The sequence below is a fragment of the Primulina eburnea genome, chromosome 14 (genome assembly GCF_022965805.1).
Source record: "Primulina eburnea isolate SZY01 chromosome 14, ASM2296580v1, whole genome shotgun sequence".
In the NCBI taxonomy this organism is placed as follows: Eukaryota; Viridiplantae; Streptophyta; class Magnoliopsida; order Lamiales; family Gesneriaceae; genus Primulina; species Primulina eburnea.
In genome coordinates, this window is record NC_133114.1 from 27,042,220 (window position 1) to 27,114,308 (window position 72,089).

A 72,089-nucleotide genomic window follows, 5' to 3' on the forward strand; every position below is an offset into this window, starting at 1 on the left:
TGGAGGTAGTGGACTTAGTAACAAAATTTCATCTCAACAAAGTGGTGAGACAATGAATGAGATAAATGATTATATAAGCGGCTACAAATAGACAGATTATAGAATATCACAAGGTAGGTAGTGTGTGCACGGATTCCTCTTCACATTTACCACACATTGCACTATGACTCTGTGGAAGGCACGAACATGAATGTGAAGATCGATCGTTTTTTACTTCCTCGCATCACTTAATCGGAAGACGAAAAATCTGAACAAAACAGCTGCGAATATTTTCTTTCATCTGTATGTAAGCAAATTCCTTCTTAGGTTTACGAGTATGTTTTTTTTTTAATATTCTCTAAATTCTATAGCTATTACCCATTGCATTATGTATATTTTCCTTCTTAGGTTACGAGTATGTTTTTTTTTAATACATTAATCATGATTGGCTAAGAATTATTCTCTTTAATTACAGACAAAGTTCACTTTCACGTCACTAATATAGGGCCAACATTGAGCCTTACTTCAAATTTCATAGACTGAAAACTTAAATACTTGACAATCTTGTGTTCTGAATCTCTGATCGGATTATTTCGACAAATTGTTAAATATACATCGACCAGACGGCTTAGTGTGTGTTTCCTATTTTGTCCTTGGAACAGCCAAAACATCAAGGCTTCCCCTTATATGAAGCGTAATCATGGTCCTGTAAGTTGTGCTTTTGGCATCATCCCTTAATTTGAAACGGAAGAATCGAACCAGACTAGCCGATACTATCTTCATTTGGCGATAAGCAAAGTCCTTGCCTAGACATATCCGAGGCCCCGCCTGAAATATGCAGACAACAAAAGATACTTGTCGTTTTTGTGCATGCTCTCCATAATTTAATTAATAGCTTAATTAATTAATTGGTATATATTAAATAGAAAATTTACGTGAAATGCAATGAATTTGAAAGGCGATTGGGGTTGAAAGATGCCATTTTGCAGCCATCTCTCTGGCAGAAATTCCTCGGCGTCATCTCCCCAAATATGGGGCATTCGTCCCATTGCATAAGCCATGTAATACACACCATCTCCCTTTTTAAGCCTATGCCCATCCGGAAGAGTATCATCTGTTTCAGCACACCTTCCATCCTAAATATTCAACACACACACACATGTATATATACGGTCTTAATTTGTTAGTAAAATTAAAATTGTATAAAGATTAACTTGTTGAAAAGGTTGCTGATCAAAAGCTTACCACTGGTACTGCGGGGTACAGCCTCAAGGTCTCAGTCAATGTTGCATGAAGGTAATGCATTTCTTCCAGTGCTTCATCACTTAAACTTTGCGTAAAACCGTAGATGCTAGTGTCGTCGTTTGGTGCAACGACGACTCTGTTCAATTCTTTTACGATTTTTTCTTGGACAGTCGGATTCTTGCAGAGCATGTAAATGAACCAAGAGAGCGTGTTTGCTGTGCTGTCTTTACCAGCAATCATGAAATTCAGAATTATGTCCCTCAAGTATTCATCTGTCATCGTGTCTGGGTCCTTCTGGCTTTCAACCAGAAACCTTGACAGTATGTCTTCCTTATCAGTATCCTAGAGTCACAAAATTCGATTTTGTTTTGAAATTTTCCATTGAATCATTCATGAGTTCGATTCGATTCTCATGAGAATATATATAAAAATATTTGACAAAAACTTTAATTAATACTACTCACACAAGGTTGTTGTGTCTCCATTTGTTCCTTCTTGATTTTGATAACCCTGTCGACAAAATCATGAATAAATTTGATATTTTTCTTGAGGGTTGCTTCTCCGCCGATATTAAAGTATCTCTTGATCTTCCAGAGTGGATCTGGATAACGCCAATATATTAACTCATTTGAATCATCGAAGGCTTTGATAAATTCATTCCCCTCTTTGTTTGATCCTTGGAGGCAATTTAAGTCGACTCCAAAGCCAACTTTGAATATGGAGTCAAGTGAACACCTCATCAACAGAGCCTTCAAACGTAAATAATTAAATGATTAGCTTGCCTCGACGTATTATATTCGTTCTAAGCTTCATTAGATAACAAGTCACCTGCATATCAAAAGCTCGATTGTTCTCCGAAAACTCATAAACGATTCCGACCAATTTCGCCGCATTTTTCCTGAACACCGCGCAGCTGAAATCTCTCAACACTCTGGCCGAGAACTCAAAGCTCGCCAGTTTCCTCTGCTGCCTCCACTTGTCTCCATCCACCGCAAAAATCCCTTGCCCGAACAAATCAGTCACAACTTCTTGATTGGACTCGCCCTTGGTATACTTACCGAAATTTGTTTTCAGGATATGCTCGATGTTTCTTGGTTCAGTCGTGTATATTTCACTGTGCTCTGGGGAGAGCAGCCTCCAGGTTTTGTGTTTCTTGGACGTTTTGATTTGGTAGTCGTAGAGTGTGCTGAAGTAGAAAAGTTGATGGAATACGGTTCCCTTGACCGGTGGGTAGTCCGGGTTGTTTAAGGATTTTCCGGTGTAGGTTTTGATTACGAGGGACGAAATGAGGATCGATAGAAGTAGGATTGTGGTGGCAGTGATGTAGAAGATGACTTCAAGGATATGATCCATGTTCGATGTTGGCCAAGGAAACCTTGAATCAATATATATATATATATATATATATATATATATATATATATATATATATATATATATATAAAGGAATAACAAATTCAAAACTTATAAATTCTTTTGTTAACGAACATTGTTTTGTCATATGTGTTATTGATCTATCGGTAAAGTTATCAAGCTACGGTTCAAGGGTTTATGTCATGTTCAATTATAGGTCATTGTAAACAATAATGCTTATACATATAATAATCTCTTGTAGTTAATTTAAGACAAAAACTTGTGTGAGACGGTCTCACGAGTCGTATTTTGTGACACAAATATCTTATTTGGGTTATCTATGAAAAAATATTAGTTTTTATGCTAAGAGTATTATTTTTTATTATGAATATCGGTAGGATTGACTCATCTCACAGATAAAGATTCGTGAGACAGTCTCACAAGAGAGCTACTCAAGCAAAAACTTGTGTGAGACAGTCTCGCGAGTCATATTTTGTGAGACGGATATCTTATTTGGGTTATCCATGAAAAATATTACTTTTTATTGTGAATATCGGTAGGTTTGACTCATCTCACAGATAAAAATTAGGAGACAATCTCAGAAGAGATCTACTCTTAATTTAAAATGCAGTTTGAGAAATCTCATGTTGTAGTGACCCGTTCTAGAATCACCTACTAGTTGAGAACTAAGCATGCAATTAACTTAATTAATAAAAATCAGAGATAACAGCGGAAATATGGTTAACAACAATAGTTTATACAACCCAATCGAAATCCAAAATACTCAACTAACTGAAAGTATCTGCTACAATCATATCAAATCAAATGGAAAACACTGAAAACTAAACCAACCAGCTACTCAATGTCCTCCTCCTGCTCCTCCTGAGCCATCCAACCTGAGGCCTGCCCCGTGGAAATGGGGTGTCCAAGATAAACAAAACCGAGGACGTGAGCGATAAGAACGCCCAGTACAAAAGCATGAGTATACAAACCTATATGAAATGCACATGCTATGATATGATACCAGGGTAGTCAAGAAACAGGAGTAACAAAGGATCTCAAAATGCTCAGTCTAGAGGCGCCAAGTGGATAGTGCCGCGCGGTACTACCTCTGGGTCACTGCATCCACTGCAAGAACAGACGTGGACCTAAAATGTCCCGGATCACCGAAGCCCTCCCGACCCGTCGGCCACTGTGTACTCTCGGTGTCCATGCGTCCACAAGATAGGGCTGAGCGGTCCCACAAGATATAGCTTATCTCGAAAGAGATACAGCTCAACAGTAAAGGCTATCTCGAAGGAGATACGGCTCAACATGAAATGCAACATGCAGTAATAAACGTGACATAATAGCATGCATCATATGACATATATCAATGCACCACATAATCATGCAACACATATAAGGATGTATACTCAACCAGGATATCTCGGATAGTACTTTCGTACCTCTATCACAGCAAGCCTAGCCTTACGCAACACCGCTAATCAGGTCTAGAACAAGCCTACGCATCAAAAGCATACCCAATGAACAATACTACCATGCTCGACTAGCAAAACCAGTACTACCAAAGGTTTAGGGTTTACCTTCGTCCGTCGACAGCCCTTTGATGTCGATTGCCTCGTAACTCAGGCGTCGCTACACTACCAATCCTGGCAGCCCTTGGCTATCGCTCGACCGACAACTAACCCTAGAAACCTTCCAAACCTCTCAAAATGAGACACAACTTCAAGAACTTGCCATCCAAAATGAGGAATTCCGAGCACTATTTATAGGCTATGTTCGGATCCACCGAACCCACTTCGGAACGTCCGAACTCCTACGTGTCCATCAGCTCTTGACACCTCACGATCGGATCCACCGAACCTACACTTCGGAACGTCCGAACTCCCACGTGTCCATCAGCTCTTGACACCTCATGATCGGATCCACCGAACCTACACTTCGGAACGTCCGAACTCCCACGTGTCCATCGGCTCTTGACACCTCATGATCGGATCCACCGAACGCACTTCGGATCGTCCGAACTCTTCGGTGCTACCGAACCATCTTCGGTCCGTCCGATCATGACCACGGTCAAAATTACACATTAAACCTTCTTAATCATCATTAATCCGTTAATTACCCAATTTGGAATTCGGGCTACTACACATGTATAACTTCATAAATGATCATAAACTCTTCCCATAATTGAGGGAACATGAGAATTATAATGATTATTTGTTTCATGTCAAAAATCTTCTGTAACAATATGTGAATAATCAATAAATATCACGAAAATCATTATATAGAAAATATTGCCGAATATTTGAATAACCTTAACTTATGATTAGGTAAGTTATCAATTATTGGCTGCTTTTTAAATTATTCGAATGAATCTTCCCAAGTTTATTCATAGCATAAGGTTTCTCTCCGTAAACTCCAAGACATTATATATTTTCTATATGTTAGTGTAAGATAAAAATATTATTTTTGTATTTGAAAATTTCGTCTAGGCTCATCACACGAGTCCATGACTTTGAATGATTTTGTTGGAAAACAAACAAAAATGGAGCTTTAGAAATTTATTTATGTCTTGTTTGATCCAAATTGTTTTTGGGCTCGTACCAACAACGACGACCGCCCGATTAAAGTTATTACTGCAAAAAATAGGGAAAAGTTAAAAGTAAAAGAAATGAGAGGCTAATACAACAGTGGGTTACAGCACAGCGCCAGCAGAATCCAGAGCATATTTTGTTCTCTCTAATTTTAATCAAATTGGAATTGATATGAATCCATTAAATTCCATTTTGGTAAGACAAAAACTTGTGTGAGACGGTCTCACGGGTTGTATTTGTGAGACGGATATCTTATTTGGGTCACCCATGAAAAAGTATTATTTTTTATGCTAAGATTATTACTTTTTATTGTGAATATGGGTAGGGTTGACCCGTTTCATAAATTATGATCCGTGAGACGGTCTCACATGAGACTCACTCTTTTGGTAAATACAACCAAAGAATATGCGATTGAATAAATAAGCTAAATAGGCCCCATCAAAGGAGATGCCTGTTTATTTGGAAAAACAAGAAATAGTGAAATAAATTATGTTTGTAATATGGTTCCTAAAAATGAACGTCTTGGGACTTTTAATGCTTATGGTACGATATTATCATACACTTAATTGGGGTTTCATGCATGATTTTTTTTAAAAACATTTAAACTCTTTGAAAATATAATGCCCGAAATTTAATCATTATAATCAGACGTTGATTAACTGACATGATCGAAATTATACAAACTGGAATGAAGAAGCCGGGCCATTCAGAGACAAGATTGGGTGAAGCATGTGAGTTATGCATATTTGGTACAGAACTAGTGGCGCCCGAGCGGCAGAAAGTTACCGCCCGAGCGCCAATGCACCATAAGCTTACCCATGGACAGAATAGTTGGCGCCCGAGCGGTAGTTTTTGACCGTCCGAGCGCCAGGGAATGAGAACTTGAGGGCTTGGGGAGAAAGTCTGGCGCCCGAGCGGTAGCTTTTGACCGCTTGAGCGCCAGTGTGTTGAAAGATGAGTAACCGAACAGCATGTTCGGCGCCCGAGCGGTAGATTATGACCGCTCGAGCGCCGCCTGAGATGAGTGAAAAATCAGCCACGTATACTTTACATGCATGAGATATATATATATATAAGTTTCCTTCTGCAGAATTTATCAGAAAAAGTCGAGGATTTTCTATAAGAAATCCTTACGCCTTTTAGCGTATAAATTTGTGATTTGTGAACGATCCGTCTGTTAGATTTTCAATCCGACTTCAATATTGTACTTCTCTTGTCGAGAGCTCCAACTGGACGTAAGTTTTGTTACGTTTAAATAAGATTTGAATTTATGATATTGTCAGAATTGAATATGATTCAGATATGGTGTTTCTACTATCGTAGACATTATAGAATTGAAGTCAGATTAAAGAACAGACCGTTTCTGTAATTGTTATGATTTTTGAAAGATATTGACTGAGATTCTATATAAGAATTGTGTTAGTATTCAGAGTATGAATTATATTGACACAGATTATGAGTTCCAGTATTAGATATGCGATGTTCAGATTGACGGGGTTATTCAGACTGTATTGTTATGCCGTCAAAACATCAGTTGATTAGATTGATCAGATTCAGTAATGATTTAGATTTCATCGTGATATCGTTGATATGAATCAGATTATATATTGTTCAAATATTGATCAGATTGTATACCGAGTTGAATATTGATCAGAACAGATTCTGAACTGAGATATATACTGATATTGTATTTATGTGATGTGTCATTATCAGATTGATATGGACAGATTTGACTTCGAGACTTCGTCTTCGTCAGACCGGGACGACAAAGGTATAATTCATGTGATATTCGGGAAGACACAACTCAAATAAGATACTATTTGAGTTTCCCAGCAAAAATCACATACTAGCTTTATTGTTGATATTATGCTTTGTTTACAGATTGTTATACATTGCATTTTAAGATATTTGTGCTTTGTTTACATATTATTATACATTGCATTTAAGATAGGAAAGTCTTGACAGCTCAGTCAGACTTCTAGACGTTCGATGTATCGTACATAGGAGCAGACACCCTCCGATTGTAGTACCACGATACAGCCATGGCCGAAGTCTAGGAATAAGACGTACATTTACCACGATCGGTTGAGTAGGTAACAGCCATTGACGTCTTATTCATCACGGGATCCCTAGAGTTATAGTTGAGTCGAGTCTAGACATGATTTGACTAGAACTGCATGTGTTTATAGATATGGTTTCATAGACTATGAAACCCATGTTTATTGCTTTCAGTTATGACAGCATGTTTATATGATTTGATTTAAATTGCATGTTTATCTGAATTGAGTTGCATGCTTATTTTGGTTTGATTTCATAGATTATGAAATCTATTACTTTTGAATATGATCATGATAGCATGTTTTATGATTTAGATTGTTTCTATACATGCTTACCATGTTTTATACTGGGATTTATTCTCACCGGAGTTATCCGGTTGTTGTCTTGTTTTGTATGTGTGCATGACAACAGGTGGGGCTGGATCGGGGTCAAGAAGATGATGAGAGAAGAGGAGTTAGCGTGGTGATTCCGGACTTATTGTATACTGGGTTTTATTACTTGAATTTAGTAACTGAACCTTAGACCTAGTTTGTATAAAATTGTACTTGTATACTGAAATGTAGTGTTTATACAGAGATGTATATTATTTAGATTCCATTACCTTCCGCAGATATATTTTAAAAAATAAAAATTTTTAGACCCTGTTTATCAGAACTGATAATTAAATTCCAACGATGATTAAGTAAATGATTAGCGTCCGGGTCCCCACAGAAAATGAGTCGAAAAAATTCATATCGTACATGAAAAATACGATATTCATCGCATTCAATGATTAATCCGACCTACAAGTGTTCATATGGTAAAATTTCACATAATTTTCAATAAACTCAACAATTTGTTGTTTACGTTAATCACACTAAGTGTGAAGTTGGAGCATTTTGTTATTTAACCATGGTCAACTTAAATACACACGAGGAAATCATTTTCTTTATTAAATAGTCGATTGAAGTTATTTTACATTTTTTCCTAAATTTTAATTGTTAATTTAAAATATTTATCCAATTAGAAATCGGATGAATAAAAACTCGAGCAAACCCACCAAAGCAAATGCTCACACATGAAATGCCCCAGTAGATGGTTTACTTTATTGCAAGAGTTGGTTTGACACAAAATTTAGAAGTAAATATTCTTGGTTAAGTTAAGATTGCCTTTATCGAATTATAATGACCACCACCGACGAAATCCAACAATCTCACAACAAATAAGACGTGGTAGGGTACCCCTTCCCAATAAATGTCTCCCAAAGCAAAAGGGCAGGGACAACCCTGTCATTTCACACAACAAATTTAATTTAACAGGACCAAACTTTTGAATAAATAAAATAATTCCAGGCTGGTACTTGGAACCATTACCACCACTCACATGCCTCAAATCCACACAAATTACAATATCCAAGAACATGGTCCAGTTTTTAAATCTTGATCTGTACTTCCCAAGCATTCGATAATATTATTAATATGTGGGAAAGAGAGACGCATATATATATATATATATATATATATATATATATATATATGTATACCATGGTTAGATGATATACTTAATAGAAGCAACAAATAAAGTTCCGTTAGAATATGCTTGTCAAGAAACAAGAACATTATGTGCGTTTTGGAACATCAGGTGTCTCCTATTGCCAGTGGTAAATAAATTATATATATATATATATATATATATATATATATATAAATATATATGAGATTTTTTAAAAAAGTTTTGTAAAATAAAAAATAATGATCTTTATTTATGAGAATATTCTTAATATAAAAAATAATAAATTTTTCATATATGATTCAAATAAAAAATTTGTTTTATAAAATCTGATTATCTATGTTTTAAGAAAATGATTACTGGTATGTTTTTAACTTAGTTTATTTTACAAATTTATCTGACAAGGCCAGCTGGTGTGGGAAACCCATGATTTGGGAAAATTGACTGATATATAAACCTTCTCCTTCCACCGACTCCACTCAATACAATAAATCACTGCACTCCACCGCCGCTGCCTCACGATTCCGAATATGGCCGCATTCCGCCATCTTCTCCTTGCCCTCTCCCTCGTCTCTATCACGATTCTGTCCGCTGCCACCAACATTACCGAAATCCTCGCCGCTTACCCTGAATACAGTGAGTTCAACGATCTGTTGAGCCAAACAAAACTCGCAGACGAAATCAACAGCCGCGAACCGGTCACCGTCTGTGTCCTGCCTAATGGCGGACTCTCTACCTATACTGGGAAATACCCTATCAGTGTCATTAAGAGCATACTGTCACTGCACGTCTTACTCGACTACTTTGACGGGCCAAAGCTACACAAAATCTCAGAAGGTTCGATACTCTCCACCACGCTGTACCAGACCACCGGGAACGCCGATGGGAAGCTCGGATTTGTCAACATTACTGTTTTGAGAGGTGGAAAAGTCGGATTTGGATCCGGCATTCCTGGGTCGCCGCTGGACTCTACTTTCACCAAGTCCGTCAAACAAGTACCGTATAATGTGTCGGTGATAGAGGTCAGCCAGGCGATTGCTCCGGCCGAGATTCTGACGGCTGCGCCACCCGCGGCCGACGTTAACATCACGGCTTTACTTGTGAAAGCCGGTTGCAAAAACTTTGCCTCGTTGATTGTTTCTACTGGGGTTTTGAAAGTCTACGAGTCCGCCTTGGACAACGGTCTGACTATTTTCGCGCCGAACGATGAGGCGTTCAAGGCGGAGGATGCGCCAGATCTGAGCACACTCACCAATGCTGAGTTGGTCTCGATCTTGCAGTATCACGCCCTTGCGACCTACTCTCCCATCGGAACTTTGAAAGAAACCAAGGATAAGATAACTACTCTCGCAACTAATGGCGCCGGGAAATATGCCCTTGGAGTCACAACAAAGGGCGACTCGGTAAGTCTAGACACCGGCGTCGACATATCGAGAATCGCTTCCACTGTGCTCGACTCGACTCCGCTCTGCATTTTCACCATCGACAGTCTTCTTCTTCCCATGGAGCTCTTCGGTAAGCCTCCGTCTCCGGCGCCGGCTCCTGCGCCCGAGACTTCTCCATCGCAGTCTCCTGCGGCTGACGCTCCAGCTCCTGAATCCTCTGCGGCTCCCGCCCCAGTACTTTCCCCTCCAGCCCCTCCGACTAATTCACCTAGCGACGCTCCATCGGATGGTCCTACAGACGACTCTCAGAACAGCTCCTCCGACAATTCCGCCGGAGTTTTGGAATCTCCGGTGTCGATGAAAACGGTGCTGACAGTTGCAGGTTCGGTATTTGCTTATGTTTTGTGGTCCTAAATCGTCATTCCAGGTTTGCTTAAATTCAATTAATTTTTCTCTTGTGATTTCCCTTATTTTGTGTGCCACGCTGTTTTTAGAGGACCTCTGCTATTATTTTGTACTTTTATCTATGAGAGGAAGGAGAGACTCAGAATTGGAATTCTATATTTCTTTTATTTATTTCTCTTAGGCCTTGAATCATTTTACAAGTGATTATTTACGTTAAATTTGAGTGGTAAAATGTAATGGTATCTCACGACTCAAAAAAAAAAAAAAAATGTAATTGTATCTCGCTCCATTGGGTTGGGCTAGATCAGTGAATTTGAACCAATTTATTTTTTTTGTATTATATTATACTAAAAAAAACTAAGTCATTTCAAATTCATTTTATAACAAATTTAAACTAATTGTTCACTCTGAAAATTTCATTCCATCGTCCAGCAGGAGTTTCATCTCCCCACCATCCGGTGGACTCGTATCCAACTCGACATGTGCATGTTAATTAGACATCAGGGATTTCAATCGACTTTTAATGATTCCATGCTATTAAATTGAGCTAATATCTACTTCTTTTCTTCTTTTTTTTGAATAAAGTGAAAGATTAATTTTAAATTCGAAATTGAATGTTTGTGTCGTTTGGTGGTGTGTGAGGAAATAGAGCGGGTTAGGGACTTCAATTTTTTTGAAATTTAATTAGCAAAAAAACTCTCGTGACAATGTATCACAGATCAGTTTTATGGGTTGAATCTTTTATTTGGGTCATCCATGAAAAAATATTATTTTTTATGCTAGGAGTATTACTTTTTATTGTGAATATCGACATGGTTGATTCGTTTCAAAAAAAAAAATTTGTGAGACTATCTCACAATAGACTACTCTTTAATTAGATAGTTCCAAAACAATGTTTTAGATTATTTGGAATCATTGTTCTATTTGGAATTAATAATCCAATGCTAGCCATCAATGATATTTAAAGCCTTTAAATATGTGCGACGGAGCACCTCGAATTGGGGATTGGAGATTCAATGGGCTCTCATAATAGGGAGAATTGAGCGAGTGCTATTCAATTACAATAAATAAAATTCATTGCTCCAATCAATACATGGCATGTATGTTATATTCATAGCATTTGTTAGTAATACTGATCCTCTGGATATTTATATTTCACGATCTTTGGAAAGAGACGTTCAATTTATAAAGATAATATTGTTTTTTAGATCAAAATTAAATTTTTTTAATATTAAATATGAGTTAGATCGACTTTCACAATAAACTTTATTTTTTTTTATTAAAATTATATGTAGAAAATTTTATTTAACGTACACAAGCAATTAATAGGTATAATGGTTATTCATAATTCGGTTATATTTATGATGAAAATTTACTATATACATATTCTGTACGGGTCAAACTCTATAGTTTTGAAAAATCAATCCTCAAGTTTGTATAATCGAAGCGAAAATTTATTCAAGTTTAAAATATATATATATATATATATATATATATTAAAGTTTAAAATCTAAATAACATGCAAATATTCAAAATATCAAGAGTGGGTCTCATGTGAGACCGTCTCACGGATATTAATCTGTGAGATGGGTCAATCCTACCCATATTCACAATAAAAAGTAATACTCTTAGCATAAAAAATTATACTTTTTCATGGATAACCCAAATAAGAGATTCGTCTCACAAATTCGACCCATGAGACCGTCTCACACAAGTTTTTGTCAAATATCAATAATAGTTCTATATATTTATGGCAAAAACTTGTGTGAGACGGTCTCACGGGTCGTATTTGTGAGACGGATCTCTTATTTGGGTCACCCATGAAAAAGTATTACTTTTTATGCTAAGAGTATTACTTTTTATGCTAAGAGTATTATTTTTTGTTGTGAATATGGATAGGATTGACCCGTCTCACGGATTATGACCCGTGAGACGGTCTCACATGAGACTCACTCTATATTTATATATATATATATATATAAATATATTTGGTAATATGTTGTTTATATCTAAGAATTTCGGGATTAAATATAGCTCTTTATTGATTTTTATGAAATTAGAATTTCTGTAGTACTAAGCTTGTTGTTTTCAAAATTTATTTGAAGAAAACGTCGATGTCATCGGCTCTCAGCACGGGACGTGACAATACCCCGCTTGAATTTGTAACAAACATTTAACTTTGGAGTTGGGCACATGAATTTAGAAGAAGCGCTTTGAATTTGTGATTAAACCTGCCATTATTATCTATGTCAAGGTCTCAAATTCTAAAATTACCGAATCTCTTAATTAAAATAAAATGCTGTTCAAATTCTAAAATTACCGAATCTTTTAATTAAAATAAAATGCTGTACATATGTGGGTAAGCCCAAATCAGATACACATAATCAAAAAAGATAAAGTACAGCTGGGCCCGGCCCACCACAAAGGCAAGCCTAGATTCTCTCGCACTTCTTTTAAGGCAGTTCAAAGTAAAACACGAACACGAGGTGATAGTGGAAGCCCATTTTCGTCAATTTACGTATCCACTACTCCTGACAGAAAAAGTTGAGGCCTTTTCCTCTAAGGGCCTGTTTGGGATATTATTATATGCATATTTTCCCCTGAAAAACTTATTGGCGAACAGTTTTGTTCTTTTATTCATTGAATACTAAAAATGTAACTCTGCAGTCACCAAACAATCCCTTATGATGTAAACGTGTTCTAAACGACGACGTTGTGACCCCACTCTCCAAACTCCACAGCAATTTTTCCTGCTTCTTCCAGTTTGAATTTTATTTGAAAAGGACTGAAACCAAAGTACTAAAATCTCCCCGTATTGTTTACTAAATTCCCATTGTCACCCTTCCTGCCTATAACCTCGAGTCTCTTTCTTCTTTAAACATAGCGAAGAGTAAAAATAGACACACATGGCCACAGTCGGAGGTTACAGAAATGGTGCACACAAATCACCAAATTTTCGTAATCCGTCTTCTTTCAAATCGAAGCTTCCGCCGTCGAATGTACGCCGCAGCAGCCCTGCCACTCTCGGTGGCCGCGCTCCTTCTGGTAAATTTCGCGGACTTAGTTCATTTAAGCATGTTCTAAGATTGCTCGATCTGATGGTTTTTGTTAGAAGATGTAATAATTACGGTGTTTGATTTGTTGTACAAGCAATGTAGGTCAAAATGTAGTTTGACTTCATTTTTATTTATTTTTTAGCCCTGTCAGCGAACCTAGAGCTCGTGTTGACGTGTGATTTTGGATATTAAAGTCGTTTTACTGAATTTTATTTTTAAATGCGGCTCTTAAAATAAGATTCTCGGGGTTTATGTATTGCTTGTTAGTGGATATGTTGGTACCATGTGCTACAATTTGAGATATAAATATAAAAATAAAAGAATAAATTAGACAGAGATTTACATAAAAACTTACAAAAATTATTAAATTGAAACAACGAACAAGATGAAAAAAATTCAGCTATAATATTTTATGTTTTATAACAAATCACAGTGTTTCTAAAGAAGTTCTAAAGATAACGAACACTTTCACTTAAATGCAGATGATAGAAAACTCGAGAGAGAGACAATCTGAAATGAGGGCAGAGTGTTCTAAATAGAGCTTCCCGTCAGTGTCAAAACGCGTTTTTCAATGTGAATGCTTCCGTCAAATTTGATACACAATGAAATGCATGCGTCAGTAAATGCATTTCCTGTTTCTTTGCCGACTTTTGTTGACTAAATCACTTACCGACAGGATAAATAATGTTTTGTACAAGTAGACACTCATGCCTCTAAGTGCGCTCGTTTACGTACGAGTTTGGGGTGTCTAATTTGTTTTCGAAGTGGATTCAGGAGAAGCTGTATTTCATTTTTGGAATGCATAATAAGTGATCAATAATTGAAGATTTTTGTTTAAATGCTATCCCTTGTCCAACGAGATTGATAATTTGAATTGCGGTGTGATGAGGAATCTAATATTCCTTTTGTGAGCATGTATCCATGTCACATTTCGTTGTTTTGACTGTGGTACATGTCAATTGTTGATATGTTTAACAAAACATGATGGACAGGGTTGGTCTGGAGCAAGAACAATAAACCATGACTGTATTTCTTGTTTAGTTACATATGTTGTGAGGTTTTCCTTGAAAAATCACCCGGGATTTCAGCTTAGTTGGTTAAATGTTTCATAGATGTCAAATGAAACATATTGGTGAAGCTTTTATTAACTGCAGATCTGGCTGCATTGAGCCATTGAAATTCAAATCTTTCTTACCCCAATTAGAGAAGAGGATCTATTTGATGCATGTTATTGGAAAATTTCAGGAAGAGTGCGTGTTGCCGTAAGATTGAGACCTCAAAATACTGACGAATTGGAAGCTGATGCAGATTTTGCTGATTGCATAGAGTTGCAACCTGAGGTTCTCTATTTTTTTAAATCTGTTTGTTTAGATCTTTTACCTTAAGGGATAATATAAACTCGTCTCAAAATATTTCCATATGATGCTATTTGTTTGCTTTTTGCCACAGCTTAAAAGATTGAAACTTAGGAAAAACAATTGGGATTCAGATACCTATGAGTTTGATGAGGTTTTTACTGAATTTGCATCACAGAAGCGAGTCTACGAAGTTGTCGCTAAACCTGTGGCTGAGGTGAGTGGTATAAAGTCATTTTACTTTCTAAACTCGGGCATTTATTCTCTGAAGATGTGTAGTATACGCCGATTTTCCTAGCTGAATGTCTCTTTCTAATTGCTCAACTTTGGGCTGCAAAATTATGTTGAATTAATGCATTTGATGATTTGTTTGATTAATCGTTACAGCTAAAAGTTTCTGATAATAAATTTTTAATCCATAAGTCATCTTAAGTGGATTATAAACAGTTTTTTAAATTCTGTCAGTTAAATAAATTGTATTTTCACCTCAAATGGAAAGACACAAATTTAAGTTCGTTATGTTTTGCCTCAATAACAATTAATGTGCGGCTGAGCCACAATGCCACATACAGAAGCAACAAGTGGTATAGTATTATAAAGCTATACTCGATTATCTACTTTGCTTATTTATTCCCCTGTTTTCCAGAGCGTTTTGGATGGTTACAATGGAACTGTGATGGCTTATGGCCAGACTGGCACCGGTAAAACCTATACACTTGGACGACTGGGTGATGAAGACACCTCAGCTCGGGGTATAATGGTTCGCTCGATGGAGGATTTATTGGCAAACATCTCTCCGGATACTGATTCTATCTCAGTCTCATACTTGCAGGTTGCATGCCATGCAGGATTAACTGATTATATTGAGCAAAACATTTTAACTTTTGTAGTATTTCACTAGAAGATATCTGGAATTTTAATGAATGACCTTGAATAATGTTTTTTATTTGTAGATTTATATGGAAACCATTCAGGATCTACTAAACCCAGCAAATGATAATATTTCTATTGTCGAGGATAAAAAAACTGGCGATGTTTCTTTGCCAGGGGCAACTGTTTTGGAGATCAGAGACCAGCAAAGTTTTATTGAACTCTTACGCTTGGGTGAAGACCATAGGTTTGCTGCCAATACTAAACTGAACACTGAATCTTCTCGTAGTCATGCCCTTCTCATGGTAAAAATGGAGATGATAATATAAAGTGCATGTTGTTTTGTATTTGCTTACCTCGTCTCTGTTTCCTCACATGCACGAACAAATTCTTTTTTATTATATTCTTGTGAAACTGTTTGTTATTATCTCCTTCTACAACTAATGTTGCTCAGAACAGGTCCATGTGAAGAGGTCTGTGTCGGACGGGAACAATTATTTTTCTCCTGAAAATCGCTCCCATTTGATTGATAATTTGAGGCCACCAATGCTACGAAAAAGCAAACTAATTGTTGTGGATCTTGCTGGTTCTGAACGTGTTCACAAATCAGGTCCTTTTGAAACTCTGGACCTACGTTTTGAAGAAGAAATTTTCATTTTTATAAAATGATGGCTTTATGCCAAAATTTATAAGTTGTTCATTTTATTGCTTTTTTATTGTGCAGGAGTAAAATTAAATAAAGAACTTAGTAGTTCCTTGTAAATGTCTTGCCAAAAATAAAAATAAAAGTAAATAGAAGTAAGCTTTTCTGATTGATATGATCCTTAGTTTCTATCCCTCAACTCTAGATGTTCTTAGAGACTCCTAACTTTTATTTGAACAAAAATAATTTGTGCTTTTGAGATGCTTTATATGAATCATCTGTAAGTTTTGCCGAACCAATTTAACTATGTGTCTGTGTTCACATTTATTATTTTCTGTTCAGACTTTAGTCGCCATTTTTTTTAATTAATTTCAATTTTCATTCTGAGAGAAGCAGAGACTGGTGGTGGATGAACTGGAAACAGAAAAGGACTTGGGCATATTTGAAGATCTATAACTGATGCTTATTTTTTAGAGTCGTATCCTATCTTTCTGTATCCAAGACCTAGATATTCTCAAGTGCTTAATAGTGGGAAATTAGTTGCAGAATGAATATTTAATTTATTTAATTCTAAGAAGTATAAATGATGTTGTTGAATTATCTAACAGATTCTTCTTATTTACTCAAGTTCCTCGATATGTTATGTTCAGTTTGTAACAAAATAGGTTCACTGTTCTTTGGAATAGGAAATATGATCTTTTTAGTTCTGAACCTACTCGATTGATCCATGTCTAGATTGTAGCCATTATAGGAAAGAAAGGACTCCAAAGTTGCTTCTCTAATTATGATCAGAGTCACTGATAAGCTTATTTGATGCATGATTCCATGTGGACTTAGAGCCTCGCTACCCCCTTGATTAGAGCCTTGCTGGACCATTCTTGCTTTGAAGTTTAGATTAATCAATTTTGTTTGCTTTAAGTGGCTTACAATTTGAATTATCTCAGAGAATTTTAATTTTTCCTGAAGGAAGTGAGGGACACATGTTAGAAGAAGCGAAGTCTATAAATCTTTCACTTAGTGCTTTAGGGAAATGTATAAATGCCTTGGCAGAAAATAGTTCTCATGTCCCGGTTCGGGATTCAAAGCTTACGAGGTTGCTTAAAGATTCATTTGGAGGTGAGATTTTCTCTGTGTTAATTTTCTGGCTTCTGTCTTAGGATTTATTTTCAACAAAATTCTGTCTGATCTACAAGTTAAATAGTTTGTTAATTCTAAACTTTTACCCAGGTGTCCTTAGTCGGCACTGTTTTCAAGAATTATTGCTTGATACTTTTATGTTACAATTAAGGTTTTAGTTGGTTTTTTATATAATAAAAAGATCGTATTTGTTGGTTTATTATGTCGAAGTCATGCACAAGTTAATCACGTTCCTGTTATGCTGCAGGCACATCAAGAACTTCATTAATTGTCACAATTGGGCCATCTCCACGTCATAGAGGAGAAACTGCAAGCACCATATTATTTGGACAAAGGGTGAGTAGTAAATATCAGAATTTTACGTTTGGAGTAACTTAGAACTGGGTAAAGAGTCACGTTCTTGCATCTAATTTGTTATTTAGAACAAAAATGCTTTCTTTGTTGTATAAGGTTGATTCTATTATTTGTTAATTTTGGTTTTTTTGCAGGCAATGAAGGTGGAGAATATGCTGAAGATCAAGGAAGAATTCGACTACAAGAGTTTGTCCAAAAGACTTGAGATGGAAATTGATAAACTCATTGCTGAAAATGAAAGACAGCAAAAAGTTTATGAAAATGAAACCGAGAGAATCAGGTTAGAAGCACAGAAACGTGTTGCTGAGGCGGAAAGGAATTATGTGGAAGTTTTAGAGGTATTTGTCATTTGTGTATGTGTATCCCTCTGTGTCTGTAGAAGAGTATATTGTCTTCATAATTGCAAAACCATGGGCCAACTTTTCCGTAGGAGTTGTGAGAAAAATATTAAAAAAAATTGAAATTGTTGCTTTCATATCACTGTTGTAACCTTGCAAGTTTATAGCAATCTTAGAAAATCAAAGACACGTTTATCTAATTTGTTACTGCGAAGCCTTTTTAAATGGTTAAATAAGAGATTGTTAATTTTTTCCTTCGATTTACAATCTGGCAATTGCTAAATTGTTTCACCCTCGGTCTAATATCTCATGATACTAGTGTCTGGCCAACACTACGTGGCAACAACAATATTTAAATAAAAATGTTATATGCTTGTAAATGTTTGATTCAAATTATATTTACTTTTGTTTCTTGAGTTCCTGATTGATCCTTTTTTGCTGGTACATTAGGAGGAGAAAATGAAATGTCAGATGCATTATATGGAGTCAATTAAGATGCTTGAGGAAAAGTGGGCTGTCAATCATCAAAAGCAAATAATCAATGGAGAGGTAGTAACTTTCTCGTTTTCTTCAAATATGAATTGGTAGATAAATTTGTACTGAGGTGTTTTCTTATTCAAAAGAATGGACAAAGGAAATGGGAAGTCACAGGGAGTTGTTCACTTGTTTCTGCAATGAAAAATGTCTATCTTGAGCATCTTTTTATGTGCAATGGGAACACAATGAAACGAAAAAATGGGATTCAAGTTTGAAGTTACTGCCACAGTGCTCCGGGGTTGAGATCTTTTACGAAGTTGAAAGTATTTTTTCATTAAGCTTTTCGGTTAGATGGAATAGCACTTGTGGAATATAATGAAAAGTTCTTTAATAATAGGTCAATTTTGCAGCCAGGAGCAAAGCGCGTAAGCAAAGTACCAACCCACTTTTTGGTAGATGAAATAAGACTATAAGAGGCTAAAATATCATTTGCTTTTGAGAGGAGAGGTCTGGGATGCGTGGACTGGACGGACACGAAGGGTTATCACAAGTAGGCAGTGGTTAATGGAATAGTATTTTATCTTGTATCAATTCTACATGTAGGTGCACCTGAAATTCACTGTAGATCCTTCACAATTCATTGTTTTGACACTTGAAACCGTCAAATTATTAGAAGCAAAATGTGAAAATGAGTTACTCTTTTGGGACTTTTCGCCATTATTGTTAAGGAAATTAAAAATTTCTTGTTGCAGATTCACACGGGTATTAGTTATGAAGAAGTTGCTGAGCTAAAATCCTTGCTGCAAAATGAAAGTCGGGTCCGTAAGACAGCTGAAGAGGAAATTCAGAAATTAAAAAATCAACTACTAAAATTTTCTAAGGTGGAGGTAATGGTCTGAGCTAAAAAACTTTTAGGGACTCTGCGTTATTAATACATTGGATCATGGATTAAACCTTCAAATTCAAATTGTGTTTTGAGTAATGAGAGATTAGAAAGTTTTCCAAAAATGCTTCGAAAATGTCCCTGAAACGTTGGTTAAAATCTTACAAATTTTAATAAAGAAGTAAAAAGTGTGAAAGCAAAGAAACAGGTTCGATAGTACTTTTCTCTTGGTAAAAACCATGGAAACGGAGTTGATTTTTTAGTGGAACCTAATGACATGAAATTCGTTTCAAAATAATTAATATTTAAATTACGCTTAAATATTTTTTGCATTTGCCCAAAATACAAGAGCTACAAATATTTAGGTGGATATTACTGAAATTTTAGTTCTTGAGTTGGATCTATTTTTGAATTGTACATATTACAAATTTATTTTTTCAGTTGATGGGAGACACAGACGTTTCGAGTTTTCATCAGGTACTTGGAAGAGGAGAGGCGTCAGAAAAAGAATTTGGAAGAAGAAGTGAGACTTTTACGAAGTCAATTGGCACAGCTCTCCATTGAGGGTAATAAGGTATTTTTTTGTCAATATTATTTTCATTTGTAGCTATGACATTGAATGGTAGTTATATAAAATTTTTGAAATCACATTCGCCCCTGTTTTTCGAGTTCTTTTAGCTTCTGAGATTTAACATTGCTATGGTTGAGTATCCTGTGTTTTCTCTAATAAAATGAATGACTGGCCCTTGACCAGATCAAAGTACAGATATATCTCATTGGCTGAACATGTTATTTTTCACCAACTGCAATCAATCACTTGTAGAGATACAGTACAACACTTTCTGTTTTCTCAGATCTTCCTGTGTTCAACACAGAAGTTTCTATTATTTGAGTTTTATTTGTTTGTATATTTGTAGCCTAGAGGCTGTCTGAATGGAGCAAACTTTGCAAATCCTCTTCTTGGTCTAAATTCCCTTTCTCCACTTAATCATCTACGATCTAGAGATGGCAGCGATGGAGAAAGAGCGTCAATTACAAACCTTCATGAACAAGGTACTGCTTTTTTTTTTTCATTTCGTTTCATTTAAACTTCTTTGAGAATTTACTTACCTAAATCTTATTCTGACAGTTGGATTGCAAAAGATATTGTCATTGCTTGAATCGGACGATGCAAGTATCAGGATTCACTGCTGTCAAAGTAGTGGCCAATTTAGCTGCCGAAGGTGCTTCACTTTCTTCACATTTCTTGGCATGATATAACACGATATTTGAACCACATATATTGTATTTCCCTATTACATCAAATGGTAGATCTCTAGACATGATCGACTTTTCAGCTTTTTAGAATTTTTTCTATCTCTATATAAAACATTAGTTGGTGTCTGTGAACCTGATGTTTCACATTACAACGACTCAACGAGACACTTAAGCTTTTCTTCCTTGTACTTTATAGAAGCAAACCAAGAAAAGATAGTTGAAGCTGGTGGTCTCACTTCATTGTTGATGCTCCTTAGAAGCTACGAGGATGAAACTGTTCGTAGAATTGCTGCTGGTGCTATTGCTAATCTGGCTATGAATGGTAACGTCCTTTTCTATTTGCCGTCTTCATATATCTATTTATTTTGTGAACATATATTTTTGAAATGGTAGATTGTCCTCAATGGTATGCTCTCAACTAATCAGTCGCCATGTTCCATTCTTCTCCGATCAATTGACATTCCCATGAATTATACTGGTTTGCTGGCCCAGAGGCTAATCAGGAACTCATAATGGCCCAAGCCGGGATCACTTTGTTAGCGATGACAGCCACCGATGCCGAAGATTCACAGACCCTGAGAATGGTTGCTGGAGCCATAGCTAATTTATGCGGAAATGGTATATATGATTATTTTCTTTTGCACTTAGCTCTCCTCCCTGGTGTCCCATTGATATGGATACCTGACGACTGTTTTAACATTAAAAAACAATGGTGTCCAGTTGTAGATAGCGCAAGAAAGTCCTTTAATTATCATAAAAGCATTACAGACTTTCTGCGAGGTGCCATTTAGTTGGAATTTTATTCAACCACTCTGGAAAATGCTCTCGTTTTAAGTTGATATGGGATAGTCCCCATGAAACTATCCGTTCTAAATTTTTTTATTTAAAACCCTATCGGTAAGAAGTTTTCGTATCCTTGACTTTTCAGATAAACTACAAATGAGACTGATGTCCGAAGGTGGGATAAAAGCTCTGTTAGGAATGGTCAGATCTAGGCATCCGGATGTACTCTCTCAAGTTGCCCGCGGTATTGCTAATTTTGCAAAATGTGAATCGCGGGCTTCTACACAAGGTAAGTACTCTAGTGGGTGTATTTTAATAGACAAAATTGATCAGGCATGCCACAATTGTCTGTCCGCCTATAAAAAAGTCTGTAGAGACTAGGGTAAGTGTTTGAGATGCACAACACTGATGTCAGGAACAAGAACCGGTCGTTCTTTACTAATAGATGATGGAGCATTGCCTTGGATTGTAGAGAATGCATACAATGAGGTGTCACTGATAAGACGCCATGTTGAACTGGCGCTGTGCCACTTGGCACAACACGGTACTTGTCGAACCACTGAGAAACCAAAATTTTTGATTGCTCATTTTAATGGGAATATTTATTTATTTTTATTACCCACCAGAGATCAATGCCAAAGACATGATCAGTGGAGGAGCCCTTTGGGAGCTTGTTCGTATTTCACGTGACTGTTCTCGGGAGGACATTCGGGCTCTGGCTCGTCGAACTTTGACATCAAGTTCCACGTTCCAATCTGAAATGCGTCGCTTACGGATTGAGGTGTAAATTCTAACTTCATATATGCTTATTCACAGGCTTTTGCTTCTAGTTATCTTCACTTGTGTATTGACTCATCATATTGGGTCACTCGAGTGACCATATTTTCGTTGCTTCAGTATCAATTTTGTATTTAGTTTCATTGTAAATAACAAGATTTTGAGTAATGAAAGAGAGCTATTATTTTTTATTATCATATGGTAACAGAATTTAATTGTAGTCACCTTGAAGCTGTAGCTAGGCTCGTAAGTTTGGTTGAGGCGGCAACTCATTTCTAGTGGGAAGTTGTCTTTAGAAATCTGAGATATTTTCATTTCAGTAGAGATACTCGTAACTATTGGCCAAATTTGATTGTTTATTCACTGCTTCTCAATTAAAATATCGACTTTAAATTCAAAGCTACATATGCAACCGAACTCGAACAATAAATTTGATAAGACGACAAGTATGTATCGTTGCTCTATGAGAATCGATCAACAAATAACACGGGAACACTTACAATTAAAGTACTGACTGGTTTGTGCCGCTTTGTTCAAATATTTTCAAAATTAGGGGACACCATTCGACATAGTTCAGCTGGTTGGAAATGAAACAACATATCAGAAGATTTATGAGAATTTATCGAAGAATTTTCTCACGATCAGTCTATATGAACAGTACTCTTTCTTATCAAATTAAATGTTAAACTATTTGTATATTATGGAGATTTTAAATAAAGTCAAAAAGACTTAATTAGCGATACGTACATGATTGAATGGAGGCGAGGTCCCAAAAACTGGAATATTAATTAATAAACGAGTTAGACTGATATGACAGGAGGCTATTTAATGGGAATGAAAACTATAATTTGAAATAACTTCACATTAAAATTTTAATTTTTTCAGTAATATATAGTTATCCCTACTTATATTAACTTGTTGAATCACTTCTCTAGAGCTAGTTGATGCATCATAATGCATGTGAAAGGGAAAATAAAGGCAAGACATGCAGTGGTAGATTAGATTAAATATAGTCTTAATGCACTGAACCGTGCACGTTCCTGAATCTAGACACCCTACGCATCAATATCGCTCACATTACCTTGTAGGCCCTTCTCATTAATCTGTATGTATATATGTGTGCGCGCGCGTATTTATAGGTAGATAGAGACAGTGGGAAGGACTTTAACGTTGCTCGAGATGTTTATGCATTGATGCATGCATATATAATATAACTCTTGTTAAGTTATAATGGAGCAACAAAGTCAAATTATCGACAATAATCCAATAGAGTAGGTCTCTTGTGAGACGGTCTCACGAATCTTTATCTGTGAGACGAATCAATCCTACCGATATTCACAATAAAAAGTAATATTTTTTCATGGATGACTCAAATAAGAGATTCGTCTCACATAATACGACCTGTGAGACCGTCTCACACAAATTTTTGTCAATCCAATAATAATCATGTTCCATATCTTTCCCAGTAAGTACTATAAGATTAAGTGCAAAATACAAACATTAATTAATGCGATAAAATTTCTGAATTGGAGGCGGGAAACATAGACAACATTGTTCTTGCCTAGCTAGTAAAAAGTAGAAATAATTAGGTTAATTCAGAGCCAATGCACGTGTGACACAGTACCCGATGTTCATGTCTCCGGAACTGAGTCAAACATGCAAGAAATCAAGGCACGATGTTGTGTTTCTGCCCCATACCTCTAGGCTTTCATTTTTTCAGTCCCATTATTATCAACCAAACCCCCATTTGCATGCAGTCAAAATCTCTCGCCAACTGCCTACCAAATATATGCCTTGAAACTTGGAATTATATCTTACTGTCTGCTGTGGAAGAACACACACAATGGAGGAGAGACATATTCATATTAGTTTGATTTTTAATACTAATTTAATATTAAAAAAAGTATTTTGAATCGAGTTATTTCTACTTTTAAAAAGATTTTACAAGAAAATAAATTTTTGCTTTCATTGAAAAAATGGCAAAAGGCAAAACATTCACACGATGTTAATAACTTTCGTGTTACTGATGGACACGAAACATTAATGAAATTTATCTAGGAGTCTAAGCGCTTTGGGAATTGTCCATTCAAGGCGAAAAATACTACCGATCGATAGAAAAAATTTGAGCGATATCCTTCAGCCCAGTATTCTTTCAGTAGTTTTGAGAAAAAAAATTGCGTTCTTTAATTTTGGATCATGGGGAGGCTTAAATCTGCATGTATAGAGTTGAATATAATTAAATTAATGATGATTTTTGCTAATGGGATTTTATTATTTTTTCATGTATGCATAAACACATTGACAAAGATATTAATTTATATATGTCTTCTAAAGTGAAAATGTTTTAAATAGGGTTGAGTTGTACGAGTTTTTGGATACCATGTATCCTAAAATGGGAAACTTAAAAGAAAAATAAATAAATAAAAAAAAGTAACCTAAAAAACTCTTGGTTCTTCCGCTTAAAGTAACAGAAGCAGAAGTAACTACTACTGCAACACAAATTGCAGGACTTGAGGTTAGAACACGAGGAGAATTTTCTCACAAAATGATCAAACCCACAGAATTCATGAATTTGTACATCCCTCTTCCATCAAAGTCAAGAAATGATCAAAGTACGATGTGATTTTTTTTTAAAAAAAAAGATCAAGAAAAAGAAGAATTAAAGCCAAATAATTTGCAAGAACGTACTAGAAGTGAAATCATGTCATAATTTTAAGATTCTGGATTATAAATATTAAAATGGAGGACGACCTGTTCCCCAGTAAGCTTCAGCTGGTAATTGGCATGAATTCATGAGATTAGTTTGGGGCATTCCGTGAAACATATTCGCATTTGGATCACTCATCATTTGCTGCCCCGCAATCCCCGGCGGCGGCGGCGATCCCAGCTGTCCTCCTCCCGCCAGTGCCGCCTCTTCATCTTCCAAAGGCAGCCTCTCATAAGCTGCATTACCAAAAGACGCAGCCATTATCATCACCGGCCCGGAAGCCAGAAGAGGCCCAACTACCGTCCCCCCCACCACTTGTCCTTGCCCGCCGGCCAAATATATAGTAAGTCCAGACGCCGCTGCCGGAGCCGGAGGAGGAAGAAACGATCCCGAAAGAGAGAGAATTTCAAATCTTCCATGCAAATTCACAACCGCGCCAGGAGCGGAAGGCTGACGGAGAGTTACATTCGTCACGGCGCCGCTTCCGCTCAATATGCAAACGCCCCTCTGCCGCCTGGTGGCGAAGATTGTTATGCTTTCTTGAATATCACAGCCATTCGCAACTTCCATAACATGAGACCTGAGTGCGTTAGCACTATCTCGAGTGATAATAATAGGAGGCTTAGGCTTGTTCTTTGAGCCGGAGGGGCGGCCCCGAGGTCTTCTTGTTACCTCGTTTTGATCAGTCCCCAGTTGCTCCATCTCTTTTTCTTGATCGGCTGTGTTGGTGGAGGCGAGGCCATAATTCTCATCCGGATCTCCCTTTAATGGGTTACCGTTTCCGCTTTGTTCGTCTTCGAGACTCCGGCGGTGCTGCTGATGCTGCAGGAATTGATGCTGGTGGAGCTGAAGATCTCCGCCGTGGAAAGGTGGCGGTAAATGGCGGGGACGACCGTGAGTTAGCTGATCCATCACTTGTTTCGAAACTGTTTATGTATATTCAACTTCCTTCTTCAAAACCAATGCAAATCCTCGGTGAAATAGAGGAAATTGAGAGAGGGTATACGAAAGCTCAAGAATCAGAAGCTACAAGGAATCTAATTCAACGGCCGTAAAATAGGTGGAGACTAAATTTTCCATCTCTTTTGATTTCCAACTAGTTTTATGAAATTGTGTAATTTGAGAGAGGATCGGATGAATAAAAATTGATGTTTGCGTTAGGGTTTGGTCAATAGAGAGGTTTCGACAGATAGATAGATAGATACATGGAGGCTAAATTTGGTAATTCAAGAGCAATTTTCAGAATTCATTGACATAAATATTTCTAAATCATATAACTTACAAGATAACAACGTTCGATTTATTTTTTATATAATTATTTGCAGAAAAATTGTAATTTAGTCATTTAAGTTGACATGTGTAAGGTTTATTACTCAAATAATTTGTCAATATTTGTTTTTTAACCAATAACCTAGGATATATTTTTTGGTCTGGCCTTTTTCATCAGAAGCCAATAAACAATCGAGTGTTGTTTATTTGACATTGATTTGCAGCTTTTTTGTAGCGAGAATAATATATGTTCCACTCCTTAAAATAAATATAAACTAAAACAAAGAGAGTAAACAATACAAAACGATACACAATATTTCAAAATATGAGGAAAAAACTTGTTGTTTTTCTATATTTTTGTTTATATATAATTTAATATGTATAATATATGTTTTTTTTGTCACGTGAGTCATGTAGGAGATAGGAGATGATCGATGTCAAATGAGCAAACATTTGATGGATTTAGTGAATTCGGCAAAAAAAAAAAAGACCGAAACCAAATAAGAAATTAAGTTACTTAGCGAAAACCAAATTTTGATAAATTATATAACTAGAACTCAAAATATACCAACTTACAATACTAAAATTTCAATGTTCTTGATATTTCGATCTCTTTGAAAATTGAAAACAATCTCAAAAAATTTAAAACTAATTTCCAAAATTGAAATAAAAAACAATGACTTGTAATTCGGTTTTGATTCTTAAGAATAAAAAACAAGAACCAATATTGAAACAGGTACCGTGCAGGACTTGTGCGAAATCTGAAATTAACCTTAATTAGAAGTTTCAAAGTACTAAAATAAACATAAATAACTTAAATGATATAATTAATTAATTTTTTAAAAAATTGGATTCGTAATATTATGATATATTATTAGGAAAACCTGTAATTTTGATATATATTTTGAAAATTTGATCGTTTATAATATTAAATTTCAGTTGTAGTCAGATATATTTGACTTTTTTTTGCAACTTTTAGTCATTTTTCCATATAGTGCTAAGATGACACCAATTTACTGCCGACATATTTAGTGTCACGTCAACATTCCTGTGAAAAAACTAAATTGTAAAAAAATTAAAGATACGTGACTGAAAATGAAATTTATCAATATAGAGAATAAAAATTGCAAAGAACTAAACATATTAGACCAAAAATTATAGTTTTTTCAAATGATTATTGATTACGTTTAGTTGATCTAATTACCATATTAGTTGTACTATTATTTTGTAAAATCGATAAATTTTAATGCAAAATTTTTAAGTTCCAATCCTAATCATGCAGGAATGAAATATTCATAAAATTTAATGCGTAAACATTATCGATGTTTAAACAAAATGCAACAAATCACAAACAAAACATTCAATTCATTTCTTCTTTTTTTTGTCTAAAAAAAAAGAAATAGTAAACTTAAGCACGATAATTAATTAAAACAATATATTGTTTATTTTTTTTAAGAAAAGAGATGAATTAAATATTTTGTTTGTGATTTATTGTAATTTGTTTATACATATTGTTTGATGCAATTAACTTTTAATGATTCGTGCAATCAGAACTTGTTTGAGCAAATTGTAGCGTAATTTAAAACACTATTTTTTTTATCTTTGTCAAATCTATCATTATCAGTATTCTCAATCTTCAAAACAGAAAATAATTGCACTATATTATTAATAATATAATGAATTTTTTTTTACAAAACCCGTAGCATGTTATTAATGATCATAATTGAATTTTATATTTTAAAATATGTTATAATTTATTTAAAATTGGAATTAAGATTAATCTTACACAAAATGTGGAAAAGAATACATTTTTCAGGGTGAAAGTTTAATGTTGATATTAATCGATATAAATTTCACTATTATATGTTGCTACTGATAAAATTAAGCTGTTCGATTGTAGATTTGTGCGTATTTATGCCCAAACCTTCATACAAATTTTTTATAAAATCCAAAATAACGTAATTTTATAATTTTGGTGGTTGACATATTCTTTTGGTATCATTAGAAAAAGTTAATAATGAGAAGAAATGAAACTTAGAGTAATATTATCTAGCATAAAAAAATATACTTTTTCATGGATAACCAAATAAGAGATCCGTCTTACAAATTCGACCCGTGAGACCGTCTCACATAAGTTTTTGCCTATTATCTATCGAAGAGAGATAAAATAAATCGGTATACAATTATCCCTTTAACTGTTAGATTAATATCAACATAATATATATTACATCATATATCATATTATTATTATCATCATCATCATTATCAACAAAAAAAAAAGTCTCATGAAACTGTCTCACAAATTAATTTTATGACACATTTTTCCCGGTTGATACATTAAAAAAAATACTATTTTTCATTTCAGATATGCATCAAGTTGACTAGTTAAAATCGTATCACATAAGACATTCTAATTATTAACATGTCCACCGCCTCTTCCATGACTCTCTATTCACGACATGTTTGTAATGGAACTCATCGTAAACCTATACTAATTGATAACAAAAGATGCAATTATTTTTTAGTATCTAAGTGTAATATATTGCAAATTAATGTACAAATATGGCACTGAAATGATAATAAATATAATTTTATATAGAGAGATGTAATGTAATTTTTTAAAAAGTGTCATGTATCATGGATTCGAAGTTTACTTTAATTCTAGATGTTAAATTATATTAGGGGGCGGAGCCATAAATATATATGTTTATTTATAGGGCTGGTTGGTTATATGCCCGAATCCCATTGGCTGCACAACCTAACTATTGAGTTAGCTAGGATTGGGAATAACTAAACAAAGTCAACGGAACATCCCAAATATTTTAGAATTTATGATTATTTAATTAAATTCAAGAACTGAATCTTCGATTAATTTTCCAACAAAATAAGCCTCTCAACTGAAAACAATTACATGCTATGCTACCGTCTACGTAGCTTAATATAATCAGACGCAAACGAATGAATAACCATTGGGCGCCCACAAACTCGATTGGCGAATATGTAACTAAGGAGATACTGAAAGAAACATAGTTGTTTCCAAGTGGTGTTCGAACCGGTGAAGTAGATAAGAGTTTGATCAATGATAATTTATTCGATTTTTCCTTCCAACATCTTCTCTGACGAACTTGTCATAATTACCCTAAGTCAAATACACTTAATTAAATTTAGAATTTTTAAGTTACGAGGTCCCGAGAATAGATGCAACTTGTTGATATAAGTAGTATTTATCAAATCTTTTAAGTCATTCTCAAATGTACAATCTCATACCCAAACAGTTTTGTAATCCCTCTCATTCCGGTTTGAGATCGGTTCATTTGTATTTCCTTTACCTAGAAGTCTGCCAAGAGCCGCCCGTTGCATGTCCATGCAACCTCATGGCACCAACGATGACTCCCTATCCTCTTCGGCTTTGAGCTTCACATGCCCACCAGCTTCTGTTTGGTTCATCCTCGAACTACACCGTACTATGATAGGTCAGCTCTGAACCATTTTGTAACTCCTCAGATTCAACAATCATCTCCAATGTACCAGCATGGGTCTTTCTAACATGCTTATGTCATCATTCACACACACCATGAGAAACTTCTCAGTGGGTCACTCATCTCATAATTGCCCTTACTTGATAATTCAATTGGATCACTATAAACTTAATGTTGCTGGTCATGAAAGATTTTAGTATTTATCGACTATTTCTAAATTATGTTGAATTTTAGTTGAGACAAATAAGTCAAGAAGCTACAATTTGATTGACATATAATTTTCTCATTTGTTTAAAGTTCAAAAATTATATACGTCATTGTTACATCATTTAAATCCAATATATTTTATTTAATTGGTATGTCCATTCATCTTTTTTAACTCTTCCCGCTATTATATCAACAACGGAACAAACATTTTCAGCTATGAAACTTGCTAAAACAACTCTTGATAACAAGATGTAAAAAGGGTTTTTCTCATATTTTTTGGTAATCTACGTTAAATGAGATTTGGTTGAAAATTTTAATAATTAATGAGTTTGATTTAAGAAGAATCGAAAAACACAATTTCAATAACGTTTTTTCTCCATGATTTTAAATGTATTGAATATCAAATACACTTGTTCCTTGTTTTCTTTACACTTTTTTTAATTTTAAAATTTAAAAGTATTAAATTTATTGTATCAATTACAATAACAAGAAGATGAAGTCAGCTCTCAGCTCCAGATATTTCTGAATACTGACTTCACCCACATACATGCACATGCGCAATGATCAATTTGTTCGAATTAGGTGGATTTGCAGTCCAACATTAAACTAAAAACATATCAAAATTAATTGGTGGGGGAGAGATGTATCAAAAGTCAATATGAGACAAGGGATGGTAATTACTCGTGCCTTTGACCAAGCCCCGATCCCCTCTTATTGTATGTGGGTCGGGTCTGCTGGCATGATCATGAGGAAGAGATGTCGTTTTTTAGTTCAAAAGAGGACAAAACGACAAGAAATTGAGATGCTAGAAAAATAGTATGATCTTTAATATATGATAAATTAATTTCACCGTATTGTCGAAAAATTACGGAAGAATGCATATGGTGGTTCATTGGGAATTGGAGTAAATAGGTCCAAAAATTCACACAACACAATGGAGGCCAGTGGGGTGCAGCCCGTGTCTCAAGGGCGATCTATGTATCTCTCTACCTACTTCCCTCACACCACTAATTATTGCTATCTATTTTGTCTTTTCTGCTAATTACTTTTCTTTATTTCATAATAATAAATATTGAAAAACAAATTGAAAGACAAAAGTTGGGGTTGTATTAGCTCGGTAAACGTTCCAAGTTATTGAATTTATCCAAACTCGAAATTTGTTTAAAAAAAAATTCGAACTTGAGTAAAATTATTTGTTCCATACCTCACAAATCTTAATATTTTATTACTATATTTATCTTTCATATATTATATTATATACATTTCGATTTTTCAGATATTACGAGCTTCAAACGTTAATTCGAACATGATGTGAATAGGTTCGAACATTTCGAGTCAAATTGCCAAAAAATTAAATTTTCGAGTTTTGAATCGAGCTCGAAATCAAATATAATATTTAATTTGAACACTACATATTTACTAATATTCGACTCATTTCGATTGGTTTATACTTTTAGTTTAAATGCAAAAGTAGTTGATTGATTTTCTTAGTATACTTGACACATTGTTAATAATAAATGTATTAGAAATAATTTTCTAGTGAACTTACCCACTCTTTATTCTTTAATTTCTCATAAATTATAGTAGTACTCCCTTTCTCTTATCCAATTAAATTGCGAAATTCGATTAATATTTTAATATAAATAAAATACATATGCCAGAGGTGTCTAGAGCCCAGATTCAAGTATGAATTGATTAATAAATCTAGATAATTAAGTTTGGACATGATGAAGAAGAGGATTCGGATTAAAACACTTAGTCAAACCCAAATCAAGCTCAAAATATAACATTTTCATGTTTTGGGTCAGATAAAGAAAATTTCGAGTTCGAACTTACATCTAAGAAATATATAATATTTTACTCGATTCAACTCATTTATATCTCCTAATTTATCTACACATTTTAGGTAATAGCAATCATTGTATATATATAATATATATATATATATATATATATATATATATATAACACAATATGGAGCACATGATTTCATTCCCTTCATACATGCTTTTATATATAGATATAGATATATAGATACGTAATGTGGGTCACTAAAAATAATCGGTCCTACTCGCTTATGCTGATTTGATATCCATGCCTCGATGGAACATTTTATGGCATTTTTCACTTTAAATAGAATTTTTAAAAAAAATTGTAGGAAAAGAACATTACAATTTTTTAACTAAAAGAAACTTTGGGACTTGTGCGACAAGCTTAATTGTAATGCTTATCTTCAAATCACCTATATCCCTATTAAAAACAATTTATTAAGCTAATCAATAGTGCGAATGTGGACCACTAAAAACTACACTATTACTTTCATGTGATGTGCAACTAATGCTTGGAATCCATAGCAAGTTCCCTATTCCGTCATTAGTATCGGACTCGAACTCGAACTCGAACTCGAATATATTTAAAATCACAATATTGCATTTCATTACTCCAAACATATTAGATTTTTCTTAGACTAGGTAGCTAAGATCAACTGTAATATTCAAGATAAAAGCTCAAATTTAGGTCTCCTAGATAGAATTAATTGTGCTTGAACTCGATCGATCACCATAACCAATAACTTCAAAACCTCACCATCGAACTTGTCACAAACAGTTTGGCTCGTTGACTTAACCATTCAAATAGTGATAGGTAAAAACGACATTTAAAATTAATTCATAGTATTTGATGCAACAAAAAATAAAATAAATTCGAGAACAGAAAAAAAATATATATATAGATGCTTTGCGAATGTATGGTGGTGTATGTAACAACCATGTATATAACTGGCCACGTTCTTCTAACTTTATTGGAAGTCGCATTTGGTCGAATTAAGGGGGCTTGAAATGAAATCGTTGCTCCCCATGTACTTATCCTTTTGGTTGAAGACCAATCCCTGCTAGGGTTACAACTTGGGATTTAATTAATACACTTGTCATGTGTAATGGCAAAACAAGGGCCGACCAAAATAGAGGTCAACACGTGATGGATAGTGATTGATTTGGAATCATTTTAGTCATCTCTCCACCTTCTAGATTTAATTAATGGTGGATGCATCAAAACTTTTGATGTCTATGTAGACTTACATATACATACATACATACATACATACATACATATATATATATATATATATATATATATATATATATATATACATACATACATATACGTATATGCAGTTTTGATATGCTGCAAACCTATCGTGCACATCTATATGAGCACCGATGAGGTGCTACTAACCCATTGGATGCGCAATTTTTCTATATTTCATCACATTCAATGGGTGAATGACACCTCATCAGTGTTCACATAGGTGTATACGCTAGGTGTGCAGTATATCAAAACTCTATGTATATGTATATAATTGGTATTTTATTGTGGGTGTTCTTCTTCTTCATTTGTTATTAGGTTTATATATATGTCCCTTTATCTTCCCCGTAAGGTAATGGTGAAAAATGTCAACGGTTCCCTTATTGGATTGGCAGATCCAGCGGTTTTGTGTGCCTCTTTGAGTTAAAGATGCTTAATTATGGTAGGATCAAATATTTGATATCTTATATGATAATGATATTACAATTTATTTAAAATTTTTAAACAGTTTTTAATTGACAAAAACTTGTATGCGACGGTCTCACGGGTCGTATTTATAATACGAATCTCTTATTTGGGTTATCCATGAAAAAATATTACTTTTTATGCTAAGAGTATTATTTTTATTGTGAATATAGGTAGGGTTGACCCATCTCACAGATTAAGATCCGTGAGATGGTCTCATTGATTTTTTAAGTTGATTTTTTTTTTCAAGTTTGTTGCGAAGTTAATATGATTGTATTGTAATTTTGGAAGGCAGAAAATTTATAGTTTTCGAAAAAAACATATATATTCATTTCAGAGGATGAGGCTATGCCAAACCAGAGTAGTCCATTCCCGCATGTGAAAATAGTACCACATAATTCAACGCCATTAATTAATAACGTATGAAACTTTTTAAACAAATTTGAACCAGATACTTTAAATTATTTCGACCGAAAATCAAAGGATCCTACCTATTTGTAACAATGGCAAAAACTTATGTGAGACGGTCTCACGGGTCGTAGTTGTGAGACGGATCTCTTATTTGGGTCACCCATGAAAAAGTATTACTTTTTATGCTAAGAGTATTACTTTTTATTGTGAATATGGGTAGGGCTGACCCGTCTCACGGATTATGACCCGTGAGACGGTCTCATATGAGACTCACTCTTGTACAATTCCGAAACTTCTGCACGATCGAGAATTTATTTTTTCAACTTCTACTCGATTTAATTATCAGAGGACATTTGATGATCAATAATAAAGTCACTTTGAAAAGTGAATAATATTTTTAAATTTCAAATCTTTTTCCGACATTGTTGTGATAGACTAGATCTACATTTGTACTAACTGATCATCACTAACCAGTTTTCAACTTTTTTAATAAATCCTTACATTTTTTAAAGTATTGATTTATAGGAGTCAACAAATGATAGAAATCATAAAATAGCCGAATAAAAAATAGTTTAGTAAATTATAAATATATATACACACATATCGTACCTATACATTGTTAGATAATATATATATATATATATATATATATATATATATATATATATATATATATATATATATATATAAAGAATTATAAAAGAAAATTAAACCGAGAAAGAGAAGATGGATTAGGTTTAATTTGTCTTGACATGTAAACCATTGAGTGATTAGAGTCAATGCAATAAATGTCAGATATGATATATTTTTTAAATTCAAAGATTAAAGAAACTTTAGGATATGTGAACTTTCGGTTTCGTTTTTATATTATTTGTAACCGGAAATTCATAAATATATATAGTTGCACAAAAAGAGTCCATATAAATTTTACAAATTCATAATTGTAAATTTTTTTTATCGAACAAACAATAATATATTGTTGCACTACTGCAAATGCAATTACGTAATATCATGTCAATCTATTTTTTTCCCCATAAAATTTTTAAAAAGTAAGTAGAAATCTTCTGGGAAAAAAATTATAATTTAAGTTCAATTTCATTATGATCTTATCGTCAATAGGTCAGAAAACCCAACAATTCAATCGAAATGGACATTTATAACAAGATAAAAATTTGTGTGAGACGGTGTCACTGATAGTATTTTGTGATACAGATATCTTGTTTGGTTCATCCATGAAAAGTATTACTTCTTATTCTAAGAGTATTACTTTTTATTGTAAATATCAATAGGGTTGACCCGTCTCACAGATAAATATTCGTGAGACCGCCTTACAAGATACCTACTTTTATAACAATACTTGGAACCACAACTCTTATGGACAAAAAATTGTTATCTTGTGAGACAGATCTCTTATTTGCGTCATCTAATTAAAGTACTTTTATAAGAATATTACTTTTTATTGTGAATATCGGTAGGGTTAACCGGTCTCACAGATAAAGATTCGTGAGACCTTCTCACAAGAGACCTACTCCTTATTATTTTATCAAAATTATTGATTAATTTAACACATTAGCTCGAGTCGAAACTTATAAAAAATATTATATTAGAGAGATATTAATTTATAGAAGTTTTACTATATAATTATAAATATATTTGTAAAATTATTGGAAATCAAATTGGTTACATACAATTATAACTGGATAATAGTTGGGGGAAACGCGAAATAATTTCGAGATTCTCTGAATCCAAGCAGGGATTGAACTAGAATCGAAGGCTCGCTGGACAGGGGTCGCAGATTTATGGACTCCAGTCCCGTTGTATTAACAGGCCTATGTTTTGAAAGCATGCGCTCAAAGGCCTAAATATTTTCACTGTTGGGCTCTTATTCGTCATGCATTGTTATTGGGCCGTTTATTTTAAAATTACAATAGTAATTAATATAAGGTGATGCAAACTACTTAATCAACAAATTCATTGATATGATCTGCATTAGAGCTGTCAAAATAGGCTAGTGGAGCGGGTTAATTCGCAAATTGCCACAACTTGTCATTTGGTGAGACGATGGAAAATTGTCAACTCAATTCGCCTATTTGGCAGGTGGTGCAATCAATCCAGTTGGTCTACCCAGTTTTTATTTGTGTTAGATGTGGCAGGCGGGCCGTCATTTGAACAGACAGACAAATTATCAACCCAATCAACCTATTATGTGATGCTGCGGAAATCTAGCCCGTTTTAACAGCTCTATATGCATAAAATAAGCTATAGTAAATCCAAATTATAAATTGAGCTGCAATTGAAGTCTGGCCTCAATGAAACAATTTAATTAACCGAGTTTATTTGTAGATTTTTTTAATAAAGTTTATTAGTTGATTTGTTAGATACATATATTTACAAGTTTAAATATAGTATTTTTGAACGATTTAACAAGGCACGGGGACTTAATTATGCGATAGAACCTGAATAAAATTAAAGGAAAATCTACTCTAATTCCCAATGAAATATAAAGAATTGTAATAGCCTCATTTTATATTATTAAAATTTCATTCATAATTTTTATTTTTAAGACAGCAAAATATCAAAGAACGAGGTTAAGTAAAGTCCCATTAGACATGCAAAAGGGTTCAATAAACAAGAAAAATATACGCCTGCACATACTAGTACTAGCAGAAATTAAGATCCATAAATCGATCTCTCTCGACCAGTCATGCAGAAGAGACACGAAAAGAAGTTAATTCTCTCGAAGATCAACGTCTGCTAATAAAGTGAATAATCTGATATTGGAGTCAGTTTTTTTAAAATTATTAATTTTATCTGGGCTGTGGTGGCATAGTTGAGGTATGGTTTCTGCAAGTTACTGTCGGATTTGCATGTCTATTAAGGAACTCACGAGCTACTTCTTGAAGATCCCCGCCTCCTCCAGCGGCGAAGTCAGATGATGGTATCTCCGGAGATGATCCAATGGCGGACAGGATGAAAACTGACGTAGGCCGATCTGCTGCCGCTGCTGTTGGAGGGAATTCCATGGGTTCATTATCGTTGGATCGAATAGTGCGGATAAGTCGTATGTTGCAGAGGCTATTGAAGATGTGGGTAAGTCCGATATAGAGAGAGCTTGGAGGCATGAGAAGCGGAGGTGGCTGCGGTGGTGGAGCTGGCAGCTCGAGGGTGGCCAGGTGCGATTGCAGGTAGGAGAGTTCCGCTTGTAAGTTCACCACCTGTAAATGTCGGAAACAATCAATATTTATTTGAATATGTGAAATTGAATACAATAAATATCGATGAACTGCTCGGATTTATTTTGGCAACATATTTTTTTCGTAGACTAGAACTACAAAAAAAATCAGTTTGTATAAATAATTGTATATATATATACATGATGATAAATAATATAGCATACATAAAATATAACCAAAATTTTGAAAATATTAGACAATTTTCACAAGCAAAATAAAGTGAGGAGACATGCATGGCTTCTGTTTAAAGCAGCTGGACAGAGAGTTGAAACAATCTACTGTACGTGAAGATCATTTTAAATATTGTTACAGTGGCAAATTATTAATATATTATAAAAACGTACTGGAATAAAGTAAAATCCGTTTTGGAAAAAATGCCAGATTTCACTAAAACGAGCAGAGGTAGTACTCGTCGCTTCCAAATTCAAAAATATAAAACCATTATATTTATTTAAGAAAAGATTTACTGCTTAAATTTTGTATATTAATATTATGTTGAGAATCTGTTGATCAAGAAGATTAAAAAAAAAATTATGAAGTTTCACACTTCAGGAAATAACAGCATTACCCAAAAAGCTGCAATATTTGGACAAAGGACCCCAGCTCTTCCCTAAGCGTTACACAAAAACTCCCGACCAATTCCTTAATAACAGTAAGTATAATATAATTATAAATATATATATATGTGAACACACACACACACACAGTAACAGACGCCACCACATTACAAATTCATCAACCAGAATCAGGTTTCTTGATTTCAGCAAAGCACGTAACTGTTCCCCCCATGCACCACATCATGGTCCACAATACCACAAACCCTACATAAATATTCTAAAATCGATCTGTGAGTACGTACAAAGAAAAACTACGTAGTACAAATTTCTGTGCAATCTAACGTTTGTGATAAAAAGTTTATTTTTTTAAAAAAAAGCACCCCATATTTTAGTCCTTGTTTTACATGTATTATATGTTAAGATATGAAATAATTTTGGAGATGTATATCTGTAGAAATGGGTGTGTGGCTTAAATAATGGTTCTAAACAAGTTATTTGAAATTGAAAAGTATTCTCTAAATGGCTGAAGAAAATTTAAGATGCAGCCAACTCAAAACTTAGAACTTACTCAATGACAACTCAATAATCAAACTCAAATCCCAATTTTTAAATTTCCAATGTTGTTTGCAAAAAAAAAAAATAATAAAGAGAGAGACTAGATTCGGTGATTAACGTTTAGAAGTTAACAATCATAAATCGACACTATTTATCCAAGAAACCCATATATACCTTCAAAAGATTTTCGATATAATTTTATTTTAATACTTGTACAGATCATTCAGAATGAGAAAAACTTTACTGACTCTCGGTGTTTATAACTTGACAAATCGTTGTACTTGACTAAGAATAAGAGATTTGGATTAAATATTAATGCGATTTTGAAGGGTAGGAGATTTAGGAATAGAACGGTAGAAGACATGAAACTGAAGAAGAGAGAACTCAAGGGTTGTCTTTAGTTCACCAACTCCGATGAGTCAGATCTTTAAGAATAAACCAAGCACGAAGTAAAAGCTATTAACTATTCATGGTACTCACCGAACCCATCGTCAATCTTCCTAGTACTAACAAAATTTTGACTGTCATTTTAACCAAGCTACCTAGCAGGATTAATTGTACAGTTGTTTTGTGAAAAAGATCGAATTTTTGTGAATCGTTTGATGATTTAATGTGAATTACCTGTTGTTGAAGAGCAAAGATATGAGCAACACAGCCATAAACAGGGTCCCGGAGCCGGGCTTGAGCCTCGTAACAAATGGTAACGACCGAGTCGAGCCGCTTGTGTACCGGGATGTGATGCAGTAGCTTCGACAGATTACTGGCGCCAAACACCTTGTGCACCGCCGCAAAATGAGCCGCCCCTTGCTCCGAGTCGAAATATGGCGCAAATATGCACCCTGCCACGCACTTCCTCCTCAAGAACTTGCATGCTCCACAAGGCCCACAGCCACCGCCACCTCCACCCCCTCCTCCGCTGCTTACCCCACCCCCTGCTGCCGTGCTACTGCTAGGAATATTTTCTGTACTCATCTTGCAAGATTTTGTGATCCCAAACACCAACTGATCAACGAAAACTGTACACAGCAATTAAATAACACCCTGGTTAGGGTTTTGTTTTTTTTTGAAAAGGGCAGTTGATCTTCCGAGAACACGGGCTGATGAAGAAAGAGACGGGATTAATGTTTTGGGAGTGTATATAAATTAAATTTAGTTAGATTTAATTAGGGTTTGGTGGTATATGCTGTTTTTGGGAAGAGAGGATTTTAAACACTAAATGAAGACTTAGAAGCCACGCGATGAAGCAAACCCCATTAGATGCTTGCGTGAAGCAAACATGCGAGAGAGCCACCTGCCTTTCTATTTATCTGCCTTCAGATCGTGAATTTCGCCCAAGGAAACACATGTTTTAGTCGGTCTCCAAAACACACAGACTGAACTCATGACCACACCAATGACACGTCATTGTTATACCACTATATACAAATATTTCTATAGATGATATGACCGCATACCCATATAATATTGTAGCATATATCGTATGTGCATATATATATCGTATGTGCATATATATATATATATCGTATGTGCATATATATATATATATCAACAGTTGTACCAAAATTGATGCTGATTATTTAAAGTTTGGTTTTGATTCAATAATTCTGTTTTTTTTTTGCTTTTAATTATATTTTGTCGGAATGTTGATATGACACCAAAAAATTATGACATGTCCAACGTCATATATCAACAGTTAAACCAAAATATCTGAAAAAATTAAGATTAAAGCAACAAAACAAAAATTTTATAAATTAATTGACTAAAAAATCCAAAATTTGATAAGCTATACTTGACCAAAAAAATAAGTGAGTTTGGTATTGTATCTCTTCAAAACTAACCTTTTTAATTAGTTGGGTATTATTTTTTAGTATTTAAACAATGTAGTCACAAAGTACATCACATAGAGAGTATAGTATATATTTGAAAATTTTTAGAGAAAGAAGGGGCGATACCAACCGGTCCAACCCCATTTTAACTTCAATACAAAGTAGAACATAACAGTGTCGTATGGTTGGATAATAATTTACAAGTGTGTGTGTGTGTGTGTCTATATATATATATATATATATATATATATATATATATATATAGTTTTGATATCCTGCACACCTACCGTGCACATCTCTGTGAGCACCGATGAGGTGTCAGTCACCTATTGGATGTGATGAAATATTGGAAAATTGCGCATCTAATGGGTGAGTGACACCTCATCGGTGCTTACAAAAGTGTGCATGGTAGGTGTGCATGATATCAAAACTATATATATATATATATATATATATATATATATATATATATACTGCGTGTTTTAAGGTGCGTAGAGGGCAAAAAACGCCAAGTTAAGTTTCCCTTTCTTTCTTTCTTTCTTCCTTTATCTATCTCTTTTTATGCTGTAAAGGACGTTCTTTAACTCATTATTTACTTGTTTGTAGAAAAGGCCAAGTGAAAGAGCTCTGCCAATATTCATACAAGAATCTAGTAAATGACACTAGAGCCCTTAAACACGATTACTGCAATAAATCAATTTGACCAAAACAACATTATTTTGTTTAGGAAATCATTTTAGTATTATTATTACGCGGATTTGACTAATCAATTAATTAGTTTGTCCATGTAAAAATATATTTGACATTTTATTTATAATGCATAACTTATTATTATCGATCGAGTACTCTTGCGAAGAATATCTTCCACGCACGTACAAAATTTTGAATATATGCATGGCCATGCAATGAAAGTTTGACATTTATAATTAGAATAAATTTAAAGGTAAGATTAATGGAGAATTTTAAGTCCAGATTTCTTTGAATTTAATCGCGCCACACGGGTAATTTTCAACGTATATATAATATGGTTTGGAAATGTACAATTTACTTGATAGGGGTTCTAATAAATAATCAATAATAGATTACTATATATGGTTGTCGCAATCAAACGTAAACACATTATATTAATTTTAATTAATAGAACAAGGATGATTCATCAGTTTGGTTAATTATTTACGGTTGGAAAACTCATATGAGACTTTCTTATAAGTCAATTTTTTGAAACGAATCTACAAACAACTCGATTCATGAAAAATATTACAATTTAAGATAAAATTATTATTTTTCATTTTAAATCATATGGATTAGGTTGACTCGTCTCATGGAAATAAATACAGGAGATTTTTTCACAAGAGATTTAATAAGCAGTTGCTGTTAACTAAATTTTACTTTTAATCTCCCGTAGAATATCTGTATGTATTTTAATAATATTAAATTTGATTTTTAACACTACAATTTGGAGTAAATTTGTCTGTGAAAATGCTTACTCCCTAACAATGATCGAATCGAAACTAAATGCTTCTTTTTCTTTTTCTTTTTCTTTTTTTTCCATTTGAGGTTACAACTTGCAATTTCTGCTATACCAAATTGATAATATTGAATTGAAGATAGACAATGAATAGTGATCATTCAACAATCATTGTTAATAATCGCAAGCAGATAATTACTAAAATTGCACATTCGATCCTTAATTTATGTCGGCATTTGGTCGTGAAGGGTTGATTTAATCTTATATATAGGGGCATTGTCCCCATGATAGAATCAAGGGTTCAAATTTAACCACACATACATGTGGTCCATCGTGAAGGATAAGGATAGCCGACCTGAATCTGACCCGAACCGCATATAGACCCGAGCCCATCCATTAAATTGGGTTGGCCCATGTACTATACAATTAATTAAAGGCCAAGGACCAACACTCTCCTAAAAACCCGAATTGATTTCACTAAAGAGCTCGGACAGCTGAGCCCATATGATGGTTACTTGAGCCGATCCCGTGATAATTATATATTTAGTCCGTTGGATATGAAATACACGTCCAAATCTTTAGTGATAAGAAAAGAATCTCAAATGTAACAACATGTATTCAGACTTACCAAATATAAGACAGATCAGTACCAATCAAATAAAAAAATCTTGTATTTTAAAGAACTTCTCTTAATTGGTAGCTAGTATAGTTCTTTTCTATATAAAATATTTGGGTTCTCTAACTCTCAATAAATGTACCTAGTACAATTGTCTGGTTTGACAAATTCGCTCATTATTCTCAACTCATACCGATTACTTTACATGCTCGTTTAAGTATTTATAGCTTTGGTAAAATAAAAAGCTCTCAGGTCCTACAATTGATATGAGAATTAAAAGACATGAGTTAAATTCTCATTGACGGCAAGAATGAATTTTTGAAAAGTGATTGTTGAGTGCAAATAATTGTCGTATTCTAAGTAGAACATCGAACGTGGTGTTTCACTGATGTAACACTTTAAAAAAAATTTGAGGTTGGGCATTGTTACCAACCACCAGTTATAATTTTTAATAATACTAGCAAACATTCGGTTCTACAATATTTCTAAATTAAATTAAATTTACCACCATTGAAACTTTTTGTTTATATAAAATATTTTATTTTGGGATACTGGTCTCATAGAAAAAAATATATGATCTAAAAATTAAATTTTTTAGTGATCATATCTCGCATGAATGTTGACGTGACATCGAAAATTGTTGATTTATCCGTTGTCACATCATCAATTTGACCAAAATAACCAAAAATTTAAAATTAATGTACTAAAATCGAAATTTGAAAATTTAATGAACGAAAACCCAAAATCGAACTATTTAGTTGAAAAAAAAAAGGTCAGTTTCCGTTGATATTTAGTGTTATCATGATCGGATGATTCGAATATACTCTTATTACAGATGCGTGACGATGAAATTTTGGGTAGGGGCAGAATAAAAAGTAAAGAACTGTATGCATATTTGAATACATTTAACTCGTAAAATAATATTCTATTAAAATATTTAAAATGAAACGTGATTTGTAGATAAAAATGTGAAAGTCAAAGATGATTGTTCGTGGTACAAAGCACAAGGCAACAGCTAGTCTAAATGATGTCACATGTAACGGAAGAGGAACATTGATGACCTCATCACTTTCTAGATCTATTTCCCTCTTTTAACCTAATATATGAATCAAAGTTTTTTTTTTCTTCAAAACAATAAATTTCGACGAGGATCCATCGTCGGGAAATTTGACTTCAGTCCCCAGCCGCCGTTTTTCTTTGTTTTCAGTCCCTAGGTACTTTTTTAGTACCACATTTCCACATTTTTCTTTGTTTTTCAGTCCCTAGGTACTTTTTTAGTACCACATTTCCACATGAAGTGTACCACATTTCCACATGAAGTGTACCACATTTTGTATGATATAGTACCACAATTTTGTGGGTAGGGAGTGAATGCAAAGAAATATTATGATTGGGGATTTTTCAATAACTTCCCCATCCATCGTCATGCAATTTTATTTGTTTTAAACTTTTAACAATTTATACTATATTATCAAAATAATATGTTCAAAATTTCTTTAAATTTTTTTTATTTTAAAGTGTATGATCAAAAATATCATTCTTTGTTGAGAGAACTTTATTATTTGTGGATAAAGTATCATTTCATGAGAATTTAAAAACTTTAAAATTTATCGTTTAATCAATCTTAATGCAACCTTAAACTATTTGGCACGCAAAATTAAACAATCAACACATTTCAAGAGAAAGGTAAATTGCCTATTCCACGATCCTAGCTATCAGATTGTTATAACCTAATTTCGGGAAAAAAAAAAGTTCAGAATTTATTGTAGAATAAAAACAAAATGTCTATATTAATCTTCTAAATTTTTTTGAATCAATTATAGTCTAACTATTTCTCTACGATCGATTTTGATCAGTCTACTCATAATTATGTAATTAAATAATTAATATATTAAACTTTTAAAATTGTGTGGTTAAAAAAATCGTATGATATTCACATATGTTTAATAATGTAATTATAAAAATTTAACAATGATATTAGCAATTTAATTATATAATTTTGAAAAAATACTAAAATTGATTTTCAAAATATAATTACAGAACCATAATTGTTTTAATAAAGAATAGATTATTAAAAATATCACAACTCAATATACTTATAAGACTAAAATTGATATTTTAACTAGAATAAATATGCAAAGGCAGAAGTCAATGAAACGGCAAAATTCATTCATCCAAATGTTTTAAAAATATTAAATATTATGATAAAAATTAAACAAAATGAAATAATAAATATGATGTTACAAAAATGAGTAACGGCGCCACCACCGCGCCGTCCGGTTGCTGTCTAAAAGTTGGGTGTGAAGACGAAGCAATGACAGGATGGCCTCTCTTGTCCCATCGTTAACACTGCAATCCATTCATTAAATATTCTTTATTAGCTGTTATTACATGCTAAAGTAATTAGTAAATATTAATTATATGTACTCTTATGCCAATATTTTAATTAAACAAAATAATATATTGTATAACGGAAATTGTCCATGTAATCTATAGGATGTGGTGGTTAGCATGCTACATTTTCCAATTATAATCAGATCCTTAGTAAGCTAAGACTTAAAAGAATCGTTATCATTAATGTTAAAACAATCTAATTTCTCATCAAAAATTTATATTGGGTTGCGAAAATGCTAACAATATTAATTTGATGATAATAAAACTTGTTGTATTTCTAACATATTTACTTAAGTGTGAATTTGTCGCCTCAAGTTGAGGCTGAAACTCGGATTTTGCAAACAGCTACACTCTCGTGAGTTTCAATGTTTCAATGATATCTTATAGCTCAATTATATAAATGATTAGCGGGCAAGACAGTTGAAAAGAAAACTTAATTTTCTACAAATCATATTTCAAACCTGTTGAGCTAGTTCAGATGCTATCTAGAAGAAATAGTGGTTTCAAGATCAAGCTGGAAGTCGCGGATACACCAAGCGGCTGGAATTGACCAGCTATGGTATTTTGATCATATCTCACAAACTCATGATTCAAATGACCAGAGGCAAACTGATAGGCTCGTAATAGTTTGTATTTTTGTTGTCATATCTCTCATTGTTACCACTACTAACATGCTTAATTGACACATTTTTGTGTGATTTTATTGTACAAGGAAGTTTTCTTATGGCAATAAATTTGGACTAAAAAGGTTGATTTTATATCACAATTAAAGTTGCCGATATGATCTTAGTAGAAGACTTAAAGCAGGAAAATTCAGAAGTGGTTTTTTGGACAAAGCGTGATCACGCTTTGTGACTACTCTTTAACTGTCTAGTGAGAATCAAGGAATTTTCATATGAGGAATAAATACAAGATATATAGTTTTTTCATAAAAAAAAATCTATATTCTTAGTGGATATTTTCTAATATCTTTTAAATTTAGTGAATAGATTTAATTTTAGATCATTGGGTGTTGGACCCATTTTTCCTTTATTTGCCTACACAAAACTCACATTAGGGAGGCGTCAAGAGAATATTTTTCGTAAGATACACAATCTTCGAAATCAAAAGAGGGACCCATATGAAAGGGAGAGGCAGCAGTAGAAGATTTCACAATTAAATAGAAGAATTCCTCCCACAAAAAAAAGCTTTCACGCACAGTAGAGAAAAAGTAGAAGAAACAAGAGGAGGAAAGGAAGCTCTCCATTTCAACGTGAAGAACAAAAAGAAAGCAAAGAAATTTCTTATATTCTCTCCACATCTCAATGGATATTTTTACTCTTTCGATTGATCACTGTGAGACTCTTTGCACTTTAATTTAATATCTGTGTTTTGTTCAAGTATTTGTTGATTTATGATTTATTTATATGAAAGTTGTATCTCGGTTAATCTGACTATTTAATTCGATATATAATTTTCTATTGTTATCCATGAATTCAGTGATCTGTAATTTTCATGAACGATTGGTATATGAGTTGTGATAGATTAAGTGTGTTGTGCTATCATAGCATGTTTAATCTAAATAAATTAACAAAAATGGATTTATCAATTGCAGCTATCTCGGTTGTTAGATTTTAGGATTTACTGTTTTCACAAAATGAAAATGTTATTTTTAATTAATATGGAACGCTATCGTATCCAGTTAGTTATTGATAAGTTTTGACGGGATGATGAGTTTGGTCAATTAATTTAGAAAAACACAAGAATTTTAGCGGCTATCCCTATAATTTTAAGGTTAATTACTTGTAACTACATGAATAAATAATACTTTAGCCGATGAACAGTGACACAATTGAATAGTGAAAATTCCCTTGAATCAGAGTTTGATAATTTAATTCTTGTTTAGATTTATTATTTTTTGATTGCTTTCTAATTTTAGTTTTAATATTTAATTTTGTTCTTATCCAACAAAACCACCTTGTTATTTATTTTTCCTCGAAATAAATCATCTCCCGTTCCCTGTGGATCGACCCTACTCATTATTACACTCATTTTACTTAGAGAATAGGAATTTAAGTTTAATGAATCAACGACAGTACACCACAAACCGGTTGAAAATCCAACTCAATTATCTAGAAATCATATATATTTTAGGATGGTCGGGTTAGTTTGGATGTTATCTATGCTGATCGGATGCCGCAATGTCCAGCTGGAAGTCATGGATATAACAAATGGCTAGTTATGAGCAGTGTCGGTATTTCAGGCATATATCTCTCAAATGAACTCTAAATTAGGTGATTCTTGATTCCTCGGAAAGTAAGAGAAAGAACTACACCTTTTATTTTCATTACATTGCCTGGAAATCAAATTATCAAGGCCTATAATCTTTGGATCAGAAAAAAAATTTAGCATTCATCGGACTATTTTTTTGACCGGTTCTAGTATTTCAAGCATATATCTCTTATATATAGTTGATATTGAATGATTTCTTATTATATTAAAAGATAATTAAAAGGTTGACGAAACAAGAGCTATAACCAAGAGAAGAAACCATATAGACTTTACTCAAAATCCAGTAGCTCAAATCAAACATCTCTGCTCTGGAATTCCAGCCGCTCAAATTCGACCAAACCGCTCCAAAAAGTCTAGCCGCCAGTCCGATATCAACAAGTGGACATAAAGTCAAATATTATCGTTTCAATGTCAGAAACAGTACAAAGCTTTTCTAAATGATCAATGTTCATATCATTTTTCGAGGTCATAAATACAACACTTTGAAGATCAAACAACAAGCTTTGATGGTGATTCAAATCATGGACAACCTATATAAAATAAAAACAAGCCAGAATGAGAGCATACCCAAGAAGAAAATTCAAATACATATATTACTTTAATGAGAGCTTTTTTCTTTGTGTGTGAGGATGAATTTGATAGTATGTACACTGTAATAGATTAATTTCATCTAACACGTCACAATCACTAACACAAAAGAGAGTCGAGTTCCAACAATAGTTGAGTGATAATTTTCGCACAAAGACATTAAAGATTATGTTTGTAGTGTTGACATAAGAGACACTAAACATTATGCGAATTATGAGGTTGTAACTTACAACGAGAGTGTGCTAAGAATTTCGATTATACAAGAGATAAGTCATAAATCGAAATAGGTTTGTACAAATGATTGTATAAATCAAAGCCTTATAGTGAATCATTTTTCAGTGGAAGAATGTGTGACGTATGAGTTTTATTTTCGGACATCTATAAAAAAAAAATTGTCTCTTAATTTATTGCATTTAATTTTTTATATTGTTTTTAAGATGCATTGTTGAAACATTTTATGTGTTTTTCGAATACAAAAATATTGTATACCATATATTTGATGAAATGATTCAACCAAACCTTTTTATTATCTCAACTTGTATATTTTTAAATTTTTTACAAAATATTAATCGGTTTTTGGAGGGATTAATATTTTGAGTTTTTTCCGCTTAATTTTAGAAACAAACTCTAATTAATTTCTCGGTGATTGATTCATTTTTTAAAATTTCAAAACGAGCTATTGTAGCTCTTTTATTCGCAAAAGCGTTTATCTATTCCCCTTTAACCACGTTTTCGATCTTAACAAATTCCAAATTCCATACATTACAAGTTTGGTGAATTTAAAAGCACCTAGTCCTTTATTATTTTTACTAGTATTTTACATGTGTGATGCATTAAGTGTTATTCTATGTAATTAATTATTATAAATATGAAGTATTAACATTTGAAAATTTATTAAAATTATTTATATGATATAATTAATATATTTAAATTTTAAATATTATTGCAAATATTTATTATAAATAAAATATTTATATGATTTGAGATCATGCTTAAATGATTATGTAATTAATTATTAAATTATTAAGTATTATTGTTTGAAAATGTATTAATTTTTTTTAATAATATAATGAATATATTTAAAATTTAACTATTATTATAAAAAAATTATTATATAAAAAATATTTATATAATTTGAGATAATGCTTAAATGGGAATAAAAATCTTCGATCGTTAAATTGACTTATTTATCTTGGCTTAGTGAAATTGTTATATAAAAAAGCATATATTATTTTGTTTACCAAGATTTTAAACAATAAACAAATATTTTTCAAAAAGTAAAATTTTTGTCATTTATCAAAATAATAAATTTTGATTAAAAATTTTAATTACTTTTTAGAAAATGTTAAAAAATATTTTTATTGTAATTCTAATAATAATTGTATTAATAATAATACCAATTTATAAATACTCAATATATCGAAATTCACGACGACAATCTTTTAAGAGATTGGAAAATATAATATCATATGAAAATTTAAATTTTATTTAATATAATAGAGAGTTATAGCTAGATATATAAAAGTAACACAAAACTCAAAATCATAACCAAAATTAATATTGATGAGTATTAAGAAATTAAAAGGTTTTATAAATTTTCGTTTGATTAATTAGGTAGGTTCCTTAATAAACAAGGTGATCAATATTAAAATCTACTGTTCCACAGTATACAAACATCCATCAGAAATTTAGAGGCGACCAATTTTTACTTAAAAAAGAATTATATGTGAAAATTCGAGAAATATATCTCGTATTTCAATGTTCCAAATATGATATGCATGTTCGCACGAACATTTACTTGGAAAATTAAACATATGGTTTTGACGTTTCCTCTAAGAAAAAACTAAAGTATCATTATCGTGATTATAAATAATCAAACTTCTGTTATAATCAATTTTTATGGAAATACCTTGATTATTAAAATGATTAATTTTTTTCTATAATATTTGATTCAATCAAGCTTCCTTTCGTTCAAATAATAATTATACTTGAAAATTCTATATTTCTATATATGTGTCTATATATGTTTCTATTATAAACATATATATGGAAAATAAATTTTTTCAATTTTTGGTTTTGTTCACTAAATTATCAAAGTTTTATTTTGGTGCAGTAACTTTGTTTTTTTTTGGTTTTTGTTTTATTTCATTCATATTTCGCTGAAGTGCTGATATCATATGAGAAAATATTGATATAAAATCGAAAAATGCTAACGTGCCATGAGATATTAGTGACTTGTTAGATTTCATATAGCAGTTATAAAAAAATAGCAAAAAATAAAGTTAATATATGAAAACTAAACTTTAAAAATTTAATGGATGGAAATTTAAATTCAGACAAGATAGCGAACCAAAAAAACTATTGTACACATATTATGCAAAAGATCACACATATCTTTTATTTAATTCGATCAATTTATATTGCATGACATAAATTGTTTTATAACATTCATGCATTCACATGTTTGGCCAGACTATGACTTCCTTCTGAAAAAGAGATGCATTTAATTAAAGTGGAAAAGTTATTTCTTCAAAATCAGGTATAGTCAAATGCGTGTCTGATTTCTTTTTTTAAAAAAATATACATACTTTCGACTGACTATCTTAATTATTTCAGGCAACAAAATGATAATAACTTCGAATGATGAATGTTTATGTAGGGCCTCAGATTCTTCACTCGTGTGGTCAAAACTTATGAATTATTATACTACAAAATTAATTTAGGAATGCAGCATATATATACGCTCTTTCCTGAGTTTTAGCGAATGAAATGTGTTCAAAATTACAGGATGTCACCCCAGCATAGGGCAACTTAGACTTTGGACATAATTTATGCTGGGGTGACATCCTGTCATTTTGAACACATTTCATTCGTTAAAACTCAGGAAAGTGAGTGCCGTCAGATCTTATTGGTTTCATGCAATTCGCAATTTAGTGTTTATAGCAGACCGTGTAAAATTTCATGAGCTAAAAGTTGAGCTCATTGTTAACCTTTCTTAAAAACAAAATACAAAACAAAAACTTCACCCGGTCAGGCTGTAGTTGGCAGACCGCAACCAATCCATTAATAAAACACGGGCCTCTGGAAGAAAACTACCACTTTTTACAACGTAGCTAGGGTAACCCAAGTACTCATGCTTAACCTTGTGTTCAAATCAATTCAATGCAAAACATGAACAGCATGCCCAATAATTTCAATGTTGGTTCTATTTCTTTGGACAAAAACTTATGTGAGACGGTCTCTATCTATGAAAAAATATTACTTTTTATGTTAAGAGTATTACTTTTTATTGTGAATATCGGTAGAACTAACCCGTCTTACAGATAAAGATTCATGAGACCGTATCACAATTATAGTTTATTTTGCTAATAAATTAATAATTAAACTTGATATCGACCGATACTCAAAATATATATTGAGATTGTCAAGTAGCTTGAAAATTGAAAAATTGAACTCGAGGTCCAATGCTAAATTCTTTATATAGTTGAGAACTTTCGTAATATACTGCACGTCGGTTTCACACAAGTTGTCCCCACTTTTTCCATATTCAGAATAAAAAACTAACTTGTTTTTTTTAATAAATGATAACTAAACTTTTCATATATTCATCAAATTTTTAGTTGAAACAATATATCAATATTTTTTTTTAATATTAAATTTGCAATAATGAAAGTTATGAGTAAGATGCTAGTTGGTCAAAGTATCCAAAGCCTAAGAGACTTGCAGAAATAGACTGGAAACTGACTGAGTACTGACCACTCTCCATTGATCTCCGGCTAGTGGAGAAATTTGTGCAACGGCTTTAAATATATATAGTTGTACACTCGTCTCTTCGTAAATTTAGTTTCTCTATTGCCAAATTTCATTATTAGTCATTTATTTTATTATTTTACAATTTTATTTAATTTTTTGACGTGAAGCTGGTGTGATATCAATATGACGCTTACGTATATAGTGTCATATCAACACTCACAAATAAAAATTATTAAAATCGCCAAAAATTAGAATATACAATATATTGCGTAAAGAGATAAACATAAAAGATTAAAAATACAAAATTTCATATATATATTCAAAATTATATATTATTTTTCTTCGAGGGAAAAAAATTTGATTGGATATTTTGTGGGATGAAAGGAAACTTGACTGGATCCGTTAAATCAAAGTGGGCCTGATTGGACAGCCCACGTGTGCGTGGATTTGTTTTTCAAACATCGATTAGTGTGCAGGAAGAGCAGCTGGGCTATGGATGCCTAACCCACTCCGAAGCATTAATTTCTCCATTGACCAATTTCATCGCAACCCACTTGAATACAAATGTAGGTTGATTCAATTAACTATACCACAATTCTTGTCGGGTCGGGGGTGAAGGATGCCTAAAGTGAGCGGTTTCATCCTTTTGGATCAATTATCTATACCACAATTATTAGCAGAATTATATTTTGAAAGATTAATGCAAATTTCGTGCATAAAAAAGGTAGTTCTAATTGAATCCGTGTCAAATCCAAACTGATTTTGAAGTCTTAAATAATCCAAGGAATCAGTAAATCATTAATATGGTAATTGGACAAAAGAATTAGCATCTTTGGCTAATCACATTCTGTTAACGTCGGGAAAATAACTCGACCTGTGTCAATCTATCATCTTGTATCTGATAAGTCTGGCTTAACATATCTTTATTCGTGAGACGGATCAATTATATTTATAATAAAAATTAATATTTTTTTACATAAAGTAATACTATTTTATGTGTAACTCATATAAAATATTTATCTCAAAAACTTATTATATGATATCGTCTCAAGAGAGTTCCGTGTTTGTAGTAAAAGGACTTTCAAATTTGACTGTTTGTTTTAAAGAAAAAAATAAAAAAAATAAACAGATAAGAAAGAGAAAATACTCGGATGGCATGCAACTAATAATTTTATTTATAAAGTTTATTTGAAAAAATGTCTTGTTTAATAAATTAGTTCCCGACTCGAAATTAGGATGATAATGTAACACTGTCACGCGCCTGTTTAAATATGTTGATGTTGTCAATCAATTAAATCAAAGTATCAGAGCAATTGATTTTGTGTATGACAAGGTTGTTGCCTTCAATCAAATCGGATGGTTGAATGAAAAAAAAAGAACGTGATTGAGTCCTTGATTGAAAATTAAAATGTTTACGACATTTATGTTTAAAAAAATATTTTTTACACAATATATAATACATTTTTATGAATCTAGTCGGATTGAATATTTGTCTTATAAAATTGATTCGTGGACTATTTCAGAATTTTTTTGTTTTTTGTTAAACATGTTTTGAAATAAAAAATATAAACTAATTTACCACTTCTTACAGAAACTCATCCTGAACTTAAAGTTTGGATCATGATGAAAGGAGATTTTCATCTTCCATAAACATATCCAGTCGAGTCCAAACATATTAAAAACAGGAACACATTCTTCACCAACTTTCACACTATTTGTATTCATACAATCACATTACGAGTAGGTCTCTTGTGAGATGGTCTCATGAATTTTTATCTGTGAAATGAGTCAACCCTATCGATATTTACAATAAAAAGTAATCTCTTAGCATAAAAATTAATATTTTTTCAGTGGATGACCCAAATAAGAGATCCGTCTCACTAAAATACGACCCGTGAGACCTTCTCATACAATTTTTTGTCATTACATTAAATTCAAAATTTGCATCAAGTTTGAAATAAAATAAATAAATGCATTGTGTTTTCAAAACCCTTTTCAGCTTTTATCCCTTTGTAATTTATTAAAACTATGCCGCAAGGTTATGTTTCTTCTCAAAATTACCTTATTATCCACAAAATAAAAGAAAATAATAATATTTCACATTCATCTTCTTGTTAAAAACATGCCTTTACTCATTTTCGCAACATCCATGATCCCAGCATTTTTAAATTTAATTCTAGTCTAGTTGTAATAAATGTATAATATATCTCTTATTACTCGATTGTATCCCATTGGTTATTATTAATGGCATGCTAAAAGTTGAGAAAATATGTCGATGAGGTGCAAAAATCAATTTTATCTTTTGTTAAAAGAAATAGTCAGGCTAGTTTTTTTTTTTTTTTTTGAATATAATATAAAAAGGATAAAAATTTAATTACCCAAAAGGGGCAAAAAAATGAATAGAAGCCTAAAACTAGTTTACCTAAGGTTGGGAAAAGACTGATCTTCCTTTTTCTCACTATGGGACTGATGGAAGTGACAAAAGGAGCTGAAGATTTTTGCTGAAAAGATGGGATGTTTGTCCCACGTGTGACTCCCACGCTTCGTCGGTTGAATGAAAGAATTGACTCTGATTGTCTCTATGTGTGTGCTTCACGCAACACTTACACTATTCAAAACTCAATTAGTTTTAGATTATAAAAATTGTCATTTAATTACAAAATTCCTATTTGTAATTTAAGGAATAATAGCATATGATATTCATATATCTCAATAAGTTCAAACCCTAATTCTGTTTGAAATACCGTAAATCTCACGTTAGTATGACACTAATTAAGTAAGCCATTAATAATATATAAATATCTAATATATCCTCGTGGATTGTGTGTTTAAAAGAACGTAATAATGAATGATACTGTATTTTACGTGATGTGCCGCCACCTTTGGGCTTTAAGATTTATTTTTATTTTTTTATACATTTCACAAAAACAAAATTTATATTGTTTTACTATTTAATTTTATGAGATGAATTTTCGATACTTATTTTTATATTTACTAACGGACGACACACACGTGCATGAGATGTGTATGTAAAATAATGATTGATACGTATATAAAGGCAAAAACTTATGTGAAACGGTCTCACGGATCGTATTTGTGAGATAGATCTCTTATTTGGGTCACCCATGAAAAAATATTACTTTTTATGTTAAGAGTATTACTTTTTATTGTGAATATGGGTAGAGTTGACCCGTCTCACTGATTATGATCCGTGAGACGGTCTCACATGTATGAGACCCACTCGTGTATAAATCATGATCGTTAATAGATCGAGTTGATTCATAAAATTGTGTGAGACGGTCTCACGGGTCGTATTTGTGATACGGATCTCTTATTTGGGTCACCTATGAAAAATTATTACTTTTTTTGCTAAGAGTATTACTTTTTATTGTGAATATGAGTAGGGTTGACTCATCTCATAGATTATGACACGTGAGACGATCTCATATGAAACTCACTCATTTTTAAGTTATTATTTGGATAAGAATAATGTAATTTATATTAAATATTTGATTTGCAAAGATAACATGCGAATTTTTAAATTTTTTAAATGGATTATATATTAAAGTTATGAATAAAGTATATGAAAATTAATATTTATCTAAATGAATCGGGTATTTTCACAAAGAGTATGTCTTTTGTGAGACGGGTTTAAAGATTTTTATTCGTGAAACAAGTCAATCCTAACAATATTTGTAATAAAAATATTATTTTTTTGATATAAAAAATAATATTTTTTAACGAATGATTCAAATAAAATATTTCTCAAACAAACTTGATTCGTAAAATCATCTACAAAAATTTTGTGGTTCATAAATACTTGTCGAGATCATAAAATCAGACCACAAAAAACGTCAATAATTGTAGATAGTATATTGATTATATAATACAATAAATGGGTAAACAATAAAATATAATTTCTAAATAATAAATTATGAAGAGTGTACATTATATTTTATTATAAAATGAATTTTGGCTTGGATTTGAACTATTTACGCAGCTCGCCTGCTAACACTCTCAAGTCCGTCTCTGTCAATTGACCCACCGCCAAATCAAGGGACGTCCATTATTTTATATATTCGCAAGTTATCAACTCCCCCTGTCCTAAAATTTAAATATATTCAAACGAGAGATGCATATATACATGAAACCCTCTCTTTTGTACTCTGTGAAATGTGTTTTAGCACCCCATAAAGTAATTTGAGACAAACAAATCATATGTTATCACAACCCAGAAGACAAATGAACATTTGTGGCGGCGGCGGCGGCGGTGATCAAAGCACTGGAGGTGGTGCCGGCGGTGGGCCTTGCGGTGCTTGCAAGTTTCTGAGGAGGAAATGCTTGAAGGGTTGCATTTTTGCACCGTATTTTGACTCAGACCAAGGCACCGCCCACTTTGCGGCGGTTCACAGGGTGTTTGGTGCTAGCAACGCCTCGAAATTGCTGCTCAGAGTCCCGCCGCACCGCCGGTTTGATGCGGTTATCACGCTTTGTTATGAGGCGCTGGCTAGGGTTAGGGACCCTGTTTATGGCTGTGTTGGCCATATCTTCTCTCTTCAACAGCAGGTACATTCTACTTGGTCTATATAGGCAAAGTTGCAGAAATTTTTGAAAGCTAGATAATGATAATAAGTTGTCGCTAATTATTTTGTATATATAATGCAGGTGGTAAATTTACAGGCAGAGTTGGCATACATCCAAGCTCGTATATCAACCCTACAACGTTCGTCATTGCTGGTTCCTCTTCCACTTCCTAGTCTTTCGCCCTCCAACTTCCAATCCTCGTCGGAACTTGTTCAAACGTCACGGTTCAATATGTCTCAGCACGAAGAAATGTCGATGGAAATAGTTAGTTTCCACGATCAAGACGACTTCATCGACGAGGGTGACGATCTACATTCGCTTGCTCGGGAATATGTTGCGAGACACTTTCCAGGAGTTAGATTTAGGCCTCCATGTTCGAAATGAAAACTTTAAATTGCAGTAGAAAAGAATGCATCGCGCAGCTTTTTCCAGATGTTGTCAAGCTACGTTTTGTGTGCATCTGGTACTCCTCTATATATATAATCTTAACCAAAAAAATTATTTTGGTTGTGATCGAGTTGCCCTAAAAGATTTAATTATCATAGCTGCACCCTGGCTGTTGTCTAAAATTTTGACAAGAATTTATATTATGAATTAAATTTGAGATAAAGAAGAGTGTAGTTGAGTGTGAATAATCATAAAAGTTGATGTGATCCGTAAAAACAGAAACTACATATTTTAAAATAACGGACATAATTAAATTCTAAAAGAGTAGGTCTCATGTGAGACCGTCTCACGGATCATAATCTGTGAGACGGGTCAACCCTACCCATATTCACAATAAAAAATAATACTTTTAGCATAAAAAGTAATACTTTTACATGAGTGACCCAAATAAGAGATCCGTCTCACAGATACGACCCGTGAGACCGTCTCAGACAAGTTTTTGCCATTCTAAAAACTATTATCAAAAAGGAGAACTAGTGTAATGTGCAATATATATATATATATATATATATATATATATATATATATATATATATAATGTTAATCGAAAAAGAGAACTAATTAAATTCTAAAAATTATTTCTTTTAATTGTCAATTGAAGTTTATTATTCGAGCTTTGGTCGAACAATCTGATTTTTTGGAGTGATGAACATCACACGAGTAGTCGAGGACATGTGGCGAAATATTTGTTAGGGAAGACAAAGTATATTAAATGATTTCTCGCTCAATAAATAATCACTCGTTATCTTAAATGCGATTCATCGTGAGACGATATGGCTTCTTTCTGGTATTCATGTAGGTATGGCTTCTTTCGGGTAGAAAGATTCGAACATGCATATGAGTCATTCGAACTTTTAATCGAAAATAATTCTAGGTAGACATGAAATATATATATTTAATATAGTTTTATATTATATTAATAAAATATCAAGACTAAGATACTGTCGAACAATATAATTAGAGCTCAACTTCAGATCAAAAAGTTCGAACATGATCGAGTTGGTTTGAATTCGATAAATTAGAATATGAATTAAATATTTTTCGAGCTAGTTGAAAAAGCTCGTTAATCGACTCTATTCGTTTACACGTCTACCTTAAACTTTTCTAATTTCGGGTTTTCGTCCACTAAGTTTCAAAATTTTTTTAGTATACTTTCAGTTTTTGGTAGTTTTAGTCTAATTGTTGTTGTGACATCATAATATCAATAATTTTTAATATCATGTTAGCATTTTCATCGGCACTCCGATGAACTAAGATTGAAAGCCAAAAAAATTCAAAGTTGGTACACCAAATTGCAATGTGAAAAACTTTATAAAGCAAAACCCATAACATGCAACACTGAGTTTAAAGTGTACTCATTTTGATATATACGCGTGTAAAAAACATGGAACATCATAATCTTATGTATTTCTGGTTCTGTGATTTTGGTAACCTATATTATTAAATTTTAGCAGTTTTAGTTCGTTTTTTTTTATTTTCAATTTTAGTTTTTTTTTCTCAACATGACAACGATGTATTAACGATACGATGGTGATGTATTTAATATAATTGTCACATCATGGTATTCTAATTTTTTTTAAAAAAATGAAAATATATTAGGAGTCTAATTTTCAAAAATATAAGCATTTACCATAACCAAAAACTCTAATTTCACATATAAAAATAACAAAAAACTCTAATTTCACTCTAATTTTATTTAAAACAAGATAATAAATAAATAAACAAGGAAGACCGAACAGGGAAGAAAAATCTTTTTTGAATTTCAAAAAAATGAACCCCGAGAGGAATTCTTAATCAATGCCCAGCCGGGATAATCAAATTATGCGTTACGCCAATTTTTCCTTTTTATGGTTCTTGAACCGTTTCGATCTTTCTACAAAAGTTCCACACTCGAAAAACCGCGTCATTTTATCCTCCAGCGACAGTGATCAAATTAAACTTCTTGAAGTTGAGGTTCGGTTTATAAAATAATCTCGGCTGAAGAAAGGATGATCATGAAATGGCATTGTGTTTTTCTTTCTTTTTTTGGTTTGCCCTTTAACTGTGACACCCCATTTGGTTCGAGAGATTAGGAGTGATAGACTAATTTATCCGATCCAATCAAGTGTTTGGTTCAATTTTGAATAAACCTACCTTATCCCTCATAGGTATAATTAGGTTATATTAGGTAGGTTAAAATAATACCTACTCACCCCCTAGGATTATTTATCTCACTCTTAATACCTCCTATTTTTTCGATTTTACCCTTCTCCTAAATTCAAACTCACCACCATATCCCGCCACCGACCACCGCCGGCCAACCACAGACGGACCGCCGACCGCGGCGAGCACCGGCCGACCAGCGACGAACTGCCGACCACCGGCCGACATTGGTTAGCGACGGTTTGTCAAAAAACCGTCGCTATTAGCGACGGTTTGTGTAGAAAGGTTTGTCAAAACACCGTTGCTATTAGCGACGGTTTGTTTATAAAACGTCGCTAACTGTCTAATTTTTAGTAATTAAAATAATTCAAAACAAGATCGGCGACGGTTTCTCAAAAACCGTCGCTATTAGCGACGGATTGTTTTCTCAAAATCAGTCGCTCATAGCGACGGTTTTTGAGAATCCGTCGGTAAGTTTCCGGCCGTCTCACCTGCTGACCTTTTCCGATCGACCATTTCCGCCGGCCGCCACTGTCGCCGTCGCGAAGGGGAAGGACAATTTCGTCTTTTCATCAAAAAATTCAAAATTATCCTACACTTAAAAATCTTACCAAACATAATATTATTTTACATCATATATTACAATTCTATCACAATCATTTTCTTTATCATTTACATACTAATTATTAGTTTATCCTATCCTTCCAACCAAATACAGCCTGAAAGTATAAAAAGTTCCCGGTTTGTCGAGTCTTTGCGTTGTTTACGCGTTTCATTATTGCTCCAAAAATGAAATCGCTCATCTTATGCACCTCTCATCCCCGACTCAACAGGATCGTGAGAGGAAGTAAATCATGGTATTTACATGGTGACTCAGATATGCTACGCCACGCACAAGGAGCTCTCCTCATTGGAGAGAATTTAACTCAACACTGCCGTTTGCGAAATTCGATCCCTGCAGCTGACCAACTGAACTAAATCCATACGGACACGCGTTTCATAATTGCTTTCTGAAACAAGGGGTGAGTATTACCTTGGTGCTATGCTTGAACTTGAAGGCGATTGATACCAGTTTGTCTGTGAGCACGAGTAAATGTTGCATGCTATTCAGAAATTCTTAAATGAAAAAGAAATAATTTTTTCGCGCCGATTACTTGATTCTTTGAGATTGCCAGAAATGCCTGTCTTGTTTAAAAGTTTGAATGAGGGTTGGTCTCTGGTGCTACTCTGTTTCTTTTATCTCGTATGATTGGCCGATTTCATAAGGGCTGTTTTTTCTTTTTTCCTTTTCATTTTGTGTAGATCGGTTGAGTTTCATATGTCTGGAAGTGTATTTCTACAGCTGAGCATTCTCTGTTGGGTGTGGTTGAGGATTTTGTTATTTCTTACTCTAATATTAAGAACGTGACCACTATAGTACCTATCTTTGGCAGGTTGATATGTTAAAAAAACAACTCTTATTTTTAATTTATCTTATGTATATCTTAACCCACACAAAACTTAAAAGATGGATCAAACCGTTGCCCAATCGTTTGACAAAATATTTTTGACTAATTAATAAAATAATGCGCATGCCTGCACTACTAGTAGTTCTGAATGAGTTTGATGAATTGGTTTGGTATACTAGAATGGATATTCTGTTATTTATTTCTCACCTTCATGTCACAAAGTTTAACTCGAAGTAACAGGAGGAGAAAATTTACCACTACCGTGTTTGCCTTTTAAAATGTGAACCGGTTGGATTGGTACTTGAATTTATATATTTCTAAGTTGACGGTGTGATTTGATTGATCTTTATGTGATTCTAACTTATTCATTTCAACTATGGAGGTTAGATGATCTACTGCTTAGTGGTAATATTTGGTCATCTTTCTAGTAGTTTATTGTTTTTGGTGTTCTTGGTTCAAAACTTCATGAAAATTATGAGTCACATTTGTACGCACGTTAGACACCCCAATATATATATATACTCATGGTGCTTTTCTTGTGTGTACTACTACTGATGCAGTTGTCTTTGCAATAATAACCACTTGATGGATCAGCCTTCACAAATGGAAAGAACTTGTGGTTCTCGTTTATCTGAGCTGCAGGTGATCTCGGACTATCTCAGTGTTTTTTATTTATTTATTTCTCTTCGGTGAATTCAAAAAAGTTGGCTTATTAAGCGAACATAAAGTCTTCATACACAGAAGAATTGTTCTGTGGAATCAGAAAATGTGGGATGAAATTGGAGAGCCTGATAGCGAAAGGGGCCAAATACTTTTTGAACTTGAACAAGAGTGTTTGGAGGTGTGTCGGAGGAAAGTGGATGAGGCAAGCCACTGTCGAGCTCAGATGAGACAATTACTTGCCGGCTCAGAGGCACAAGTTGTAGACATTTGTGCTACATTGGGAGAGCGACCAGTTCATATATCGAAGGTAAGGAAAAGAGTTCTAGGAGTTCTGGGAATCGTAAACGGTACCGCGTTAGCATGGTATGTGATAACTTTGTGTGAATCATAAAATGCTACCATCTTTGACTGGGTGCATGGTATGAAGATATTTGAATTATAAATGATACCAAGTTTTCTGTTTTAACCAGTTCTGGGAGTTTGAAAAAAAAGCTTCAGGTCATAATGCGTCAACTTGAAGATATTAAAAAGAAAAAAAACGAGAGGAAGAGTCAATTTGCAGAGGTTTTGAAACGAATAAATATCATCTCTAAGGAGCTTTCTGTATCCATGGAGAATAAAGTGATCATTGATGAGGGTGATTTATCACTAAAAAGCTTAGATGCTTTACAAAATCAGTTGTGTTTGTTGCAGAAAGAGAAGGTCCGTTTCTTGCATTTGTTCACTTCTGTTTATTTCGTTTATATTGACATTAATTTTGCTAAAAAAAGTAAAAATGGTAGTACTATGGATATGCCAGAACTATGCTATTTCCAAAATTATACGAAAGATTTTGGGTTTTAATTTGAAAAACAAAGATTTTCTTTTGGTTAATCAAGCAGCGTAAACAAAAATTGAAGGCTTGGTATGTGTGTGTTAATAAATGCAAGTTTCATCTTGTTTGATAGTTCTTGGTAGAATGAACCAGAAGCAGCACCTGACTCTATAGCTTCCACTTAAAGATCTGTTGAGTATTGTTGTTCAAAACCTCCCTCTTTTTGGAAAGGACCTCTTTCATTTCTTCCAATCTTGTTATACTACCAAAAAGAGGGAGGTTTTAGAGGAAATATGTAGAGGAGCACTCATGGCTGTTGAACAACAATACTCAACAGATCTTTAAGTGGAAGCTATAGAGTCAGGTGCTGCTTCTGCTCTTCTTTTACATAGGAAATGGACGCGTGTTTTTGTCTGGAAAGGGAGATGTCAAGCCTCTAACATAGGGACTTGTTCTGGACAGTGGTGGAGCAGTCTTCCCTCTCCCCATGATCCCATCCCAACTGATAAAAATTACATTGTGTCGTTTTTCAAATTTTGAGCTCCCATTTCTGCCTCATTTCGCTTCCAGATTCCTAGGTCTGGCCATGTTTACAGTGACCTGGTACCGTCGCAAAATATTACTAGGAATTAACTGTCCGAATTAATACCATCTTGCAGAGGCAATCAATACATCATATCTTTCAGAACAGCTGGAGGTTCAGATTTCCAAGGCCAAAGAAGAAGCTTTCAGTAGAAAAGAGATCCTCGAAAAGGTTAAAAAATGGTTGGCTGCTTGTGATGAGGAATGCTGGCTGGAGGAATATAATAGGGTCGGTTATAAAATATCTTTTATGTCTGAGTGTTGGTTCATTACCTACATTATTTTTATTTTTTTTCATTTCAATTGTATTTCATGCATAGGATGAAAATCGGTATAACGCTGGGAGAGGTACACATCTCGTGCTAAAGGGTGCTGAAAAAGCTCGTACACTTGTCAATAAAATTTCAGGTATATGGTTTATTTTCAAGCTTAGCAATTAATGTAGGGAAAAATGTGTTTAATTGAAGGTTCTATGATAGAACAGGTGCTGACAAATTATGTTCAATGCTGCTTATATGCCAGCCTCAAGTTATAAATGATGTTTCGATGCTTCAAATATTGAAAAAATTTCAGTAGTTTCTTCGTATCTTTTTTAACCATGCTATCTTAAGGAATGATGGAGACGCTGAAATCGAACGCAAATGCCTGGGAGATGGAAAGAGGAATTGAGTTCTTATATGATGGAGTAAGCACCAGTGTCTTATATGATGGAAAGAGGAACCGAGTTTTGGCATTGCATTATGCTGTAGTCAATAGTTTATTGTTATTTATTCTGTTTAGGTGGGCCTTATGTCCATGATTGAACAGTACAGTGACTTAAAGCACTTGAAAGAACAAGAGCGTCAAAGGCAGAGGGTATATACTTAACATATGACATCAATGCCATGACTGTGTGCGCTTTTACAGAATTTATATGCTAAATGATGAATTTCCTACTTATTTTTGTTACATTTGAATCGAAAGAAACTTCAGAGACAATTGATAACAGAGCAAGAAGCCATTTTTGGGTCAAAACAGAGTCCATCAAAAAGTGTGAACAAGAATTCTAGAACATCAACTGGAGGTGCGGCTGGTAAGAGATTTTCCTTGGGAGGGTTCAATGTTGCAAAATATGCTTGTGGAGAAAGTCGGTTCTCATTCTTTGTCAAAGAATAACAATGCGAAGCAGCAGGGTTCCCGAAGCCATCACCACTGTGGTCTTATGGTTCATTCTTCTGGTAAAAACATCAGTAGACTTTTCTGTTTGTAACGTTTTATATCTTAAACATTTATAGTTGGAAGGATACTGAGCAGCAATAGTTACCTCTGTCATACTATACGGCTGCTTATGTAGCATATCGACAGAAATATGGCTTGGATTGCTGTACAATTCAAACTATTTGAGCTGCATCTTAACCATTTGCATATTATTATGCTCTCATAGCACAGCTCACTCGCATCCAATTTAAGTTTGAAACTGTTTATAAATCATCTGCCATGAATTGTTGTCACAGGCCAGAAAAACATGTCCAGTGGCCCTGTAAAACAGCAATCCAGCATTGCAACCAACACGCAACACATACAAACGTCGCCTCTGAGGAAGCCCCTCTCATCATTTTCATCGAACCTTGCTTCTTTCAATTTTCAGGATCAAAATCTGAAAAGTATGGAGTTCCAGGACACATAATGTTTGCAAAACTCTAGTGGCTCTCTTCTATGAATGAAAATCAAACTCCAAAGACATTGCCAATTCCAGTGCCAACAACTCCTCCAACGGTGTCTACCGCAATGCAAACCACTATGGCCCCTTTTAGCCCACCTGTCAGCGGTACTGAAGAAGTCGGTTATTCATATGAGGTGAAACGAGCTGGATTTATTGTCCCTGAATCACATTTTAGCATTAGCCATCAGTAAGGTTTATGTGCATAGTTTGTCAAATTTCCTATTTGATTCACCTTTGTCTTATTTCGCTGATTCCCTTTGGTTTATGGCTCTACTGTTTCATGTGCATAACACAAATCTTGAGGACTTCTGTGAGAGCCCATTTCCCCTCAAAGCCCAAATGTAAACACCCAAGCCCAGCCCATTTGTTTTATTAATTAATTAAATAATATAAAATCATGTGCAGAAAGTAAAAGAAAGAATCAGAAAGCTCCCGTAACTTCTGTCCGTGAAAGTCAAACGATTTTTTCCGCCTTTGACCGCCCGTAACTCCACCGTCGATCATCGATTTTCGAAAGTAAGCATAGTTTTGGAATCTTCTCGACGAGGGCTACGTTTTGGTACCCATATTGAAAGGTTTCTCGACCCTGTTCGAAAACCCGTATCCCTTTTCTCCGTCGAATTGCCGCCCGTACGTCACCGGAATTCGGAAATTGACTGAGGGCTTTTGTTCCCTATGTCATAAGCTTCGTTTTGGTAGATATATTGAGGTACAAATCAGGATTCCCGCAAGGTTGTGTATTTTTGCTGGGTTAAATTTGGTACCAATATTGATAATTGTTATGTAATTGATTGTAGGTACGAGAATTGAGCCGATTTGAGGTATCTATCAGATTTTCGGAATTTATTTGGGATTAATTTCGAAAATTCAGAAATATATAATCGGATTTTCGAATTTTAGTGTTCAATAATTAGGTGTTTCGATACTGTAGAATAGTCGTATATGAATTTGGAAATATAAAAGTCTAAATTAGGGATTTTCGGAATTTTAGGCTAAATTAGTGAATATTGGAATAATAAATTGAAGTTGATATGAAAGGTATTATTTGCCACAGGATTGGATTATTCGAGAAATCCTTAAGAAATTTCAGTGGTAAATTAAGGGTTCAGTTGAGGTACGTATGAACCGTTTTATTATGACGTCTATAGTGATGTGAAATGACGTTGAGTACTTTGTAATAAGTTGTGACGTGCTTTATGTGCTTCTGTGAATACTTGATTGCATTCATGGATTTATTTGAGTTGATGCATAGCATTTCGAGCCTTGACTCCGTTGATTGCTAGCATTACTGATCTGTTGCGATGTTGCGTCATCTATGGAGTGAGTGATAGGATTAGATCACTCCTGACATCTCATCGATGGAATGGGTGATAGGACTAGCACTCCTGATGACTTGCATGAGGGCTGAGCGAGTCGCACCCGTACCCTCGATGCTACGTGCATGGATAGCGGCGGCATGCTATTACGTTGCTGCATTCCTGGCACGGGTGGCCACTGTTCTTGTTGCTGATGCGTTTCATTTGGACTCCGCTTTGGTATCCATTATTTTGTTGTTACCTTTCACGCATTGCATTACATTGCATCGCATCGCATTGTACTTGATTTTATTTCATGTCAGTTATATTTGTCGTAATATTACTTGTTCGTCGTACTGGGGCCCGACCCCTCGTTTCTTTTATGTTGTGGTTGTTTTTGATGCCATAGCAGGTTATCCAGGAGGATTTGACGCGTCTGATGGAGCGTCAGGTAGTGGTGCCCAGTCGTCGAGTCGTGGTTGAGAGGTTCCCAGATATATATATACACTATATTATGGAGTCATACATTTACCGGGGAGATGCCCCGTGTAGCTGTACTGTTGTTTTACGATGTTTTGAATGGATAGTTGTGTGATCGAGCCTTGCCGGCTCTGCATGTGTTTAGTCCCGGTCAGTGCGGCTATAGGTTGTGAATTGATGTTGTGACTTTATTTCGAGTATATAAATATTGTTTGTGATGTTTTGATTTTTTTTGGGATGTCCTATTTACGAATAGGTCATGCCGAAATTTCTGTAGGCCCAAAATGAAAAATTTTTAATCGCTTTCGCTGTTTACGTTAATAAATCCTGGTTGTTTGGTCATTAAACGTTAATCAGGAGCACGGGCCCCCACAACTTCTCTATTGTATTTTTGGATTTGATACGCTAATTTGATCAACAGGTTAGGATTGTCTAGTCAGTCAATAGAATTCTTTAGACATTTGTTGGTATATCAAGATTATCTTTTCAATCCAGTGTTCAGTTTTTTGTCCATAAATTTAAAATTCCCCCTCGATGCTTCTCAATTCTCGTGCTGACCTTCCTCCAGGTTTCGCAAGGATTATTTATTGTGATGTCATGGATGAATCGACAAAATAGTAAAAGATATGAAGATAATTAGATAAGGATTATGATATGGTAATGATATTGTTTGTCACGAAAATTTGCGGGCGTGCCAGACACGTGTTCGTGCCAAATTTGTGAAAATTATCTGACTTCTTTTACCAAACGTTGTGTTTCTCGATTTGATCGTTCGTTCTAATTCCCTCGAAATGTCTCCAAAAATAAGAACATAAAATGAAGAATATACTGAAATTAAAGGTGGAATTCATAAACAACATCAACACTCATTATGCTGCCATGAATTTGATCGACATTTTCACAAGAAAGTTGGAGGAATATGCGAAATCTGAAGAAACTAAAATACTTGAAATTGGAAAATATGCAGATAAAATATTGAGAGAATTGAAGAATCTTTGTTGTAGCTTTTGTTGGATTGATTTGTCGAGAGCTTCTTTCTGATTCCTCCTTCTGCTTTTGTCGCATTCTACACATCAGTTTTTCCCTTCCACGATCACCCCACGTTCTTCCACCTTGGGTCATGGCTCAACTCCCGGCATCGTGCTTTTCTTGGACCAAACTGCAACTCTTCTTGGGCTTTTTCATTGGGCCTCCCCACATCATGCTCAACATCCTGCAGGCTGTTATTATTAATGGGCTTCCAAAGTTTGGGCTAAACAACTGCCCCCCTAGCCAATTTGGGCCATTGGCTAATTTGGCCCAATTTTGGCTATTTGGTTGATTTTACTGATTTGGCCCAGTGGGCCAAACTAGTTATTCACATATGAGCTGAGCGTGGAGTCTTATGATAGAAAAGAAATGTCCCATGGATTTGAAGATGAATCGACAGCTGAAACACATCTTTTCCCTCCACCAAGTTAAATCCAAGTGTGCATTCCCTGAACCCCCAGTTCTTCATTTCCTTCCCCTAAATCTCCATCGGCGCCCACCGATCTTCCCCAAGAAACCACAATTTACATCGCTTTTGTGATGCCATCCAAGTTTCTGAAAGTTTCCATCATTAATCTCCTTTACCTCATGCCACACCTTCTCAAGGTAAGGATATTTCATCAATTTATCCAATCCCCCATCACAAAAACATTGTAGAATATAACACATTTAATGATGCACTCAAGGTGTTTGTTAATATGTCTGAATGAGTTTTTTATGAGTAACACCTTGCAACACCCACTTCTTGCATCTTAACAGGGCGGCTCTCTTGGTGCGTATATTCAAAACTTGGCCTATAGCTGGTGCAACTTCTGTAATCTTCCATGTGCTTAAAGGAAATGCACCAACACAAGGAATTGTGATGCTCCACCAAATTCACTGAGGATGAGATCTCATTTTCTGGAATCTTAAAAACCAATAGAGATGGAAAATCCTCATGGTAGTGCAGTTGGCCCATCCGAAAGATAATTACCAAGCTTTGATGAATATCTCTGCCAGCAGCTGAACATATATGTATGGATGAGTGTCAAACACATCGAGAGGAAATGAAATATGTAGGCTAGGGACAGTAGGCGTATGTTTTTACACTTGTTTGCCATGATTTGGCAAGTGTATTTTTCTGATGTGTAGAGTTGAGAAAGTGGCTTGAAAGCCAAACTTTGTTGGTAAAATGCATTGTTGTTCTTGCATATGTTGCTTGGGACATATTTGCAGGTGTTCACAATTTTGGCATATCACATTTATAAAGGAAACTCTGCCAAAATTTTTCTAAAAACTAAAAAAAACGGCCAAAAGCCTGTTTTCTTTAACATTGACGCAAACATTGCGGGCCAACTCTGTCTGTTACCAACCAACGGTTGAACAACATTTTTCAAATAATGCCCTCCAAGGTTCCAAGGCATGCACTGAACGAAATTCATTTTGTCCTCAATTTGACCAACTAACACAACAAATATTCCTCCCCAAAATTTACCAACTACAGCGGATTCCATGAGCACTTATTTTTATTTATTCACAGATGCTCCATCATTATTTACAAACAAGTTCAACAAAGAATGGCTTAAAGTTCAACAAGGAATGACTTAAAAGCCTATTCCTCACATATTTACATAAACTTCTTATAGGCCAATATGACAAAATTAACCAAAGTGGCCATCCAGCCTACTTTGTACAATACTTTCCATCTTTTTCATCTTTATGAACCACCTGTCTCCGGCTGTCGATCTTTCATCTGAGCCGGAGCTAAGATGAAATCCTCTATTTGTAGCTTTTCTTCCTCACTACCTCGACAGTCCTCCTCAAATATTACTTTAGCTCCATCGATATCCCACAACTCTTCGTTCACCAGCTGCTGCATTTTGTCTTTCCACTCGGAAGTTGCAGCGACTTCCATTTCTTCTTTAGTGAACTTAATCATCGACCACCTCGATAATGGGTCGAACCATGGGTCTAGGAGAGACCATGGCAGTGGGTTTGAGAATTTTTTCAACTGCTTCCCTTACTTTCTTGGTGTCCATGTAGACTGCTCTTTGCTGCCCATTCACCTTGTAATCACGAATTCTGATGGGTCCGAAGGCTCCATCATAGTATCTAGCTTCTACTGCGTTGGAGTTTGACTGGTACGGCTGTGAATCAGCCTGTACCACTTCCACCTCATCTCCTTTCCACATCAATAGCAACTGGTGCATGGATGATGGCATACAATGATTGGTGTGAATCCAATCCCTTCCTAGCAAAGCGTGGAAACTAGCACTGGAATTTACTACGAAAAATGCTGACAACGAAGATCGGGACCCTACAGTGACGTTTGCTGGCAACACTCCCAAAGTTTTTGTAGATTCCCCGGTAAAAGCCGCCACCGAGACTTCGGTAGGAATCAAATCTTCAACATTCTTGCCCAATTTTTGAAGGATTCTGAAGGGTAGAATATTCACAGCCGACCCATTATCTATTAGTACCCTAGACAATGGTTTTCCATTCACGTGTGCTACAATGTAGAGTGGCTTGATATGCTTAGTCATTTCGTTGGTGGATCGCTTCATCAATACTCTTTTCTCTTCATCGACAAGAACACCAACGCTCTCATCCACCATATCAGATTGAATGGATTCTGTGCCATTTTGATCTCCAGTAAATACATCGGTCTCACATGTCCCTTTGCGTTTGAATTCCTCTGGCAACATTAACGAGCCAGTGGCACACTCAAATGAAACCAAAATCTGTCCCACTTTGAAAGTAGCCCTCTTGACTGGTTCACTGTCTTCCTCCGATAATAGATCATCATCTTCCTCGTCATTATCTTCAGTAGCCTTCCTCCCAAATTTTTTCTTCTCTTTAAATGACTCCTCTATCCCAGACCTACGTTCAGCAGCTTTTTCTCTCAACAAACGTCGTTTTTGGGTTCTAGAAAGAGGCTTTGGGAATTTTGGATGTTCTACTCGCCTCCATACACCATCAGGGATTGCTCTGGGAGGAACAACAAAGCGGGAATTCCTCTCATATTTTTTATCGGTGCTCAGAAGAGATGGCCTCTGTATTATCTTATGAAATGACTGCTGGCCACTTCTTCTCTCATTATTCATCGACCAAGAATGTGGGCTCCTTCTGAGGTACTGGTTCTCCGGCCTTTTGGCCATGGATTCCCTGTCATACCTCATATTCCTTCCAGTATAATGCAGATCCTCCCCACTGTAGTAGCGATCTTTCCCATGAAAAGTTTCTGCTTTCTTCTCCCTAACCTCAAACATAATTTTTCGAGGCACCCAACACTTCTTTATAGTAATTCCTGGCCTAATGGACATGTCCTTGTTACCACTCCTTCTCTTCTCATTAATTAAAAAATGCAAGTCAGTACTGTTCATGTTTACATTGGCTACCGGGGGAAATGGATCTTCATTCACTATCATTGCTTCTTTTTTCTCAGGGAATTTCAGGATTCCCTTGTTGATTCTTTCCTGCAAGACATTTTTGAAAGCCCAACAAGCATTAATATTATGGTTGAAGGAATTGTGATACTTACAGTAATCTCTTCCTTTCAATTCCTCCCTAGTGAGCAGCTTGTGGTCTGGGGGGAATGTTATAAACTCTTCCTTCACTAAGTAATCGAAAATTTCCTCCGTCTTTGATGCATCGAAAGTATATGGTGTTTGCACTGGAGGAATGTTTTTCTTGGAGAGTTCTTCACTCTTGCGTTTCAAGAAAGGGACAGTGCGTGATCCGGAATTTGCTACTTCTGCCAATGCAACTTCCTCCACTTCCTGGAAATAAGAGCCCACTGTAGACTTTCTTTTATGACTCTCTTCTCGTAACAATTCCTCATACTCTGACACCTTGGCAGCAAGCTCATAAAAATCGCGGAATTCCATCCCTTGGAATTTCTTTCTCAACTCAAAGCCAAGTCCTCGCTGTGCCATTTTCACATATTCTGATTCTGGAATGCAAACTTTGCACCTACTCCTCACTCTTTTGAATTCGCAAATGAAATCATTGGCAGATTCCCCGGGTTTTTGGACCACCCTTGACAATTCTGCTATACTAATCTCAGGTACTGTTCTGAAGAATTGTGTATGGAATTGACGTTCCATATCATGCCAAGTCATAATAGAGTTCCGAGGTAGTGTTGCATACCATGTGAAAGCAGTACTGGTCAGGGAATTGGGGAACAGACGTAACTTATAATTAGAAAAGTTCTCCAAATTCGCCAATTCCCAAACACTGAATTGTAAACCTGGCCACATGTTCCACGCTGGATTGACCGTTTTCCCCGGAATATAACGTGAAGTCTGGAATGCGGTATCCTTTTGGATAAGGGTTGTCACGATCCACAACATCAGGATACGGTTTATGGAATTCTGGTCTGTTGATTGGCCTCACTCCAGGGCCATACAACTCTTGAATCACATCACGTACCATCTCAAAATCCAACGTTGAAGTTTGTCTTAACTGGTGAGGAGGATAGATTGCCCCCCGAGTGTTATTCCCCAAACCTGGCGCTGAATATCCACGCATTCCCCCATCAACATACATCCCTGGATGTAAGTTAGGAGACGTCACAGAGAACACGTTACCAGCCATTTGTTTACTGTTGCCGCAGTTTTGGAATTTCAACCCCAACTCCTCATCCCTTTTGTGCGGAGGAGTGTATCTTCCTTCTTTGGCAGATTTAGGAATCAGTGCCTCCCCCAAGCGGCGACTTTCACCTGCTTGAGAAACCCCTGATCCTTGGCCTTGAACTTTTAGCAAATTAACGTCAGTTTCTTGAAGTTCAACATTTTCTGGTGTAACAGCCTCTCCTTTTGCAGACTTCCTCCATTCCTTCATTTCTGCCACAAATTCCATCATAACAGTAGAAAAAGTTTGGGTCATTTCTCTGAGATCACTGCGGATATTTTTCTCCATGGCCAACATAAAGTTCAGTGGAGACCCATCACCACCAGAAACAGCAATTCCTTCCTTCATAGTCTCTTCCTCGAACTGGTGTACAAGCCTTTCAACCGTTCTTCCTTCTACATCAGTTTCCTGAAACTCTTCTTGTGAACGATGGACTTTCCCCTGTGATGGAGGAATTCCCTCATTCTTCTCAGTACGCTTTGGAGGCATTTGGTCCCACCGGGCGTGCCAACTTGTTTGTCACGAAAATTTGCGGGCGTGCCAGACACGTGTTTGTGCCAAATTTGTGAAAATTATCTGACTTCTTTTACCAAACGTTGTGTTTCTCGATTTGATCGTTCGTTCTAATTCCCTCGAAATGTCTCCAAAAATAAGAACATAAAATGAAGAATATACTGAAATTAAAGGTGGAATTCATAAACAACATCAACACTCATTATGCTGCCATGAATTTGATCGACATTTTCACAAGAAAGTTGGAGGAATATGCGAAATCTGAAGAAACTAAAATACTTGAAATTGGAAAATATGCAGATAAAATATTGAGAGAATTGAAGAAGCTTTGTTGTAGCTTTTGTTGGATTGATTTGTCGAGAGCTTCTTTCTGATTCCTCCTTCTGCTTTTGTCGCATTCTACACATCAGTTTTTCCCTTCCACGATCACCCCACGTTCTTCCACCTTGGGTCATG

General features: G+C 34.3%; 5 protein-coding genes, 1 long non-coding RNA gene and 2 pseudogenes across 7 annotated transcripts; 5 read left to right on the forward strand and 3 right to left on the reverse strand.

Moving 5' to 3' along the window:
• Nucleotides 1–430: 430 nt before the first annotated feature.
• On the reverse strand, nucleotides 431–2,615 carry LOC140812001 (cytochrome P450 704C1). The gene is made up of 5 exons (XM_073170156.1): nucleotides 2,053–2,615; nucleotides 1,689–1,973; nucleotides 1,225–1,566; nucleotides 915–1,115; nucleotides 431–807 (listed from the first exon to the last, which is right to left on the reverse strand). The coding sequence occupies exons 1-5, from the start codon at nucleotides 2,575–2,577 to the stop codon at nucleotides 622–624; spliced, it is 1,539 nt and encodes a 512-aa protein (XP_073026257.1). The 5' UTR covers nucleotides 2,578–2,615; the 3' UTR covers nucleotides 431–621.
• A 6,531-nt stretch (nucleotides 2,616–9,146) lies between these two features.
• Nucleotides 9,147–10,702, forward strand: LOC140812447 (fasciclin-like arabinogalactan protein 10). The gene has a single exon (XM_073170714.1). It carries the CDS (start codon nucleotides 9,251–9,253, stop codon nucleotides 10,517–10,519), a length of 1,269 nt encoding a protein of 422 aa, XP_073026815.1. The 5' UTR covers nucleotides 9,147–9,250; the 3' UTR covers nucleotides 10,520–10,702.
• A 2,214-nt stretch (nucleotides 10,703–12,916) lies between these two features.
• On the forward strand, nucleotides 12,917–22,630 carry LOC140812043 (kinesin-like protein KIN-UB; annotated as a pseudogene).
• A 1,303-nt stretch (nucleotides 22,631–23,933) lies between these two features.
• On the reverse strand, nucleotides 23,934–26,337 carry LOC140813307 (AT-hook motif nuclear-localized protein 22-like). Of its 2 annotated transcripts, none has more exons than XM_073171810.1 (2): nucleotides 25,192–26,337; nucleotides 23,934–24,264 (listed from the first exon to the last, which is right to left on the reverse strand). In XM_073171810.1, the coding sequence occupies exons 1-2, from the start codon at nucleotides 26,057–26,059 to the stop codon at nucleotides 24,248–24,250; spliced, it is 885 nt and encodes a 294-aa protein (XP_073027911.1). In that variant the 5' UTR covers nucleotides 26,060–26,337; the 3' UTR covers nucleotides 23,934–24,247. The 2 variants fall into 2 exon arrangements, with proteins under 2 accessions (XP_073027911.1, XP_073027912.1); XM_073171811.1 differs by having other exon boundaries at nucleotides 23,934–24,261; nucleotides 25,192–26,336.
• Nucleotides 26,338–36,696: 10,359 nt separating this feature from the next.
• Nucleotides 36,697–39,459, reverse strand: LOC140812652 (LOB domain-containing protein 30-like). The gene is given in 4 exon segments (XM_073170984.1): nucleotides 36,697–37,030; nucleotides 37,033–37,174; nucleotides 37,176–37,277; nucleotides 39,029–39,459. Coding segments are annotated over 4 exon segments (756 nt in total). The 5' UTR covers nucleotides 39,380–39,459; the 3' UTR covers nucleotides 36,697–36,869.
• Nucleotides 39,460–55,548: 16,089 nt separating this feature from the next.
• On the forward strand, nucleotides 55,549–56,306 carry LOC140812890 (LOB domain-containing protein 19-like). The gene is made up of 2 exons (XM_073171268.1): nucleotides 55,549–55,889; nucleotides 55,989–56,306. Exons 1-2 carry the CDS (start codon nucleotides 55,566–55,568, stop codon nucleotides 56,289–56,291), a joined length of 627 nt encoding a protein of 208 aa, XP_073027369.1. The 5' UTR covers nucleotides 55,549–55,565; the 3' UTR covers nucleotides 56,292–56,306.
• Nucleotides 56,307–60,501: 4,195 nt separating this feature from the next.
• On the forward strand, nucleotides 60,502–64,009 carry LOC140811298 (65-kDa microtubule-associated protein 3-like; annotated as a pseudogene).
• Nucleotides 64,010–64,140: 131 nt separating this feature from the next.
• LOC140812680 (uncharacterized) lies at nucleotides 64,141–65,368 on the forward strand. The gene is made up of 3 exons (XR_012113732.1): nucleotides 64,141–64,414; nucleotides 64,503–64,526; nucleotides 64,760–65,368. It is a non-coding gene; the product is annotated as an uncharacterized lncRNA (long non-coding RNA).
• Nucleotides 65,369–72,089: the final 6,721 nt, after the last annotated feature.

Coding starts and splice junctions, on each gene's coding strand:
- LOC140812001 (XM_073170156.1), bottom strand. CDS start 2,577: ATGGATCATATCCTTGAAGTCATCTTCTACATCACTGCCACCACAATC. Junction 1,567..1,688: donor TGGAGACACAACAACCTTGT/GTGAGTAGTATT, acceptor TTGTGACTCTAG/GATACTGATAAGGAAGACAT. Junction 808..914: donor TCAAATTCATTGCATTTCAC/GTAAATTTTCTA, acceptor TGCATATTTCAG/GCGGGGCCTCGGATATGTCT.
- LOC140812447 (XM_073170714.1), top strand. CDS start 9,251: ATGGCCGCATTCCGCCATCTTCTCCTTGCCCTCTCCCTCGTCTCTATC.
- LOC140813307 (XM_073171810.1), bottom strand. CDS start 26,059: ATGGATCAGCTAACTCACGGTCGTCCCCGCCATTTACCGCCACCTTTC.
- LOC140812890 (XM_073171268.1), top strand. CDS start 55,566: ATGAACATTTGTGGCGGCGGCGGCGGCGGTGATCAAAGCACTGGAGGT. Junction 55,890..55,988: donor TCTTCTCTCTTCAACAGCAG/GTACATTCTACT, acceptor TATATAATGCAG/GTGGTAAATTTACAGGCAGA.